Source organism: Diadema antillarum, unplaced genomic scaffold, assembly GCF_040938485.1.
Source record: "Diadema antillarum isolate AM-2024a unplaced genomic scaffold, OU_Dant_1.0 scf00000017, whole genome shotgun sequence".
Lineage (NCBI taxonomy): Eukaryota > Metazoa > Echinodermata > Echinoidea > Diadematoida > Diadematidae > Diadema > Diadema antillarum.
In genome coordinates, this window is record NW_027270906.1 from 4,822,632 (window position 1) to 4,885,206 (window position 62,575).

Below are 62,575 nucleotides of genomic sequence, written 5' to 3' on the forward strand. Positions count from 1 at the left end.
ATTTAATGGTTTTCACTTTTTTTGCTCTAAAAGTAAACTTTCTGCTCATAGTTTGAGGTAGATTACACAATTACACATAACAGTTTGTAAGCTTTACCTTATTCAAATTTCCTTCAGCCTCAGAAAATTTGATTCGCATGATTGACAGAATGGTAGTCAAACCAACGAGCATTTTCGAATGGTCGAATTGAGAAAATCACTTGCAAGAAGCAAAAGATTCACGAAAGTGATAACATGGGAGAGCTGCAAGCTGGTTTTATTGTTGTTAGTGCACTTGTTGCTAAGTGCGCATCATGTGCGCGCCGATGACGACATAATCAGAGCTACTCCTCTGCGCTACTCCTCTGCGCGTAAAAAAAAAAAAAAAAAAAAAAACACACACACACACACAAATGTCACAGGCGTTCACTCGTGCGCAGATGGAAATCATGACATCACAATGCCAATATACGGGCAGTATGTAGTCACTCAGCATATCAAATGATATTTCACAAAGCAATTTCAAATACGCAACTGAATTCCCACCAAGAAATCTATATGAAGTTGCAATAGATAGCCACTTGAAGTACTTGTCATTGCACACGTGCGACCATAATTACAGGGTTGAAGAAAGTGACTTAAAACTCACCAACAGAAGACGTCCTGGTTTGGATTTCAAATCATATCAACAAGAACTTTAGGGCCTACTTTTTTTTCCCATTCAGGATCAACTTCAGATTACACATTTGAAAGGATTGATATAAGAGTACATTTGAATGATTTAAAGGAAAAGTGAAGAATATTCAATATAGAGTATATTAAGCAAGAAATACTTTTCATTGTTGTTATTTCCTTTTATATTCCACATACTAACAATGTTGCAATAGGATTGGTCCAGAGCTGATCACGTGATGAAGCGTAGTTTTGCCCATCACATCACATGAGAAGAAAAGTTCGTTATACTCTATGTTGATAGTCCCTTTTGTTTCGCTGATCTCCACACAGTCCACACAGTCCTAACGCAAGATGAGTACGCGCGAAATAAAAGTGCGTTGCACTGTGGACTATCATATGACCTAGGTCACTTGATAGTACACAGTGCAACGCACTTTCACTTCAGTGCCGCGCGGTGCGCGCAGCAAATTCATTGTTTTGTCATCTACGCGCACACGTAGCCTAAGCCCTAAGGAAACCTAAAGACAGCTAAAACGGTTTCAGATGTGGAATAAAATGGGAATTTCTAGGACCCTAGATGTGGAATATAAAGCAAATAATCAACTTTTAGTTTCAGGCAATGAGACAAACTATCACTTCCTCGGCGATCTGAATGTGTACGCTATCTTTCCTCAGCTGCGCTTCGGAAAGATAGCTACATCCAGATCGCCTCGGAAGTGATAGTTTGTCCCATCACCTTCACCAACGTTGATTATTTACTTACTATCGCGTGTGCTGCCTCAACACTGCCAGGCCATGAATCACAGTGAAGAGGTGAGCAGCCGATTGTCAATGTCTTGCACGCTCTCTCTCTCACTCTCTCCCTCACTATCTGTCTCTGTCTGTCTGTGTGTCTGTTTCTCTCTCTCTCTCTTGGTGTGCTAAACGTCACGTATTTTAATGTCACTGTCAGCATAAGGAACTAACTTTATAATACACCCTTTTTTAGTGAATAGTACTTAGTATGCCTGAGTGTATGGAATGGTAGACACTCCCTATACTCCGGACCTGCAATAAATTATCTGTACAGGGATCGAAGCGTAACTTGTCCTACCTACGCTTTTGGCTTTGAATGGACGATGAGTGTGACAATTTTGATTGTTATTTCCCTCTTTGCCTTTCCCGAGAGCTGGGTTTAGGCAAATTAAATATATTGGGAATTTGTGAAGGCAGACAATGATGGTTTAATTTGATAATGATAGTGATAGTGATAGTGATAGTGATTCATTTCATTTCATTTATTTATTTCAGCACGGCACATGATTCATCCAACACGGCTGTTCTTTCTCATGTCCGTGCACTGATGAGGTGAAAATGACATAAAAGTCTTGATAAATGTTGATCTATAGTGACAGTTTACTGTGATAGTAACAGTGACAGTGACAGTGATAGCGATAGCGATATAGCGATAGTGATATAGTGGTATATAGTGATACAGTGATAACGATAGTGATAGTGATAGTGATAGTGATAGTGATAGTGATAGTGATAGTGATAGTGATAATGATAGTGATAATGATAGTGATAGTGATAATGATAGTGATAGTGATAGTGATAGTGATGATGATGGTGATGGTGATGGTGATAGTGATAGTAATAGTGATGTTGTGATCGTGATAATGAAAGCCCAGTGAGTCTCACTGAGCAATGTTGCTTGTTATCTTGACGTCTCCTCTATAGTATGAGGCAAAACACTTTGTCACTCGGATAGGACATTAAAAAGAGGTCCAGTATGTGGGAGTGTCACAACCCAAACACGAAGTCAAAGACTCTACTTCATTATTCGTTGATCACACAGAGCAGAGTTCACATTAACTAGGTGAAGTGGTCGGCACAATTTAAAGAGTACTGGTCCCCAAAGAATATAAAGTGAACTTTGACATTAGTGCAGCTGAAGTAATTTGATTACCCAGCCGTGTTGACTTGTGCCAAAAGAAAAATGAAAACAAACAAAACACCGTGAACGAGAAAGCCATGCATGGACTCAACTGAATATTGTCCGAATGAAATTGGCAATGTAATAAACAGATTGCCTTTTACACGCAGGGAGGGTCGCCTGGAAATCACCGATGGATTCCATCTCCCTGACAGCAGCATCGTCTTGATAAAATGGCCCAACAGGTTCAGCGATCGGATCAAGATGTGAACTTAGCGTGATTTGCATAACGGGGAATCTTTTGAATTAAGGCTGTATTACATTTTGACCTAATACTAAAATATTGCTGACACGCAACCATATTGCGCACCTGATTAGTCCACCAACTTTGAGACTACTCGATAAAACGTACTCAATTCGGGGGAAAATCCCGACAATCGTGGAAATGGGGATGTTCTTGTATTTTTTCCCCAAAATTCTTTCAAATTTCACTGAGACCTCCAACCCCCCCCCCCCCCACACACACAACACACAAACATTCAGTGGGAAGAACCTTGGGAAGTCATCCCTTACACATCATTACACGGGCAGATACACACACACTTTCACCCGTATTTACGGACGCACACACACATACAATCACACGCAGTCATGTACACACACACACACACACACATACACACCGTCGTAAGCACAGGATTACGCTACTTTAGTGTAATAAATTCCCATTCTATACAGTTCCATTGGACACATCACTTTTACATACGAGAAGAAATGTGCAAAGTTACTTCTGTTTATATTTTATGTTTTTTATGGATCTAAAAATAATAAGAAAACTTCTCTGTATCACATCCACAGCTCAAAAAAGCACGAAGATGAAAAGGTGTGTGTTTTTTATGTATTTATTCATCCCAAATTCTTTCTGAGGTGGTGCTTTGCTAAATTTCTCTTCCGCAGGCGCCTTTACACCTGTCGTCTCCACTTTCCCCTCCACGAGTTCCAGAGAGCGATCTGTCTTAACTCGGTTTCTTTTTCGTATCGAGGCTTCTTCATTCGCTTCTGTAAAGAAATAATGAAAGACAAATAAACAATGAACAAAATTGGATACTAAACACCAAATGCGTGCTGAAAATACTTTGAGGGCTATTATGTGTATTCATTATTAAATGCTTAAATATAATCGGGAGCATAACGGAAGGAACATAATGGAGATATAATGTCATTACAGGCAGCTGATTTGCAATATGAAAATGAAAGTAAAAATTTACCTTTCTTTGAAAGCAATTAAGGGTTGATATTCTAGAAAATGATCATGACTTCATTTGTAACTGAATTTTCATCACATAATGAATTCACGAGGCTTTTAGAATTTCAAGTTGAGATTCAATTGCACTTTTGGAGTGTTAATTGTTAGTAGGCCTACATTGGTTTATTCACCTTACGAGGAAGCCGTTTGGGGAAATCATGGATCACTGGACGAGATGGAGTGATGAAATATCGTCCTTCTCTTTGACCCGGTGCGTTTTTGACTAAAGCTCGTAACAGGCTGACTCGTCCCCGAACTTGTACTCGGCAATGTTCGTGAACAGGTTTTGAGCGTAGAGGGATATTACCCACCTGGGAAAGGAAATTCACAGGGAAATAAGTTACTATAAACTTAAATACTGCGAATTCATTATTCAATCTACATCGTTTAATATTGATTGATGTTATTTCTGCATTTCTTTTTCATACATACATATAACACTAAGTCAAAGTTACCGAGTATATTGTTTGGACCTAACATTGGAATCAGGCAAGTGATTAACTGAAATGTATAATCCATTATTTACAAAACGACCAAACATTCACGCCATACCAACAACCAACGAAAATTATGAAAATGGAGGTAAAGCATTCACATTCTAACAGCGATGAAATAGACACTAGATACCTTAAAGGCACGCCCATCACTCTCGACCCAGCTTCGGGTTTTCACCTTCTCCTCAGTGAGGATATCGTCATGACGACCACCGATGTTCAACAGATTTTCGATGTCTGCTGGCACTGTGTACCTCGGCTGTCTGACCATTTTACTATTGAATCGAGGTTTCTGAAACAAGAAGTATACCGGATTACACATTTAGAAGGAAAATCATGAGGCTGTCCAGAGTTTATCCCTGAATATAGCATTAAATATAACAAACATATAGGTCTAGTTGAATATTAATGCATCGTTGGTCACATGCATCATCACACGATGAATTACACTACAACTAGTGTTCATCGTAATCTTTCAAGTCATACTGCAATATCAAAATATGAAGCTAAAAACTTGTAAACCATAGTGAATTTGGAAGTCCACAACCAACTGGCCAGCAGAGATATATCTATCATAAGTTTTACAAATTAAGCAAAGAGTAAAGAAAAAGAACGGATAAAGTGTCCAAAAGGAATATGTTCTACATTTCTTTCATACTGCAATGTGACATTGCTTATCATTGCATTTGGATGAAGTGTTCACCTTTTCTATCTCATTCGTAATCCAGGAGCAGACCGTCGACGTGGATTGAGATTTGCTGGAGACAAGAAAATCTTCATTTCCCATCATTATTTCTTCATCGAGAGCATCCTCCCAAACGTCCTCCTCCTCCTCCTCCTCTTCATCGATCTCCTGCATCGCATCCTCCCACAACTCTTCAGCGGAATCGTCTTCATTAACCCGCTGCTCATCCGACTTTGCAGAGTGGTCTACGGCTCTGACTCTCTGCACATCAGAGTGTTTGGTGGCAGCAACACTCTGTTAAAAAGTAATCACAAAGCTGATGTAAACAATGAATAAGAAGGTGCGACCAATCACGAAAACCTTTCAGAAAGTGACATAGTCTTGTATTATGAAATATGAATACGGCCAGGATCTTGGTTATGTTGTTTTATAAATTGCGGAAACGATTTAACTCACTACAGAACTATATACAATATCACCTTTGCATATTTACCTTGTTCAAATTTTCTTCAGCCTCAGAAAATTTGATTCGCATGATTGACAGAATGGTAGTCAAACCAACGAGCATTTTCGAATGGTCGAATCGAGATAATCACTTGCAAGAAGCAAAAGATTTCACGAAAGTGATGGGAGGGGAGAGCCGCAAGCTGGTTTTATTGTAGTAACTGCACTTGTTGCTAAGTGCGCATATTTGTATGCGCGCTGATGACGACATAATCATAAGCCACTGCTCTGCGCGCAACAAATTACAAAAACGTCACAGACGTTCGTGCGCAGATAGAAATTATGATAATCCAGTGCCTATACGGACAATGGACGAAACTATAGATTGGTTTAGATCAACGTTCAGCAGACGTCCAAGTTTCGATTATTTCGACAAGAACTTCACTTTTTTTCAGGAGCAGTTTTTGCATACACATTTGAAAGAATGGATATCGAGTCCATTTGAATGACGGCAACAACGAATTAGGCGCATCCGAATTTAAAAGAAAAGTGAAGAATATTCGATTTCATTTTTACTATAGATATATAGAACTGATCAAGAAATACTATTCATAGTCGTTCTCTTTCTATTGCGTGTGTTGCCTCAACAGTGCCAGGTCAGGAATCATAGTGATGAGATAGCAGTCGATTGTCGATGTCTTGCACGCTCCCCCCCCCCCACATCTGTCTCTGTCTCTCTGTCTCTCTGTCTGTCTCTCTCTCTCTCTTGGTATATGCTATAAACGTCACATTTTGATGGAATGTCAGTGTCAGCATAAGGAACTAATTTTACATGTACCCCTTTTTAGTGAATAGTACTTTGTATGGGATGGTAGACACTCCCTATTTATTATACTCTTGCAATAAATTACCTGTACGGGGATCGAAACCCGACTTGCCATATCTACGCTTTTGGCTCTGGATACACGATGAGTATGACCATGTAATTTTCCTCTTTCCCTTTCCCGAGAGCAGGGTTTCCGCTAATGAAATATATTGGGAATTGGTGAAGTCAGACAATGATAGTTTACTTTGATAGTGAAAGTGATAGCGATTCATTTCATTTATTCATTCCAGAACGGCACATGATTCAGCCAGCACGGCTGTTCTTTCTTCATGTCCGTGCATCATGAGCGGCGATAGGATACTCTTTTTGAGTGTGACGAAATGAAGATCTGAAAAAAGACAGGAATGCATTATAAATATTTAGGCATAGCATGAAACATTATATTACAACAACCTAACTTAACACAAAAAAAGGAAAACAGTTAATTGAGTAGAATATGATCTGTCGTTAGGTCTATATGTTTCATATCCTTGGGGTCATTCATTTCATGAAAGAACTTTTTAAAAGTAAACGTCGTTAAAGAACTTCCTTGATTGCTATGCTTAAGTGTTATCAATTAGTAACAGTTCATGTCATGCCCGAAATGATAATGATGATAATGATAATAATAATGATCATAATAATAATGATAATAATAGAGAGACTCTCATAAAGCGCTCATTCTACCTGAAAAGATACTCATGGCGCTATAGAACAGAGTATAATGTATCACGTTACAACAGTATATCACAGAACAATAAACAAACAATATACGTACATATATACATACAGGTAATCAATTGTCAATTTAGATTAAAAAGGTAGATCTTGAGGTTCTTTTTAAAACCATCAATATAAGATGCTTGTCGAAGAGATTTTGGCAGGCTATTCCAAAGTTTAGGGCCCATGTATGAAAAAGTACGATCCCCCAATTATGCTTGTATAGGCCTACTCAATACTAGTATTGAGTAGGCCTACTCATTATTTCCTTTCTTTCCAACATGATATTATGGACCTGAAACAGGGCTGTAAAGCCTGCATTCAATATCTTCCATTTATAGGTATATATGAGAAGAGCACGTGTGTAAAACGCCTCACCCATATGAACAGAATCCACACGATCAATGGTTTATGAAACCTGGGATAAATTTGATCACTTTTTACATCCTCATCCATCTGACCATAATATGCAAATCTATTCAATTCAATCAAATTCAATTTATTTATTTCACGAAACATTCACATACCCTTATCACACAAACAAACCCCCTCGTGGGGACATGTACATAAAGAATTGTTCTGTACAGTATAATTACAGAATTTAATTGTATGTATCCACTTCTTTTATTATCTAATCTACGTATGTGAGTTTACTATACTTTTTATGTGCACATGAACTCATTTAATCTCATAATCCTTCATCATTTTGTTATCGTTATTGTTGTTGTTGTCGTTTTTGCTCTGCATTACAGGACTGTTACCGTAAAGGGTGGGTATTATTATTATTCTTATCAGTACCAAAGAGATTGACTATCTTTTATGAGTACACAGCCAGGGTGACTGAAATGAGTGAAGTGCATGCTAGGCAAAGAGATTTTTCTGCTGCCCACCACTGGGGAAAATCTCCGAAAATCTCTTTGATGCTAGGCGCTCGCTGCCAATATGCCAGGCGCCACCATCGGTTGGATTGTTGACCGTGAGAAAATACCAGCAGCACACTTGTTTTGTGGTCAGTACGATTGCGAGCTAAATTTTTGGCACGGAAACTCGACCAGCGTCACTTTCGTGGTAAGTATATTATTTTTTCATTAAACATATTGAATTTGTACATTGATTGGTTTGTGCTTTTCAATACAAAGAAACACAAGGAAGAAGAAGGAGAGAAGAAACGGACAGATACCTTCACCCCACTGCACTGCCACTGTTGATTCACAGTGCAGTCCCACGCATTATTGAACTCCGATCCGCGCCATCCGGCTCCTAACATTCGCACAACAACAAACTTCGGCGGCCGCACCCCAGCGCCAGCCCGACAGCCGACTCTCCTAGTTTATAGGGCCTAGAACCCTGGGGCGCTCCACTGCACTGATCTACACCGTGGGAGCGCCCTGAATAAATCGTGGGCAATTGGAGCTGAAACAGTTGACCATATTTTACCATTCTGTGACAAAAAATAAACAAAAAAAAAACACCCACTATAGTATAAATATCAAGCATTATCGTGTGTTGCCACAATATCCTGGCCGGGCCCATGGCCACGGATTGCTAAATTTAGTGGGCAATAGGGGTCTACCTAGTCTAGTGACCAGTGTTTGTAAACTTTAATATGCCTTCTTTGTTTTAGTGAAACTTGTCCAAGTTTACCACCAGGTATATCATTCAATTCAAATTTACATCATTCAGTTAAACTAAGGCGGTCAAAAATGTCATGTCAGATTGAAATTGAAAGCACCAATATGTTATTTGAGTACATGTAACTCAAATTTACTGAGCAAAAAATGTCATATACAGACACAGCATGAATATTACAGCAAATGGTACACCAATATGGACAAAATTGGGTTAGACCTGCGTAGACCAGTGTAGAATAGGACTGACAACATGGCTATATTAATTTACTGCCTTACATTGGCCGTGGCTATGGGGTTCATCTTTCTTGACCTTCCTCTGATATTTTAGGTGCATTTTTAGGCACATTTGTGGGAGTTGGACATGCCATGATAATGAAATACATGTCCGTCAAAGCGTCATTGTAGACATTTTTTTTTTTTTTTTAAATTGCAAAGCAGTACGGTACTCATTTCCAGAAGAAAATACTATTTCTATCAAATATTATTCATGGTCACTTTTAAATTTCATTGATATACATGCCAAGATACTACCTGGTTTGTATTTTGAATAGTTGAACAATTGAAAAAAAAAAATCATAAAGGCGAAGAAAATACATGGAAAAGAAAATAATGTGATGTAAGTATTGGAGATAACAAAAAGAAAGGTTGCCAAAATATGTACCAATTTATATTGTTATTTACAGTTTGAAAAGAGTGTCTATTACACAAAATAGATGTTATAGAAATTTCATGGGTAGCCCCCAGCTGTTGGAACCCAAGTAATTAAAGGATTTAGATAAATAAAAGTGAGAAGTGTTGCAATAACAGTATAATTTGATACCACATTTTCTTTTTTTATTGTTCTGTCATTTTTGATAGAAATGGTATTAATATAAACATGAATTACAAGTATAAGGACTTACTGTCATAAGTCAGTTGCAAGAGTTAAGGATTTGCACCATTTTGAGATTCCAGGTCAAGTGGGTGCTTTCAGTAATAATCAGTCACATCACTGAAAGAGTCTCTTGCATTATAAAGTTTCTTCATGTGGACTCTCATCATCATTTAATATATTTTTTAGTCTTCATTAGCAGGGAAATATGCTATTAATCACTTTAAATTTCACAGTAAATCTTCCTACATGCAAAAATATGATCTGAAAAGTAGTTTGTAAATTTTTTAGTAATTAATATTGGAGGGTAGACACTACACTTAATGGGGCATCAATGTCTTGCTGTCATTTGCAGGCACAAAGTAATTTTATGCGGTTTTGTTAAAAAACAAACAAACAAACAAACAGCCATGGGTGCAAATAATTGAGCAATATAATACTGAACTTTAAGTTTCAAAATTCTGAAATGACTTCTTTGTCTAAATGTTTAACTTACCAGGAAGTGTGGTTCAGGTCGTACGGGTACATACATCCAGTGGGACCTGTTTCATAAAGCTGTTCGTACAGTTACATTACATCCATGTAAATAATCATCTTATTTATAATCAATAATCATCTTATTTGGCCATCTTATGTAAATAAAGATATCTGGATCGTATACGGTATACAAAGAAAAAAAATGAAATTAATTGATTAGATTTCAGTATGCATCAAATGTAAAATAAAATTAATTGGTCAGATTTTCATAACACCAAGTATATCTGTTGGTTATCATGGCATCTACAGAACTATATGATCACATCTTGGAAAGTGAATCAAAGAAGGTTAAGATCAGAACCACGGTTAAAGTTTGATATTTTTTAAGTAATGTACAATCATTGCGCCAAACTTGGCATGTTCCTTTGATGAAATGGTTTGTCTCAGCATGTTTCTCAGGTAGAAAGCATGTCAACATAGAATGCTAAACCTACATGTATATTTCTTTTTCAGTAACCCAGACTATCTTATGAAAGGGTAGTTTTCAAACATACTGATTCGATGTAGAAAACATGAATTTGATTATATTCTTTTTGTTTTGCAGGTCAAGGATATGAAAGTTGACTCAATTATAATAGAATAAGATACATAACATGATGTATCTAGGCATTGTCAGTCAATTTTCTGATTTGGATTTTTCAATGCTGCAGCATTATTATTCTAACTAATTGACAACTTGCCCTTCATCAACGTATATAAACACCGAATAAAAAGTGTTTCAGTGGTAGACATAAAATATAGTGGGAATATTCAAGTGGGACTAGAACCCATTCCAGTTCTTGATTGCTAGACAGGTGCCATATCAACTACATACCACAGAGCTTCCACTTGATAGCCAGTTTTGGTTTTAATCCCATAGCATGTTCTGCATATAATGTGGATTTATAATTCTTGCTTCAAGTCATTTTTTGTGTCAACTGATTGACAAATTGCTATTCAACACTGGCTCTCAGATGGAAACTTGGTATCAAATCTAGTGAGTGTGATGCCTGTCTGTCAATCAGGAGGCCATGGGTTCAATTCCCATCCAAGTATGTAAGGCTGTCCATAATTTGTCCTTTTTCATCATTATTGCTTTTTGCTCGAAGACTGAACATTCAGTACTTATTTACGTCGATGAAGGGCAATTTGTCAATAAGTTGCAATAAATACAACTGGAAGCAAGCATTATTATCATTAATTATTTGTTTGTTTGTACATTACATCTGTCTCTTTCCTGAACATTACAAAAAAAAAGAATGTTCTACATGTTAGTGCGCAGCCTATGCATGCCTTTTTATTTTCAAATCTCCTGTTGTCCACTGAATTCTTGTCCAGAAATTCAGTCAGTAGTGAGCACATGTAGTTTGTGTTTGAACAGATTGCCCCATTTAAATATCTCATGGCCCTATCCCAAGGACTGTCCAGTTTTGTGTTTATCAGTACTGCAAACACCATGTACTTCGCGAGTCTAAATTTTTGCGAATCGGGACTTCCGACAATTTCGCGAGTGGTTAAATTCACCATCGTGGAGTCCTGTACTGAATGGAGAAATGTAAACGCATACATCACATTCATAATGGCATTAGAGTCAATATTTTCGTGTGTTTTTAATTTCGTGAATAGCAGCTGACTCGCGAAATTCGCGAAAATAAAAACCTTGCAAAATTCATGAAAATAAAAACCTCACGAAATAATCGGCGTGTACAGTATTTGCTCTGTAACGAGCAACCCAAGATGTGTTTCAGATGAATTGATGTTCACAGCCATTACAAATGTGTGTATTGTGCACAATGACAAATTATGTTTCCTTTTGTTGCAAGAGGCATTTTCTGTTTTTAATTTGTATGGCAAATTTTCAGTACCCCCTTTAATAAAGCATGTGATTGCCTTGTCAAAGATGGAAGGAATGAATTGCACACCTTGTTTGCACACCAATATTGAAGACATAGGGTAAAGCCAAACTGTAACATTGTTGCTGTACAAGAGATAAAGTGTGTAAGTTTTGGGGGATTTTTTTTTTCTCAGTGGCTTTCAGTTAGATCTCAGTTGTGATGTATACACAGCAGTGTACCCTCTATTCAAAATCAGTCTGATGGAAGGTACATGTACCATCATTCAAAGCTAATATGTCAAATATTGCTCTTAAAAATGTGTATTTTTTTTTTTTTAGTACAATGTTAAGATTCTGAATTTGCTGAGAGGAGGGAAATGAGCCTCCTTCAAGAGTATAGCAAATAATTGTATGTTTGGATGAAAAAAAAAACACAAAACAAAACAAAACCTTAGTAGATGACTTGGGTCTCCAATGATAAACACGAGAGAGCAGCTGGTGCTATTACCAGTAAGCAAGTATAATGCTGTTCGAAATCATTACTTTTAATCATCTATATGTTGCCTTAAACATGCACAAAATGTGATGATGGGATTTAATCTTGTTATGCACTGCTGCAACTTTCATCCTAATTAAACAAGCAGTTGCTATGTGTCTGCCTGTTTTTGCGGCACATTTCTCTTTACTGATTTTTATCAAACTTTCCTCAGGCGGCTGCCTGGTTTAACACGTTCCCGTACATGATGACATTCGTAATCATATTAAAATTTTAGTGGCCCCATGACACTTGGAAAATTTTTATGTGACTAGCAAGCATTTAACATTTATTCTGTACATGTATGACAAAAACAAAATGGTATTGACAAACAAACAGTGTTGTTTCGACTATAGACTGGTTTACTATAAACTCATTCAAATTTCTGGCTGTTTCTTTTATGCTGACATAGTGCAATGTAATGAGTTATTCTGTAAAACATGTACCTCAAAAATAAGGTCTTGGAAGAATTTGCATACTTAAGTTGTTGTTCCATGGACAAACCTTGAGCAGGTTTTCAGGTTTACCATTGTTACAAAGATTCATTGCCATTAGATACCAGTCTGTTCAAATGCGTAATAGAAATTTGATGCATCTACACTTTAAGTTTGAAAAAAAAAGGAAAAAAGTATGCAGCAAGCTGCCCCCTGCAAAGATATTGTTCGGGATACACAAGTATGGGGCATCAAAGAGTCATTTTATTTTTATTTTGTTGTTGTTGTTGCAATGTGTAGCAAAGTTAAGGAATTTGCTAGAACCCCGTCTCCTTCCCTTGTTGGGCTTTTCAATTCACCATGTGTGGATGATTTTTATCAAAGGACTAATTGCATCATATTGTCATAGAATAGAATTAAAATGAAAAAAAAAATTTATCATCGTGATGTGATGTAGATCCTAAATGCTTCTTGTGCGTTGTTAGGATAGCATTGAGAATTAATGATAAAATGTAAATATTTGTGAGAGCCAAAAATTAAAGATGCACTGAATTTCAGTCGTTATGTGTTTCCATGTTGGAGAGAATTTTGATATGATAAGATTTAATTTTTCTCATGAGCCAGATAATTGTACTTAAATACATCTGTCCTGTCTACAGTCATGGAAACAGTTTGAAGTAATGGTGTTATAATTATCTTGAGAATCTATGTGTTGGTCTAATTAGTTTAGAAGGAGTGGTTTAATGTCTTGTGTTTTTTGTGGTAGCTCTCCTGCTCAAGCTGTCATACTAATCTGGCTTGAATTCAATTTCAATCCAGTACCAACTACCATGAAAGAAAAGAGTGAAAACTGAATAAGATTCTATGTACATGTACAACTGTGTCTGTTTGCTCAGTGTTAGATAGATTATGTTTTATTTCACAATAAATCATTGATCAGAGGAGACATGCAGAAGAGGAGATATCCTTGCAGATGCACAAAGATTTCAAGGATGTTGAGAGGACAATTATAATGTAAAATTTACTTACCAGAGAAAGTCCTTTTTTTTTTCAATCAGTGAAGTTGAAACTGTAGAAGAACCATTTTGTTCATTATAGATTGTACACAGTGGCGTATCTAGGGGGGGGGCAAGGGGGGCACGTGCCCCGGGCGCCACTCCCCGGGGGCGCAAAAAAACGAAAAAAAAACGAAGAAGAAGAAAAAAAAGGGAAAAAAACGAAGAAGAAGAAAAAAAAAGGAAAAAAAAACGAAGAAGAAGAAAAAAAAAAGAAAAAAAGAGAAGAAGAAGAAGAAGAAAAAAAAAACTCGCCCGGAAAAGGGGGGGGGGGGCAGAAAACCAAATCAAACAAGACAAAAATAAAAACATGATGCCGCCGACAAAATGACAATGTTTATTGTGTTCACACAAGAATTCCATGTTCTGTAAGTAAGCTGGAGTACAAAAATTTTCGGCTCGCTCGATGCGCTCGCTCGCCAAAATTTATATAAAAAAGAAGGTAAGAACAAAACGTGTCTATTGTGTTCACACATGTCACTTTATATTTAGCAGGCAAAATGTTTCACGGAGCAGCGGCTGCCATTTCTTTCGTTCTGAAGCAATCGCCAATTGGATCAAAAGAAGGCGCCAACGGTTTCGAACATACGAGGGGGGGGGTGAGGGTGCAAAAAAACCCAACCCAAATCAAACAAGATAAGAACAAAACGTAATGATGACGCGGATATATACAAATTTCGGCTCACTCGCTCGTACTAATTAAGAGTATTTTTTAAAGTCCTCAGTTTGTTGGTATAAATAGTTATCTATAAGGTCGTCACTATATCTTGTAAGAATTGCAAGATTTAATAAGCAAAAAATGACAAGAATTTCATGTTTTGTAAGCTGAAATACCAATTTTTTCGGCTCGCTCGCTGCGCTCGCTTGCCAAAATTTATCTCCCAAAAAGAAATAAGAACAAAACGTCATGATGACGCAGAAACATACAAATTTCGACTCACTCGCGCTTACTAATTTAGAGTATTTTTTAAAGTCCTCAGTTTGCTGGTATAAATCGTTATCGTCGTCACTATATCTTGATTAGAATTGTAAGATTTAATAAGCAAAAAAATGACAAGAATTCCATGTTCTGTTAGCTGAAATACAAAAATTTTCTGCTCGCTCGCTGCGCTCGCTCGCCAAAATTTATTTAAAAAAGAGATAAGAACAAATCGTGATGATGCCGCGGAAATATACACATTTCGGCTCACTCGCGCGTACTAATTTAGAGTAGTTTTTCTAAGTCCTCAGTTTGTTGGTATTAATCGTTATCTATAAGGCCGTCACTATATCTTTATTAGAATTGTAAAATTTGATAAGCAAAAAATGACAAGAATTCCATGTTTTGTTAGCTGAAATACACATTTTTCGGCTCGCTCGCTGCGCTCGCTCGCCAAAATTTGTAAAAAAAAAGAGTTAAGAACAAATCGTGATGATGCCGCGGAAATATACAAATTTCGGCTCTCTCGCGCTTACTAATTTAGAGTATTTTTTAAAGTCCTCAGTTTGTTGGTATAAATCATTATCGTCGTCACTATATCTTGATTAGAATTGTAAGATTTAATAAGCAAAAAATGACAAGAATTCCATGTTTTGTTAGCTGAAATACAACAATTTTCGGCTCGCTCGCTGCGCTCGCTCGCCAAAATTTATCAAAATTCATTACATTTAAATCACCTTCAAAAAGACCCCTTTTAAGTGCTTGAAAAAGTACATCATGTGGACTGTGTTTAAAGTCCCTACTGGGATGGGGTTGGGGTGGAACACTTTTTCAGAAATTAGGGGCGCAATTTTCGCGCTTGCCCCGGGCGCCGTTTTCCCTAGATACGCCACTGATTGTACATGATGCGTATAATTGCTCACAAGCACAAGTAGCGCAAAACTTTTTTTTTTTTAGAGCACGTCCATGATTAAATTCTGAAGTGATGCTTTTAGAAGAATCATAAGAATGCTACATGTATAAATTTCAGACAATGAAATAGTGGTGATGGTATAGATACAACACAAATGTAGGCAAATACAAATGTACATGATTCATATTAGTTTCATGTGGCAAACAGATATCAGATATACATAGAACTTTTTTTTTTTTAAATAAATCTGCCCTTTGAATTTTGTGCAGGGTATTAGAGACATCTATCTTCACTTTCCCAAACGAGCATTCGGGCGTCATACTTTTCACAGGCACATGCCTATCATGAGCTTCACCTTGAGATTTCATTGTCTTGGGCAAGCATCCAAGTGGATTTATAGCATTCTACTTCTTGAAAAATTATATTCATTTTAGCAACATTCAAACAGATACAGCTTTCATCATTATGTTGATGCCATAAGGCTAGGAATGCTTGGTCACCCTGTTGCTAAATACTGAACTTCATTCATTTTAACCTTTAACCACTGGTGACCTGATTGTACCAACTGTAAATGTCATTTCAAAAGATATTGTGGTTTTATTAATTAGAAAATTATTAAGGCCAAAAGCAGCAACATTCTACAGCGCACAGTATTTAACTGCAATCACATGACACCTTGCAATGTCCAGAGTGAGTCTGTATTCCCAGACTACCGTAATTCAGTATGAGCTGTGCAATACCATCCATTTTGTATGGTTACCCCTCTCACACAGTGACACACAAGGGCAGAGATGCTGTATTGGGATGTCATACAGAGTAATACATATCTGTGGCTGACACACGCACAAACACACAGCCAGAGCGCACACACAGACTTTGGTGCATACTAAATGTACAGGCACCTGTCTCTGAGATTGCTCAGTGTGTATGTTTGTGTGTATGTGTATAAAATGCACATTGTGTGTATAATGCCCCACAATTCTGATATGAAATGCAGCTGATGACACACACACACACACACACACACTCATACAATACACACATACAATACACACACATAACACACACACACACACACTACAAGCATCTAAGTATGCGTGCGATTCAAGTGGATGATGTAGCAGGTGTATATTCAATGCAATCTTCTATCCCTTTTACTTGATTGCCATGCTTGGGGACCATCTTCTACCATAACCACTCTTGGCTCAAATCAACCTCTACATGGGGTCAGTTCACATCTCCCTGAGTTAGCTAGTCCTTTATTGACCCACAAACACTCCACTTCCCTCCTGCGTAGTGCGTGAGCTGGGATGGTAAAATTGCCAATATTTGGCGCGCTCATCAGGTGGTGTGCCGGACAATGCCAAGCCACGACATTGATGGGCGATTGTTATTGCTCGTAATTGGATTTGCCGGATTTGTGTGACAAGATGATTCGCCTCTTTCATGGATTTTATCGACCCATTGCTAAATGAGGGAGCAATACTGGAAGTCTTTTTGGATATATACCAGGTAGTCTGTGTAAATGTTTGCCAGACCTGTGCTTTATTTTCCATGGGGTATGTTGTTTGAAGTACAGTGTGATAAAAAGGATACATGTGCAGATTATTTTGAGTGTGAGTGTGTGTTTTTGAGTGTGAGTGTGTGTTTGAGAGTGCATACCGTGTGTTTTGTGCAACATGTTGATGCATGGATGTATGTCTGTGTTGCAGAGAATTGAAGCACACCACCAATTATTAGGCATTCCTTATGTCCTAAATTTCAGGATGTATTTTGCTGTGAAAATCCTGTTGATTACATAAGGCAAGAAAAGGAGACTTCTGGATGATTTTCAGACTTTGTAGATACAGAGTTCCAGAAAATATAGTGAGTGCAACGAGGAAAAAAGAATGTTTTCAAAACTCAATAAAAAAAATCACAATTAATTATGATGATGTCATGACAGCTTCACATAAGAATGCATGATTATTTGCTCAAGGAAACAGAGCAAAAGAAGAAGTATGCATAAATTCTATGGTGGTGAAGTTGCTTTAAAAAGCAAGTGGTATGGTTGGATTTCATTGCTACATTACTGGAATATTTGAGCCTCCTATGCCATCATCTTTTTTCAGTGTAATTTGTTTGTTTTTTTTTTTTTTCAGAATACAAAATGCAAAGGAATTTGTAAGGAATCCTATAAGCAAAATATTCTGCTTGAGTGATTTGTTGATTTGTTTGATTGCACAAGATTTACTATTTCATGTGCGTATAAATACACCTGAATGTATTATTTTTCTTCTTTTTCTGTTAAAGGGAGAGAATACTATCACCAGGTAATTCTAGGTGCTAAAAAGCACATTGCTGTTAATTAGCAAGATGACCATATCCATACATGTGTTTATTGTAAAGTAAGATCATAAAAAGTGTGATACCAATCATTTCCATTATTGAATCTATCACAGCACTATCAGTGGTCATAGGTAGTGTTTTGGGAAATGAGCATTGACTCAAGTCCTTTGACCTCACCACAGTGATAACAGGCACCACTTCCTGTATACAATGTGTATTGTCTTCATGTGTGTCTTGTAAATCAGCCTACATGTATAGGTGACATGCAATACAGGAATTTCTGTTTTGTAAGCATTTTGAGAAACATTCGCTAGTAATTCAAAGAAACAGGTGAAGGTTTGACCATGGACCTACTACAGTACATGGATTGTAATAACGGAGATCTTTCTTTGATCCCATTATCCCCACCGCCACTTGATTATGTGCATGCTTATAGTGAGGTCGCTCAGATGTTTGGACAATGGCAATTGTGTAATCATGGATCTTCACTGACAAAAGAATCATTTCCCTCATTTAAAGTCTTATTTGGCTGATACGAGTGCCTTTTTAGACTCGGCTGTCTCTGAATGGAAACTAATGATGGGAGCAGCAGACCTCAAAACATGACAACTTTTATTGTGTTCTGCGCATGCATGTACTGGATACTGCTGTAGTTTTTAGATATCGCAAAGTCCGCCTTTTTTTATCCAGGTTGGCTGTTGGTGGTGTTGATGAAATCAAAGCAGGAAAGCATGTTTAAAATATTTTTGTGACACTTCTTACAGAAACAGGTGCATGAATTCATTAACGAGTAAGGAACGGCCATGCGAGAGTAGGTCGGTGGTTTGACAGAAATTGAACAGGTCACAAACAACCACCTGCCTGCCGCAAAATTCTAAATATAGACAAAGTTTGAAAATCGTACGCGGTAATTGTCTGTGTTCTGACAGGAAATATCTCCGAGACAGACAAAGAGAGATAGAGAGAGAGAGAGAGAGCGAGTGAGAGGGGGAGAGATCATAGTAGAGACTTAAGAGGAGGAAGAGAGGGAGGGAAAGAGAATTCTGTGATTTCTTGTATTTCAATATTTATGTATATAGCCACAACTCTCTGGTTACCACCAAGCTGCAACTGATGTTCTTACACAATCATCTTGAATGTGTACAAATAACAACAGTCAAATTTATATCAAAGTGACATTGTCCATTGCACATACCTTGAGGATACAGAAACAGTTTGTTAGGCATGATGTACAAGTTCATTTGGTGTATTCATATGGGCAGTCTTCAGCACAGCATTTGAACAAGAACAAGTACCGGTATCATACTCTATATTGCTAGTGATAGTATTGAAAAAAGTGCTCCCATTTGCTCTTATATTTTTAATCTGGAAAGATACTTAAGTATCAGAAAAGGCAGATTTGCAAGCAACTCTGACTTGCAGACTGAGGAAGAATCAATCCCAGAAAATGTGAAATGATAGATGGTAAAAATGAATTTTACAACAAAGCCAAAACAAAACAAAAGATGTGCAGTTGTGTCTTATTACATAATCTCTGTCACCAAAACTGACCACACCCAAACTGGTTTGCCACCCCATGCAGGATGGGGCCTCAAACTTGTATCATTCTTGCAGTATGCATATTATTACCTAAACCTTGATGAAAACCAGTCATGTCTTTTAATCACATGTCACTTTTATTATTTGTACCATAACTAAAAAACAACAAAAGCCTTTATAATTATCAACTTCGGAAGTTATTAGGTGCACTCTAAAATTTGTAAATAAAAAAGCGTGCAACATGTTGGTTTATCAATATTTCATGGAAACCCAGTAATGAACCACTCAATCTAACTTTTTCTCTGTAATACAGTGTTCATTTCATTACCATAATAAAGTTTGTGTGTATTAGGTAAATTACTCTTTTCAGCAGGCCTTGGGCAAGCTTTTTAGCTGTCATGAACAGCCATACATTATAAATGGGTACATCATACTTGTAAATTAGTATTTCAGGAAACCGATCCATTAGAATGAACTTCAACTTGTGCAGTATTTTTATTATTCTTATTTGTTTGTATCACTTGAAATTCTACTCATATTTCACATTAATCTTGGGTTTATTTATTGTGTTCTCTTGCAGTGTGAAAGAAGTTCGGACATTGCCAGACTTCCAGCATAAAGAATGATTTGTGACGTGCTGATGTTGCACTGTGGAGTTTAGCTGAACTGTACCCTTTTCAAGATGACCACATTTCTCAAAAAGTTCAGTGACTTCCTGGGTATTTCAGATCCCGAGTACGTCAGGGCACCCCCTCTTGATGGGGAGATCATCTTCTGCAAGAACAATGTGTGCGTCCATCCCCCATCCATGCTGTCCACCAATGTGGAGCACCATCCAGGTTACCTGACAATCCGGGCTCAGAAGGTGGACCCCACCCAGACATCTCTAGTGCTGACCTGGATCCCCAATTCTTCTCTGAACAAAAGGAAGAGGTCTAGCGCCACTAACAGTCCAGCGAGGCCATCTTCCACAGACATTCGGAAGCAGACGTTTTCGAAGACCGAGAGCCATGCAGACAACATAAGTGGAGACAGTTTTAGCATCCTGTCCAAGGATGATGAAGGAAATATATATACGTCAGGTGTTGAGAGGGATGTGGGTAAAGGCCAGAATGAAAGCCCCCAGGGATCTATTCACAGTTTACAAGATTCCGGTATTGGTGAAGGTGACCGATCCAAGATTGTTGGGGATGTTGCACTGGCAGGTGATGGAGATAGTGATGCCCCCAGGAAAATAGACTCACAAGAGACCAGACAGGGTCTTCCCAAGAAGAAGCTGATGCAAGGAAGAGTGGAGAGTGTGTTGTCAGAGAGTGACGGTGTGTCTGAGGAGCAGAGATTAGCTGCCCTGCTCAACAGCAGCGAAGTGAACGAAGAAAGGGGCATGGATAGACCGGTGAATCTGGAGCTACAGTCAAAGAGCAGAAAGGAGGAACTTGTCCGTGACGATGATGACAAGCTGAGCATCAGCAGCTCGGACTCTGATGATTCCGAGTCCTTCAACAGGATGCTGGAGCAACTCTCCAGCGACGTTCCCGAGCGGCACCGGCTGTCTCGCCGGTCGAGCTCAACGACCCCGACAACTTCGAATCGTGATGAAGAGTCCCTGCCTTCCACCCCTAGCCCAGATGCTAACTACGACCCCTTCGCCCCCTTCTACAGTCTGCACAGCAGTAGCACCTGCAGCCCAGAGATCACCCACCCATCACCTGTGGTCTCCTACAACTTGACCTTCCCAGAGAACTCTGTCTGCTACAGGGGCAAGGTTGTCTACCCTGGCTCCCCGGCCAGTGCTCCGGCCAGGGATCAGGTCTGCGGTGTGTTCTCCGTTGACCTGTGTCAGATGCGGTCACTGCGGGTCTTTTTCTCTGACGAGTCCTGCACCTGTGGCCAGATGGTCATCGCCAGCCGTGAGAGCCAGTACAAAGTCCTGCACTTCCACCATGGTGGGCTGGACAGGCTGACAGAAGTCTTTGACCACTGGAAGTACTGTGTCAAACTCCACAACAAGGTAAGCACAAGGATATCAGGCGACATTAGATCATCACAGTCAATGACTGCATAGATAGAGTCCAACACAGTTAGCTATTACCTGAAATATGTTAGTCACAAGTTTTACTTGCAGTCTTTTCGTCGTGGAAGTAATGCAGTGATCTGGTTGTGGTGATTTTGCGTCATGAAGCTCACACAGGTCAGTTTTTTTTTCTTTTAAAGGAAAGAAAAAACCCCAAACATGTATGTTAGGTCTACAATATTCATTTTCAAGTTTTGGCATTTCCTCATGAAGGAGTATCTAGATCCTAGGTTTGAAAGCGTGGAATTAAGTAAAATTAATATTTTCATAGTTTTTGTACACGTATGCTTTACATCTCTTCAGTCTGAAGTCACTCCACTCTGTTTTTTGACAAGTAACATGCAATATAAGTCTTTACATGCAAATCCCTTACTTCAAAATCTGACCTAGACTAAGTATGTCAGAACTTTTTTTTACTGTTTTTTAGATGCAAGATCACATTTGCTAGTTCTCAGGTTTCCTAATTAACATTTTAGCAATTGTTTGAAAAAAATGAGGCAGAGGAGCAGCTTGGTTTATGACATGAATCATCTTCTGATATGATCTACATGTTAAAGTGAGTTACAGGAGCTGTACAAATATAATTTCATTTCATTTATTTTCCACATCCTGATAAAAAGCATTTACAAAAAATACAGGAACGATACATACACAGTAGGATATTGGAACAATACAAGAAAAATAAGTCCAACTTACAGGAATTTTACAACTGACAAACACAACATAAAAGCAGTTATTTCAGTTTGTGGGGGGATCAACATAGACCGTTGGTCTTTCTATGGCTGATCCCAAATGTTACAGCAAAGAATAGTTACATTGATGCAATACACACAAGAAAAACTATACTACAGAAAGTGCACTATACAAGAAGGCAAGAGTAATCAAAGTGTGGTGCTTGTACACTGCATAAAACTTCAAATTTATAATATATCTTTATGAACAAGAAATGATTTGTATCTTCTTTTAAATATTGAAAGTCTATTAGACAGCTTTATCACATTTTGGCAAGTCGTTCCATAGAACAGGTCCCGTATATTTGAAAGTGTATCTTGAAATGCAATATTTAAAATTTGGGATATACAATCTATTCATGTGTCTAGTATTGTAATTATTCTTATTTTGGATGAAGGAAGTATCAAGAAAACCTGGCAAAATGTTGTTTATATATGTGTACATGAAAACAGCGAGAAAAACTTCGTTCATATCAAAAATCTTTCCATTTAAACTGTAATGTAGATCAATAGCAGGGAATTACATCCCAGGTTAAAATGGAAAGCCTTCCCAGAGCTATATTATTTTCGTATTCATTTTTATTGTGATCTACGTATGTACTTGAGGTATCACACTTTAGCTTGAATTTTAGCTGTGATTCAAATGGTATAAGCTTTTGACATGCTTCAGTACAAGATGGAAGTGTCTTCATGTTTAGGTAATGAAAGAGAATTCAAGAGAATGAAAGGAGGGAAGGGAAAGAATATAGGAAGTATGAAAACTCATTGTAATTCCTCAAAATAGTAAATTACACAATGGTTGGAGAATTACAGAAGCCGAATGAGAAGGATATATTGCAGACTTGTTCAATTTGTATTGCATAAAATTTGATTTTAGTTGTTCTTTAAGAATGTAGGCTACATGATTTGATTGACACACTTGTGAGGAGGTGTATGTGCAGTACATGATAACTCATATAAAGCCGTTTCATCATACAGTGAGTTAAGATTTGATGCTTTAGCAAGCTGTCCTGAATCACAATGTATTCTCATGCCATGGGGATGAATTCTGCTGCAACAAGCTGCAGATTATATTTCTCGCTGCAGTGCAAATGTCAGAGTTGCCCATCACTCACTGGTATTAGATTACGATGTAAGCCGCTTTCTCAGAGTCGCGGCATCCAGAATATTACCACGGAAACAGGCTGTGCAGGGAATTTCAATAAAGCGATGCCTAGATATTTGATGTGATAAGCAGTTGTGATTTTCGAAATTGATGTCTGTATTCTGCAGCCTAGATTTCATTTCATTATTATTGTCATTGATCATACAGGGCAAAAGCATGCTGTAGGAAGAAAAAAAAAATGTGGCGTTGGGTTAAAGGGGATGGCTAGTAACTGATCAGTGGGAATCAGTGGGAATGCTGGAGGATGATTGTTCCAATCCTTGTGGGATTCATTTAAGAGTACATTATATATCTATTGTTGTGTGAAAATTATTTGCTTCAGAATGGTCTCATATTCAAGTAATGTGCAGTTTAATGTTTCAAGGTTAGCGTGCCTGGTCAGTGACGGGGCATTAATCTGCACATTACTTGAATATGAGACCGTTCTGAAGCAAATAATTTTCACATGACAGTAGATATACAATGTACTCTTAAATGAATCCCACAAGGATTGGAACAATCATCCCTCAGCATTCCCACTGATTCCCACTGTTCGGTTACTAGCCATCCCTTTTAAATTACAGGTTAGGCATAAGAATGGGTTTTTTGAAAGCAAGTAAAGATTTTCCAAAGCCTTGTTTGATTTTGACAATAAATTTTGGCAGTAAATTCACCTTAAAGATGCAGATAGAATCATACAGAAAGTACATTGTACTACCGTGCATAATGCATGAAATGTGGTCAACTATTAATTGGAATAGTGGTCAAGCATGACATTTGACCTGGTCAATTATGCACTCCTGCTGTGTTCTCCTTAGTCGCTAGATCTGGACAATGACAGTGGTCAGCTCCTGAGGAAGTTTAACATCATCCAGTCCAGCATGACCGCTGAGGACTGCCATCCAGAAGAGGGTCTATTCCAAGAGTTGACCGAAGAGGTCTGGTGGTCTTACGTGGATGACAAGGGGCGCATCGATGATGTCTTTGGCTTGCGGAAAGTGAGTTTTCATTTCCAATTTAAGACATTTTCCTTCAATTTAAAAAACAGAACAACAGAACAACAACAACAACAAAACAATTGTTAGCCCCCACTGGCAAAACATCGTGTGCATATTAGGAATTAAGATTATGCAGGTCATGTAAAGGTATCTCCTAGAGAAGCAAGCAAGATTAGTATCATGTGTCATGCTTTGTAGCTGTCTTGTATGCATGTTGCTCAAAGAATAATAATTGGCTAAACATTGTCTCTTCATTCGATCATAATGTTCTCTCATTCTATCTCTTACTCTTTCTTGCTTTGTCTCAAAGAAAGAAAGACTGGCAGGCAGAAAAATCCCAATTTTGGCACTTGTAATTTTGCACTTAACTATGATGGAAGCTGATACCACAAAGGAATTGATCACATGATGACTGTAACTATTGCAGGTAGTGTGTTGTGAACTTGATGAAGACCATATGGTGCTTGCTGTGTGATTATTACATTAGTCACAAGCACCTGACTGGTACCAAAGGCTATTACTGACCTTTCACCTTTCTAGGTGTGCATCTCACTTGAATCTGATGAAGAGCAGTTTGAGTGTGACATTTCTGTGTAATTATGCCAAGTAGGACCCCAAGAGCGGTTGTGAAAAATTGAGGACTCTCTGTTTTTCTGGGTCCCTTGGAGAATGTTGCCTGGAATTAGAGAGAATTTAGTATGGTGCAAAACCTGCCTAAGGCCATTAACAAACCCCAGGTAAATTTGCCCTGAAATAGAGGCATTTAACAACAATTTATTCAAGAGTTTCAGTATACGTTCTGCAGTGCTGCCTTGAGAATATAAGAATAGATCAAATCATAAAGTCTGTCTAGGGCTCCTTTTACCTCTGTCTCCATGAAGTGGTAAAATATAGCAAAATGAAAAACCTACCCTGAGGCTTTTGAAGGCCTCCTTTGATAGTGCCTCAGTTTGGGGAAAGTGAGAAAATGTCAAATTTTGCCATTTGAACATTTGCAGGCTCCTTGTAATGACACAGGGCAGAGCAAGCTGGGAAGTCTAATCACTTGGTGTTTATTTTTCTTGTCTTTTTTTTTTCACAAACCTTCTGTGATGCTGCCTAGTAGTGAAGCAATATAATGGAATGTTTGATATGGGCATTTCTTACCTTACCCAGAGTTAGGGACTATTTAAACGTATGATATAAAGGTTACCCAAGGGCTTTTTGCAAGAGGCCAGAAGTGTTGCCTTGTGGTGTTTGTGTATGTGTGTGTGTGTGTGTGTGTGTGTGTGTGTGTGTGGATGTGGGGGGGGGGGGGGGTGGGGAAATGTTGTGGAGGGAAAGTATCGGTCATTGTAGTATTACACATTATTTTAAAGAACACGTCAGTCAGCTGACCTTTACTTCAGATCGCCTGGTAAAATTTGGAGGGAATTTGATGTGGAAGGAATCTCCTGGGGAGTGACAGTCTTGTAGACTAAATTGAGCCTACTTCAAAGAGCATAGTTCAAGTTATATTAAAGCCCATACTGAGAGCATGATTGGTTGATGCATGGCAAATTTCTTTGTGCTTGATTGTTTCAAGGAGATTACAGAATCTCGCACTGATGCGTGCTGTGTTTTTTTTTTTTCTCCTGGTCACATGGCATGCATGGCAGCCCGGCTGTGAAATGTCAGCCGAACATTTTGTTTAAGCAGTGAGAACACAGTGTGTGAGGCAGGGAAACAGCGAAAACCTGTATCAGCTCACATTGTACACATTCGAACAGATGTGTATCATCTAGTACATGGACATAAAGTGGGATTAAGTTAGGATCCGTGGAAATGAAATCCCATTGTCAAAACTATAAACATCACTGAATGAATTACATGTGAATCCCATGCATCAGTAGTGAGATACACTTAAAGAGTGAATTTGAACCCAGAATTAGTCCATTGCTAATAAAATCATAGCCATTACATGTGTCACATATTTTGTGTCTAGTGTAAATTTGAGCTATTATTAAAATAAGATCTAGATACAGATAGCCCATTTTCCTCAGAATTTAAGAATTACATTATCATATAAGTATGTATATGCTTACTCAATGTGATCTCTTCTTTCAAGAATATTGTCTGAGAATATTGGTTGCTCTGTATGTGAAAAGCAAAAATCTGCACTTTTGCATTCAATTTCTGTATAATTTATGTGTGTGTGTGTGTATGTGCTCATGAAGCGTGCACGGGGGGAAGAGAAAGTGGTTGAAGGTAAATAGGATGCCTACATGACACTGATTAAATTATCTGTGATTAGATGGATGCTTAATTAAACCCTAGACAAGATGAGATCCTTGATGGAGCAGAGGAGAAGACTGCCGAGCGTAGCGAACATCACACGAGGCTTGTCATTGCAGTAAAACTCTCTGAGATGGATCACACATGTGGGAGATTGATGGCTGGTCTTATAGAATCTTGGCTTCTGAGCTGTGGCTGGTGTAGTTTCCCCTCCCAAATGCCTGCCCAGTTTAATATTGCCATTCCCTCAGTCTTGATTCAACGCTAATCCCCTGCAGGAAAATAAAGAGAAAATAGAGGGGGCAGAATTGATAGCCTCTTACAACTTTGTACCTTATCTCAACCTCCTACCCCCCCCCCCAAAAAAAAAAAAAAAAAGAAAAAGAAAAAAGAAATAATAGAAAAATATCCAAAGTTCTGTGTGATTTCACATGAAATCATGTGCCTTTTACTGGGGTTATTAGCCAAAGATTTTTCCTCTTTTTTTTTTTTTTTTGGTTGTAGAAGTTATCTGTATCTGTACCACCACCATTGACATATTGGCTTCTCATAACTCTGTAAACCAGAAGAGCTTGAAACAGTAAATTGTGATCGGACATATCTTGATCAATCACACATACATGCACAGGCGGATCCAGATATTCCATAAAGGGGAGGCGCCTTTACAAAATTAAAGGGGGCGCAGGCCCCCCCCCCCCCCCCATTTTTCTTTTTACTTCTTTTGTTTTGACAAAAAATAAAGAGGGGGCGCGCACCGGTGCGCCCCCTCTGGATCTGCCACTGTACATGCACACATACACACCAGAGAGGTAGCTGCTTTTTAATACAAGACTTCCTTTGTTAAGACTCCAGACTGGATGATGAAACTGAAATGAGAGTACTGAAATATGTGGACATTTTTGTCATCTATGAAGTCTTCATATCAGCCTCCTCTCAGGATATTTGTTTCATCTCATTCGCCTTTCATCGACGTCAACATCTTCATAATGCACTTCGATGTTCAATCTGCCACACATAATCAACCATTTCAATAAAGATTTTCCTCCCCCACTTTCTCTCAATTCAGATTTATAATGATTTTTTCTTTTTTTCCCGTAGTGATATCTGGAGAAATGTAGTGATGGGGAAAGAAATTGAGACCTTGTGAGGATGATTGGAAGGTCGGAACTGACAGACTAAGGAAAAGAGTCTGGTAGGAAAATTAAGTTAGTTCATGATGACATAGGCTGCATTACAGGGGGCCACGACACAGATGGTCAGGCAGGTGTGTCGAATAAATGAGTGTAGAAAATATCCCTGGAAGTTGGTATATGATTGGTAGTCTATAGATTTCAGGCTCTAGACTGTTTTTATGCCTCCGCCATGAAGTGGTGCCGGAGGCATTATGTTTTCGGGTTGTCCGTCCATCCATCCATCCGTAATAAATTTTGTAGACAGCGTAACTAAAAAATATCCTGATGAAACTTGGCATATCATGTGTATTAGGGAGTGAAGTTGTGCCTATCAACTTTTGAGTGCACATGCTCAAGGTCAAAGGTCAAAAGGTCAAGGTCAAATATATATCCTAAAATTTCACTATTTTCTCCATAGTACTATGCATTGCGTGAAGATATTTTCTTGAAACTTATTGTATACATGTTTTACCCAATTAAGATTCTCTGGTGAAAGTTTGGGGTCATGAGGTCAAAGGTCAAAAGGTCAAGTAAAAATATTAAAATTTCACTTTTTTCTCTGTACCTTGGATATTGTTCAAGGTATCTTCATGTAACATAGTATATGTATTGACTGGCAATGATTATCTAGAGAATTTAGGGTTCATGGGGTCGAAGGTCAGGGGTCAAAGGTCAAGGGCAACACTTCAAAATTTTACTATTTCCCTCATATTCATGCAATGCCAGCAGGATTATTTGTTTTTTACACTAGGTGTATGTATGTATAACCAGGGAGGTGAGAGGAGTATAGAGATTCTCTGGGAAGGTTTTTTTCTTTTTCTTTTTTTTTTTTTGGCCTCAAAGGTCAAAAGATCAAAGATCAAGTGAAGTGCTGAACTAACTTTTTCCTCCATATCTGGGAAGTGGCTCGAGTTATCTTGAAACTTACTACATATTTATGCATGTTCTGCCTGACAGTGATTATCATATGAATTTTAGGGTCAAAGGCCAGATGAAAATGGCAACAATTTACTATTCAATACAGAAATTGCACTTTTTCTCCATACCTTGAAAAGTACTCAATGCATAAAATTATGAATGGGTCAAAGTCAAGTTAAAGTCCTTAAACAAACCCTCATCCACTGCTGTGTTTTCATGTGTTTTCTGACATGTTCAAATGTAATGCAAATTCATATCAATTTGAAACAGCATACCCCCATGTTTTATATATCATTGTGAAAGACAATAATTGTACTTTATGCAAAACAGGTCAAGAGGTCAACTCAAGGTCAGATGACATCCCCAACCTCATTAATATTCATGAGGAAAAAAAAAACAAAAACAAAATTTTCAGAATTTTTGTAAAATCTGGTAGAAAACTTGGGGATGTAGCATTTAATTATATTTCATTCTTTTTAGCACTATACAGGGTGGCCCAAAAAGAACGGAATGCCTAGGATCTTTAATTTCAGCAATATCGTTACAAATATGTCATCATGTTGCATACTATTAGAAAGGCCATTCTTTTTCCAATAGAATGACACCAAGCTCTTTAATTTCAGTTAATGCGTTACGATTTTAGGCCCATTTTTGTCAACCCTTGCAATTTTCAAAATATGATCATTTTGCACTCTTAGAGATACAGAAACCAGTGAGAATTCGGCTTACCGTAGAACCAGTAGCGTTCGCAATGTGCGGAATGTGGGGCGGACAGTGTTATTGTCGTCAGGTCGTCTCATTCACAATGGTAACGGACAATGACAGCCACATTCCACACATTGTGAACGTTACTGCTTCTATGGCAAGCCGAATTCTCGCTGATTTCGGTGTCTCTGAGAGTGCAAAATGATCACATTTTGAAAATTGCAAGGGTTGACAAAAATGGTCCTAAAACCATGATGCATTAACCAAAATTAAAGAACTTGGTGTCATTCTTTTGGAAAAAGAATGGCCTTTCCAATAGTATACAAAATAATGACATATTAGGAAAAATATTGCTAAAAATAAAAATCTTAGGCGTTCCGTTCTTTTTGGGCCACCATGTATAGGAAATATTCAGTGATAATATGAGGGGGATATGAGTAAATCTTATATTTTTAACATACAGGGAAAACTCGGTATAACGAACACTGCTATAACGAGATATCGGTTATAACGAGGAAATTTTCCCGGTCCCAAATTTCCTTCCACACAAGTCTATGTAAAATGCTACTTTTATAGCGAGATCGGCTATAATGAAATAACTGCTATAACGAGATAAATTTTGTGACTTCCAAACAAAGAAAAACATAGTCAATCAAACCTGCTATAGCGAGGTTAAGCAAAATGCCTACGGTAAAGCTTTACTTCGCCTGTGCTATCATCTTCCGAGATTGTAAAGCTTGATGCGCCAAAAACTGTCTTGTACACACATAATCATTTTCTTTAGTGCACTCCAGCTAGCACTGCATGTTGTACGTGTAACTCTGTGTGTGCGCGCACACTGATACATGCAGAAAATGTGGTGGGACAGCCATATGTATGCATGACATCATCATGACGTTTAGCAGGTGTGAGGCAATCTGATGCTGTGATTGGCCTTCTACGTAGGGAATTCCCCATCTTCACACACACGCAGTCATAATTTACATACAGAATGTGTCACATACACACACAGCATTGTGCAGACCATATTCAAGCTTTCCACACAACACACACCCACACGATAACCAAATACCAATCCACAGACGATCTTGATACAATCGCAAGCTATATAAATTTACAAATTCAAACATCTACAATTAATAAGAAACACATTCTTGATATTGGATTTCCTTGGCAAAAACATCCTCTTACCCATAAAGGTGAGTACAATGTAATTCCCTCACACACAATATCAAGTTATCAGTATTGATTGAAATATGATGGGTAGTCCCACATGTGCAAATTAATGTCTTTATGTTATGCCTTCTTTTATGCCTACTGATATAACGAGATATCGGCTATAACGAGGAAAATGACTCGGTCCCGACCATCTCGTTATATCGAGTTTCCACTGTATTTCCAAAGTTAGCACACTTTCAGACAGCAATTCCACAGCGCAACACATCTTCAGCCATACCTCAACAATTCAGTTCAGCATTAGGCATGAATAAGGCAATCTTGAGAGTAAATTCTATGTTTCATCACAGACTGAGTTTTATTTGTAACTGTACATTTTAATGTGTACAACATGTACATCCATGTCAAATAAAAGTTCGAAAAGAAACAAAGATTACATAAAATACTGTAATAGATGTCATGTGAGCTGGACAATACAGAATGCATACCTGGTATCTGACAGGGAACAGCATTAATTGCCTTTGAAAACAAATGTGAACTACAACAAACTCTGTGCTACTTTAATATCTGTCACAATAAAATTGAAATACATTCCATTTCTCAAGAGGAAAAACAAATCTATTTCATACATATTACAGTAAAGCCAAGGAACACAATTTGAAACTGCCTGTAAGTTCCGAGCATCATAAATTCTATTTCTCACAACCGTGTAATGAGCTGAAGTCTATGGTACTTTGACTACCAAATGGTTTCAGAGAGTATCCACATTGAATCATATCTAGCTATTCAAGTATCTTTCATATCAAATAATGGCAAAGGATACACGTTGATTGCACAGGAGGGATGCATGCAGGCATTCGACGGTTCGCATTGCATGCAGTCATGACGAATCTGTAATATATAATGGGCCGAATGCATAAAACAAGCAATCGCTTGTAAGCAATTGCTTCAAGCAAAAGCACAAGCTCGTCCAGCAAAAGGTCTAGCTCAAGCAATTGCTAAAATCCATAATATGTATAACCTTTTGCTTGTGCTCATACCTTTTGCTTGTCCCGTACAAGCAATTGCTTGCGTTTTCAACAAAAGGAACGTCACGCCTATGCGAACACAAGAACAAAACCGAGTGTGACAGCATGTATTTGAACGGGCATGTGTGTGCCGAAACTTTTCCTGACATAGCAGAAGAGCTATGAAATGGCACTCATAAATGCACACACACATCTGTACACACACACGTACTGGCTGATTCCCATCACTGCTTATAGTTAGCCCGGATCTACCAGATCGCACGTGGAGAGAGGTCTCCTTGCTCTCCACTGAAGTCAAACATCCTATCTGTTTTTCATTACATTTTGCGTGCTAACCATTGGACATTCCCGTTGTTGAAACGAAAAGGTTTCTCAAGTAATTTCTCGGAGATTTATACCACTCCTGCACAAGTGTGGTCTTTCTTTTATGAATGTGAAAATGATACTTAAAAGGGAATGTCCCAATTAAGCAAAAGCTCAAGCTCATTTTGCAGAGCTTGGAAAATTCATTCAAGATTCAAGATTCAAGATAATTTATTGTCATGTATAAAATATACATAGAATTTGTTTTCGGACATACATAAAGATAGAGGTGCATAAATGAAGAATATAAATCATGAAATAACTTAACATGAGTTTTATACCATACATACATAAAATACATACATTTAATACAAAAAAATACTAAAATATAACAGGCAGTATGACGTATTGCAAATGCTCAATAATGTTATATTTGTAATTTGTTGAAAAGTTCTCTTAATTCTTTTCCTTCTTTCCTTTTCTGTGTATGTTCCAGTAACAAATACAATATATAATAAATTAAAAATATTTCATCACAAAATCTAAAACAAAATAGTAAGCAATTGCTAGAAAGAACAAGCAAAAGGTATGTTTTATGCATATGTTTTTAAGCAAATGCTTGGTCTCTCAGCAATTGCTTGCGGGCACAAGCAATTGCTGGATTTTATGCATACGGATTCGAGTAAAAGGCTAGCACAAGCAATTGCTAGCGTTTATGCATCCGGCCCAATATGTGAAATAAATGACATTTTACTGTAGCATGCATGTTAGGAAGTACATGTAGCTGTGAATGCAGTCTATGTTAGATTAGACAGAATGTAGCATGACAGTTCACAAATATTGAAATGACAAGATAAAATGTTACTCAGTATGTTTGATGAATGAATAGTGAATCTCGAATGGGAGCTGGCAAACATCAACTTGGGTCAGTCATGAAACACGTACAGTGTAATCTTCCTATGATTTTCAAGGTGATATTCCCTGTCCCCCTCCCCCTCCCCTCCCTCTACCCAACAAAAATCAAGGAAATCATTTATCTTTCCTCTTTGACAGAATAACCTGCAGAATTGGAAAATTTTTCTTTTCATGTGCAATGGTGATACAGTCCCGCTTGAAATTGTGACAAAAATGTTTGTCACATATAGAACAGAATGTCCTCACTTTCCTTTCCTTCCCCCGCCCTCTTGCTGACTGCTCTGTGTGGTAACACCATCCACAATTTCTGGCTTCACTCTTGTTATTCAAGATGTATGAATGATGCCCTTCCTCCTCCTCCTCCAAACCTGAATTACATGTATCTTCCTTTCCAAACTGTGCTAGCTGTGCAACTAATTCTTCTCGAAAATCCAAATGACCATAGGTACTCTTACGTTGCAAGCCTGCGGCAGTTTGTTGTTTTGCACAAGATGTAAACATTATATAGGAATTTATTACAGCGATATCAATAAGATGAAAAAAAATTGTCTTCCACCACCTGTTTACTTTACGAAGAACATTATATTTACCTATAAGTTGATCAGATAGATCAACACCTCCCATATATTTATTATAATCTCTAACAGCTACAGGTCGTTTAACATTTTGAGTTTCAAATTTTCCATTAATTATTACTTTTCTGTCAACAAAGTCAAAATCATTAGCATTATGAATTGATGTCATTACTGTTACAAGTCTCTTATCTTTCCATTGTACTATTAGCTTATTTCCATCCCGAAACCACCTCATATCCCCTCTTTTAGATATTTTGTTCCATTGCTTGTCTGTTGTTTTGAACTGTACTGGATAGCCAAGCCTTCCTTTTTGTGTGGTGCCACATGCTAAATATCCTTTTTCAAATAAGTCATCAATAAGAGGGCCTGATACACATGGTATCCATCATTCCTTAGTGATTCACAAAGTTTCATAACAACTTGATAACCCAATCCCTTTCCACGCTCTGTCTTTTTTTTCTTCCCCTTCCCCCCAGTATGAATATCAAAGTCAATTGTATACCCAGTTGATGACTCTGCCAGCACCCAAACTTTAATCCCATATTTAACTGGTTTATTCTTTATATATTGTCGGATTCCTGATCTTCCCTTTGACTTCACCATTTGTTCATCTACAGACACATTTTGGGAAGGAACATAGGATTCTCTACATAAAGTTTTAAAATGACTGACAAGAAAGTCTACTTTTCGTAATCTATTTTTCTTGTCACCTTCAGTGTTGGGGTCTACAATATGTAAGAAAGCACTGATGGCTTTGAATCTTTTGAGGGACATGACTGATCGTGGAAAAGGAAAATTGTAAATAGGATTTCGGGACCAGAGGTTAGGGAGACGAGAAACACGAACGAGGCCAATGTATATGATGAGACTGATGTAGTGATAGAATTCATCTGGTGTCAGGGGTTCCCAATTATAGGATTTTTTTTCATGCATGTGGGAGTTGGCATAGGTATTTGTGAAATTACATATTTCAGTTACAATAGCTACAGAAAAGTACAGCTGAAAAAAACTGAAGGCAGAAGTAAAACTTCTTGCTCCAATTCGGGTCAATATGGATGGAAGGTTTGGTCCATTGCACTTGGCAGACACAAACTGTGGTTGTCTCGGCTGGCCATCATCTGCACTGTTGTATGTATTGAAGGTGGTTGGACTTTGAATGAAAAGGAAACAGAAAATAAATGATCTAGATCAATTTATTTGAAACATCTAAGTGAGAATTTGACAAGAATACAATGTTAATAACATGTCATGTGCTTTAAGTGGTGTTACTGAAGATTCTCACCTTGCACAAGCATCTCCACTCCCAGATTTCCTTTTCTTTGAAGCTGTTGTCCCATGGCCATGCTTTGGAGTTTTCTTCCTAGAAGTAGAGAAAAGGGCAAGTTCCATTTACTCCAGTAAATCTACATCTGTAACTTCATCTTACACTATGAGATAAATGTCTTGTGCTGACAAGAGCCCAACATGTTTTCATACCTTCCTACTTCGGTGTAAGAACATGCGTAGTTGCAGAGCTTATGCAGTGAATGTTGCTTGTAGCTCTGTGTTTGTTTAGAGTGCATGTTTCCTTTTACTGGACAAAACATCTTGGCAGAAAGTTTTCATACCAGCCATATGCACACAAGTATAGTAGGCCTGTTATGTGTGTGTGTGTGTGTGTTTTTTTTTTTCAGGCATCCGTTAGACCTACTTCTGAACAAGCTCTAGATCCTAGTTGAGTTTCATACATTTACCTCAGCTCAGCTCACCTATTCATGGCTAACTATCATTAATGGCTAGGCATATTATACAGGATAGGGTTGGAGTACTGCATTATTAGCACCCAGTCAGTGAAAAGAACTGGAATTCTTACATTTCTTCCACATAAATGAAATGAAAATCACAACAGGAAGGACTAAATTTCAATGTTGACTCACCTTTTGGTCTTTTTTTGAGATGATGGTTCCCACTCACTTGAATCACTATGAGTGGGACTACTATCAGCCAGATTGTTGTCACTGGAGAGATCAGTATCGGATTCTGACAAACTTTGTGAAAATGCATCAACAGAATCACTTGAATCCGTAGAACATTCACTTTCTGAAAAGATCTCACTATCAGAAAGATTCTTTGAAGCCATTTTGGTAGTATTCAGAAGATTTTCAGACCGCAATTCACACCAACTGTCAGCACACACCAGCAAGCAGCACTGCAACCAGGCTCTTAGCAAATTCCATGCAGCACTAGTGCACTGTATGCATCTTTTTCAAAGGCCTAGGGGGATGCTTGACTAGTGCCATCTATGTTGAAATTTGGTAAGAAGAACATTTGAAGTTACTATTACCGCAGGCCTAATGTCGTTAAGTTAAATCAGTTATTTAATGTTTAGTCTATAATATGCAACTAAAGAATCTTTCAAAATTTTGTAAAATCATCATGTCAAAGTTCAAGTAATTTCTTTTTTGTTAATTGTAAACTTACGTACATACATGGTCGCTAAGACTTCATTTTTTCCCCTAGAGAGTATGTTTAGTTATTAGTCCGTATACATGTGTTTAATTTCAAACAATTCTTGCCTTTACTTGCTTGCTGTTAGAGCTTATATTTATACATATATTCTTTCCTTCTTTCTTATGTATTTTTATATTTGTTGTAAAGTAAAGATTGTTGATACTCATTTGTATTTCTTCCATGCCCCTGAAGGGGCCGTTCAAGAAATAAAATTCACTGTATCACTGTATCACTATAAGTGTGCTCTCTCTGCCTGTCTTTGGTTTAGCTCAATCGGAGCTGGGTAAGACCTTGAAAACTGATACCAAATAAATCAATGTTCAGTCGCAACACTGTTTTGACAGGATCACACAGGATGTCTGTGTACAGTCAATGGGGGCCCCATATGTGTGTGTGTGTTAAAGGCAGGTAGTGGTGAGGGTTAAATCTCCAAATACATGCTCTCCTATTCATCCAATTAAACCTAGGTCAAGGAAGGTGAACATTCAATAAACACATTTGTGACAAACTTGTCATTTTAATATTTTGCCAATTTTGTGAAAATGTAATCACACATTGTCCACATGTACTATAGACCTATTGGGAGAACCATGCATTATGGCGGAGGCATACCAGTCGCCATATAGCGACTTTTTTTTTTTTTTTTTGGTGTGTGTGTGTGTGTGTGTGTGTCAATGTGTTTCAATGCCTTTGCTTGTAGCAATTTCTGTTTTTCTTTTTTATTTCTCTTTTTTTTTTGGGGGGGGGGGGGTGGGGGAGGGGGGGGGGGACAAGGAGCCAGTTTCAGGAGGCTGCTTCAGTATTTTCATCTCACATTATGTTTTATGACATCAGCATGCCATAAATTGTGATGTTTTGATTTACTGTAAAACGAGGAATGTTCACCTGCAATTCAATTTCATGAATTTTGCAAAATTAAAATGCATGCGAAAGTTCTTGTTTACACTATATGCATTGAATGTTAGAAGCAACTCGCAAAAAATTCATGCCGTGAAATTATTGTGTTTACAGTATAGGGGTTAAACTTTCTGTAGACTGATTTGATGATGAGATGTGTAAAGATGGAGGAAAAGTGGTTTTTGGTCTTGAAGACAGGCTAAAACCTCTTTGTAATGAACACATTTGGTACTGCACCAGAACTCTGTTTTTATGATTATGAAGATACAGGTCACTGGCATTTTGTTCATTTGAAATGTGCAACACACTAAAGTTTCATGTTGTTTGAAAGGTATTGAAATAAACATAAGTGAGGATAAACTCTGGTCTCCTTACATCAGGTTTTAAAGACAATAAAAGTAAAACTTGCAATTAATGCATACTGTTTACCATTGGGAGAAGTTAATTTAAAAAAAAAAAGTTTGACTTACTACATTTGATGCATATGTGTAGGTCAGTTATATCACAAAAATCCCACCATATAAAAATTTCGCAGTAAAGCCTAGACTATAAAGAGATATCACTATTTTTATCAATAAACCATAAATATCTATGGTTTATTCTAGAAACATTTATTATAACTATTATTCAAATTTTTTATATACATTCAACAATACTTAACATTGATTTTACTGATTAAAATTTTTACATTGGCCGTAGATCCCTAACTCACATTTTAGAACTATTTTGAAGCACTAAAGCTGGGTTTTGTTTGATCTGCAAATGGTAAACAATGCCTTTAAAGGACAAGTTCACCTTCATCTAGACATGTGGGTTGAGTGAATGCAGCAATAGTAGAATACATCAGTGAGAGTTTGAGCAAAATCGGACAATCCGTTAAAAAGTTATGAATTTTTGAAGTTTCTGCTCAGTCACGGCTGGATGAAAAGACTGCTATAACTTGTGATGTCACATGAGTACAATGATAAAGAAAGAATAAAGAAAATTCAACATATTTCCATTTTTCTCGCATAACAAAAGAACACTCAACTTCTCTCTTTCAGAAGGCAGGGGGAATAATATTACCCTTAACATACGTCAGTAGCAAGTCAAAGAACTGTGCACTTAATTCAAAAAGGAAAGTTTTGTGAAATTCTCTTTTTATTTTCCTTTTTATAGTTGTATGCATGTGACATCACACACTGTAGTAGTCTTCTCTTCCAGTAGTGACTGCGCAGTTACTTAAAATATTCGTAACTTTTGAACGGATTGTCCAATTTTCCTCAAACATTCACTGATATGTTCTAGAGATTGCTGCATTCTCTCAATCCTTATATGAAGGTGGACTTGTCCTTTAACATCAAAAGGAACTTTTAAAGTATTTGTTTTGTTGTCAGTCTGTTCATTTCATTTTTGTATTACTCAGATTATTAGGGAACTTAGGGGGCGGGGTAGGGCATTATATGTTTTATAAGTCTGGATTTTGTCCCAAGCACTGTACAAGCACCTGCACAGTTCAGCTGTAATTCCTGCCACTTCATAGAGGTCGGTATTCTTGTCAGAGAGTAAATAACCCAATCATTTGCACTTGGCAGTATTAAGTACATGCAAATTTCAATGCGTGTTGCCTACATTGCACAGCAACTTGTATGGCTAGATCTGTACAAAAGCATTTGTACATTAGTAATTTGTGAAATGTATACATGGGTGTGCAGGAGTACAGTGTATCACTATCAGGGCTAGCTGATGTGAATTATTCATGCTGCAATGTAGAATTGATGCAGAATGAGCTAGTGTATCCAGGTACATGCATTCAGTTTGATAGCCATCTTTCCCTGAGGACCTCCAGTAACAAGCTGCTACACATGAGCGTTCCTATAAAATACATTTCAATACTTTGAGTCAAGTACATATGCATTATAAATGCAAAGTTTGTCAGGCGAGCCTTGAGCAATTTTGTTATAGACATAAAATACAAGTGCAAAAGAAAAAAAGAAGAAAAGAAATGAGTATGTTTGCAATCAGGTAGTTTTCTGCATATCAGGGAAAATTTGTATTACAAAAGCATGCAAAAAAGAAAAAGAATACTGTTTGCCAATGCGCGGACTATTCAACAGATTTGGCAGAATGCTTGTTATTTACTCTAGATTCAAAGTAAGACACCATTTTACGGCTGAAATTTGAAGAAGCCTCTCTCCTTGGGCAGTAGATACGACTTTGATGAGTTTCAAGCTTACGAAGGACTTCTTTGTTATCACATTTTATAAATTCGCTTCCAAACCGTCTTTGAGTTATGGAGCGTGAAGAAGTTGAAATTAATCTCCTTTTGCACAGACTGCTGAGTATGCATGTGACACTCCCATACTGTGTCACAAACTTGATTAGCCTGTCAATCGTATGCTTAACCCCGAGAGTACAAATATCAATGTACACACCTTGGTAGAAGTGACTAGATTTTTTCAAGAAGAATGTAACCCCAATATACATTGTATATTATATGCAAATTGAGGGAATGCAGTGATACTACAGCATAGTGGAACACATACATTGTACCTGTTTAATAAGTTTGAGGAAATTTGGACAATGTGTACAAAAGTTTAAATCTTAAGTTTCAGTTTCAGTACAGCCATGACTAGGTGAGAAAACTAACTGCATGTACGTTTCTTGATGTCAAAGATATTTATGTATGGACAAAGATATTGATAAGAAAATATGAAAATTCTGCAGAACTAATTTTTTTTTAATGAAAAATACACATTTCCTGAACTTGTTACTGATGTGTGTTAAGGGTAACATTATTTCCCCTGCTTCCTGAAAGAGGTATGTCAAGCACTCTATCATTATGCTAGAAAAGTGAAAATATGTTGAACTTTCATTGTATTCCTTTATATCATTGTCCATATATGTGATGTCACAAAATAGCACAGTCTTCCCATCCAGCAATGGCTGCACCAAAACTGTACAAATTCATAACTTTTGAATAGATTGTCCAATTTCCCTCAAACTGTCACTGATGTGTTCTACTGATATTGCTGCATTCACTCAATCCACATACATGTGTATTTGTGTTTCATTCTTATTGGAGGCTGCAGCTCAACAAACTTGTCTTTGAGGTCAAACTATTCTGATTGCAAATATGCATACCCATAATAATCAAAGCTTGATATGATAACCCCTCTGGACTATGATTAGCCAGAAGAGATTTGAAAAAAAAAAAATGTTTGACACTCAATTTACTTTCAGATGTGGAAATAAGTTATATATTTAGTGTATCAAACATGTTTCTCAACGTGTTTGCAAATGAGGTCTGTCTATAAAGTGGGAAACCCCTCTAGATCCTCTTGAAGTTGTATTCCTCTAAACTTGAGAGAGTTATCAAGCTTGGCAGATATAATGCATGGTGTGATGTTTATGTCACATGTTTGGAAGTGGCTATACAGCTTTAATTTCAAATATCAAATATGCTGCATATAGATAGGCTCTATTACATTTTGTAGGGACATTGGATTTCTGACGGTATCATGTATTATTCATCAGATGGCATGAGGGCTTGGCGAACAGTTCAGTATTATAAGTTGTTAGAATTTAAAATTCATGCTTTTGCAATTGTGTGTTTGTGTTTTTTCTGGAATGTTAGGGTGTTTTTGTGTGTGGGTGTGTGTGGATGTGTGTGTGTGTGTGCATACATGGGTGATCATATGTGTGTGCATGTTGTGTGTTAATGGTTGTGTCTGAATCAATTAAATCTTGTCTGCTTTACACAGAAATTTTCATTAAAGTGTGCCGCACGTTGGTGTAATTAGAAATGCCCGTGCACAAATTACACAACGTAAATTAGAGCTGACAAGAATGCTTTTTTTCTACATAAAGAGAGAGCAAATCATATTCCGTGATGCTATCCAGTATGAAACAGATGCACTCATGTTTTTTTTTTTTCTGCTTCATGTTCTCAAGCTGGCATGTGACTACATACTGTAGGAGATTGGAAAAATGCCATCTACGGTTTTAACATATTAGGAAGGGAGATGGACAGAGAGCAAAGACTGGAAGAAGCAAGGAAACGGAAATGAACACGTTCAGTTCAGAACTTGCCGAATGCCGTATGTTGGCCTTTACTCCTCGATACCAAATTCGAGCCATGTCAGATAGTAATAACCTCCTCCCCTCCAGGAAAGTGACAATATTGGAGTAAATTGAAGATACCCTCTGGTAGACATTGATGCTGAAATGTACAGAGGACTGAAGTAGTGGTATCACTGCATTAAACATTGTGTCAGCTGAGAAACAGAAGGGCTTTATTGCAATTTTTGGGCATATTGAGTTATTGGTATCACATTGTTGAGCTTGATCTCTTCTGCATCATGGTGTCAATTTTGCTCTTTTTTTTTTCATTTTCAGTAAAATGTTAAGAATTGAAAACAAAGGCACCATTTTTACCCTATATTTGAAACGACGCTTAATATAAATCTATGCACGTTTGATTAGATAAACTTTTTATTCCATGAAAATTGGTTGTTTCATTTTTATTTATGCTCAGGTCTTAGAATGCAATAGTACCCTTCTGGCTCTCAAGTGGCAATTGGGAGAGAGTAGCATACACTTTTAAATCATCAGTGAAGAAGAAGAAGAAGAAGAAGAAAAGAGAGAGAAAGAGAGCTGAGAGAGCGAGAATGGATGGAAAATACCAATGCACTGTAAAGGAAATGTTCACCCCTAGTAACCCCCCACGGATGTAAATTTGCAAATTATTCCACATCATGGGAGTAGCTCTGTGTTGATTTAAGCTAGAATGCATTTTGCGATCAAATGCACATCTTGTTTGCCTGATTACTGCCATCTCAATGGAATGCCATCTCGCGGATTTGACGGCGGACAGAACAGGATGCTGAGCACTGCGCATGATGCTCATGTACCCATTAGCTAATTTAGTATTTATGGGGCATGCATATTTTAGCAGGATGCCTTGTATCCGCCTGTGTATGTATGTGTGAGAAGCCACACAGTTTCCTGGAATGATCCATTGTGTGGTGGAGAAATGATGGGTAAAATCGCTGACGTGCAATATTAAAGAGAATGACAAGCTATTTTTACGTCCGCCAAGGGGGGAGGTTATGTTTTCGTTACCGTTGGTTTGTTTGTTAGTTCGTTCGTTCGTTTGTCCGTGTGCAAAATAACTAAAAAAGTAGTCAACGGATTAGGATGAAACTTGCAGGAAAGGTTGAGATCGAATGACACGAGTAACAAACGATTAACTTTTGGTAGTGATCCGAGAATTTTGGGGGAATTTATGAATGATTTTGATATTTTGGCAGGTATAAGGGTCAATGAACTTGGGAGTTCAGGCTGCGCGTATTTGAGGTTTGCATGCGCGCACTAAAGTGCGTGCTCTAGTTTCTGCTAGGGCGAGGCGCGCCATGAAGCTGAGGGTTTATGACATAACAAAGGCTTCTATATTGGGAATTTTTCAGCATGCATACTGTACTGTGGAAATCTCTGATCCCTATGAAAGAGGTCAAAGAGCTTTTCCCCAGTGGTGGAGAGGAGATAATCTCTTTGGGAAGACATCGGTGGAAATTAGCTGCTTAGCGGAGGTTTGCGCTCTAAGAGTGCTTTTCTAGTTTTTTTTGTTTTGTTTTGTTTTGTTTTTTTCGTTCAGGTATATTTTGTAACACTGAAGTAACACTTCAGGGATATTGATGACACGTGATGTCCATTTGAGGCAACATCTTCATTGTTATTAACTAGTCACAAAATTATGTGATGATTTAGTTTGTAACGTACAGGTATTTGTTATTTCATTCATCAACTAAGGATTGTAATTTTCATGTTTATGTGTATAGATACATATCAAAGAACTCATCGCACTCAAGAATTATCACCTATATCATCCTCTAACCCGTTGAGAACGAGTCCCGAGTATACTCGGGCAAGTGTCCATGGGAAATGCGTGTTGTAGCAAAATCAGTCCGTCCTCAACGGGTTAAAGAAGAAGCTATGACCATGATGGCAGTAGGTTGGTTGGGCAACATACAGTTTGACACTGAAATGACAACAACATAACAAGACATCCATGTCTCAGTATTACAATTAACAATAAATTATTTTGTTTTGCTATTGTTAGTCTCACAAGGTTACATATTTGTTCTTTTTTGATGAACAAAGTTGCCTGAGTAAAGTATTGTTACATTAAATATGGTATCAAGGCCATGTAGTTACATTGGATATGTTATGTTCAGATAACATTTTCAGTAATGTGCCTGAAAACATACAGATGTTTCGCATGATGATAAGCAAATGATCAACGTTGGTGAAGGTGATGGGACAAACTATCACTTCCGAGGCGATCTGGATGTAGCTACAGTGTATCTTTCAGAAGCGCAGCTGAGGAAAGATAGCGTACATATTCAGATCGCCAAGGAAGTGACAGTTTGTCTCATTGCCTGAAACTAAAAGTTGATTATTTGCTTTATATTCCACATCTAGGGTCCTAAATTCCCATTTTATTCCACATCTGAAACCGTTTTAGCTGTCTTTATGTATCCTTAGGGCTTAGGCTATGTGTGCGTGTAGATGACAAAACAATGAATTTGCTGTGCGCACCGAAGTGAAAGTGTGTTGCACTGTGTACTATCAAGTAACCTAGGTCACATGATAGTCCGCAGTGCAACGCACTTTTATTTCGCGCTTACTCATCTTCCGTTAGGACTGTGTGGACTGTGTGGAAATCAGCAAAACAAAAGGAACTATCAACATAGAGTGTAACGAACTTTTCTTCTCAGGTGATGTGATGGGCAAAACTACGCTTCATCACGTGATCAGCTCTGGACCAATCCTATTGCAACATTCTTAGTATGTGGAATATAATATGTAATATATTTTGTTGCTAAGTGACTTATATTTAATTCTTGTGCCTGTCTTTGGTTACGATCAGATGGTGTTTTTTGGCGGCGTGGATGAGTACCTGAGGAAGAGTGTGTGGCCATTTCTTCTTGGATTCTACGCATTTGACTCGACCATGGAGGAGAGAAACGCCCTCAGGGGTCAGAAAAGACTTGAATATGAGGACATACAGAAAAAGAGGTGGGTAGGAGCATTCTTGAAAGTATGTTAAGGCATAATGGCATTAAAGGTAAAGTATGGTTTCCATATGACGACAAAAACTCTTGACTTTTGCTCTAACATGGAGACATAGCTTAGGAAATGTGTAAAATCATGCTGTGATAACACAATTTCATTTGGGTAATGATGACAATGCATAAAATTTCCAAAAAAAAAAAGTATGCCGAAGTATTGCATTGTGATTAGAGCATACCTGATCATGGTTGCTATGTGATGTTTTATGATCAATTACATTAATTTCATATTATAGGGCCACAGAAATATCAACATATTATTCAGGTGTGTTCAAGTTTGTGCTGTATGGTCCAATTTCTTAAACACTATACACGATGTATTACACAAATGGTTAAATTTCAGACCTCTTATACAGATGTTACTGGGACAGTTGCTTAATTGGGACAAAGGTCTTCTTCATGAGTCATGATCATTGAGTGGTGATGGTAGCTGTATATGAGGGGATGCTGGGGGGGGGGGGGGGGAGGGAGAGAAGAGAAAGAATTAGCTGGTGTAGATTGATGCCCAGTGATCCACAGTGCAGAGTAATTATATCCACTCTGTCATCCTCATTTTCTGTGTAGATGCATCTTGCAGTTAAAGAGAAATTCCATCCTGATATTAGTTTGTTTTGTATGAAACCACAAAAAAACAGAAGTTGATCAGTGAAAATATTTTTTTTTGAAAAAAATCCAGAAAAACAATTGAAAAAAAAATTCAAACTGTTAAAGCATAGATATACTTTAGACAAATTGGCAACTGTAACATAGTTATTGAGCAGCTCTTCATTGTTTTGTAGACAAAATCTTACTAAAAAAATTAATGTTATCTTTCTCAAATATATGGGCACAGAAAAAAAATTGTGTGCTGATTAGAATATGCAAAAACATATTACTCTTATTACGTAACAAGAACAGGTCTAATGAAAATCGTTCTCGTGAGAAAAATTAAAATTGATGACTTCTTGTGTACAAACTAAATGAAGAACTTTGTCACTGAGAGTTGCCAATTTGTCTAGTCAGTACTCTCTAAACTTTTATCATGGCATGATATTTGTGTGCGTGTCTGATTTTGTCCCCAAATTAGCACATATTTTTGTTTTTCATCAAAAGCACAATTATATCTGGATGAACCTTCCCTTTAATATCATATTGCCAAATTACTCTTGCCAATAACCTCTGCTGGTAGGATGTCCATGACAACGGAAGACATGAAGATATTCTACCGTCGCGTCCAGAGCACCGTGGACAAGGACGTCGTCAGAACGGATCGGAGTCACCCGTACTTCAAGGGCGAGAACAACCCCCATGTTGAGACTATGAGGTAAGCTAGAGGTATATCTACTGCCATCATAAAGTATCACATGCCTACTCTCTCTTCCATTTTCTTTTCCTCATATTTTACTGATGGTAATCATAGCAATTAAACAAGAATGATAGTAATGACAGTGGTGATATAAACAGGGGTATTGAGAATCATTCAAATGTTGATGCCTATCATCAACATTGATTATCCTCACATAACAGTGAAGACAATGTTAATGGTAGTAGAGTAGCAAAGTGTAATGTCATAGCCATTCATTGTCATAGCAACTGGCTCTGAACAACCTCACCTGGCCACAGTGTTTATTGCACACCTGGTTCCATCCTAAGCTATTTAACAAAAGCACTGCCACGTCATCACTTTGGTACTCTGTAATATCAGCTGGCTCCAAGGACAGATGTTTAATTACATTGTCATGCCTAAAGGAAAAAAAACAGTATCATATTTCTACAATTCAAATTCATACATTTCTCTCATATAGCAATTTAAATTCATGGAACTAGTACCTGCCATAAGAGAGAGTGGATTTTGTTACAATGCATAATTTATGACCTTAAATTGTTCTTTCCTGTAAAATGTGTCTTTTTGTTACATTGCCACAAACAATGGTCATGTATAACAAACAGGGAAAAGTGGTCTGTCTCACATGCAGAGACCACAGAATTAACAAATGCTGCATGTGGTTTACCTAAAGTGATCAGCTATAAACTTTATATATCTTATATTTTGTAAGTTGGGACTTGTACAATTTCACGAGTGATTGTTTTTGTGATATGGAACCATGCTTACAGATCAGAATGAGTTTGAAGTTTTGTCTATTATGTAAGAGAAACATTTTTCCACTTCATTGATAATATACAATGCACTTATGTTTTGGAGGCAGTATTTTTGAAAGGTGTTAATTTTGCAAATATTGGTTTACTAGTGAAATTCACAAAAATAAGGTTCACATCACGCCTCGCAAATAAATGAAGCAAGGAGTCAATATTGGTTTCCTATCATCACACGCTCTCTCCTTTCCCTCATCACATGTAGGAACATTCTGCTGAACTTTGCTGTGTACCACCCTGTGACCGGCTACAGCCAGGGCATGTCAGACCTCCTGGCTCCCATCCTAGCTGAGCTACAGGATGAGTCGGATGCATTCTGGTGCTTTGACAGTCTCATGCAGAACGTCATCTTTGTTAGCTCACCCAAGGACGAAGACATGGAACTGCAGCTAGTGAGCCCTCGCTTGTCTGTTTTGGAAAATTCTGCTCTGTTTTGTCTCATTTTGTGTATTCTGGGACATGTTTCATAAAGAGTTGCAATTGATCTTCCACTTGATTTATTGAGCGTAACTCTGTGAATCAAGCGTAAATTCAATATTGAGCGTAAGTCCTGTAAGACAAGTACCTTGGTTTCAAGAAAAATCAAGTGGAACTTTCAGTAGATTGAGCGTTACTTGCGATCAATCGCAAAGTTGTTTATAAAACGAAATTTATGATTGATTGCAATTTGCGCATAATCTTTATGAAACAGGCCCCTGGTCTGGTTCTGTCTTTTTTGTCTTGTTTTATTATCCATTGCAATACTTAGTGCACTATGCAATCTGACTAACTAAAGGGGAGGGTTGCTATTGCAAGATTTCTGCATCAAAATCAGGTTACTCCTTATATGTCCCGCCACGACAAAAGGATCCAAAAGTCGCTGACGGCTGAGCTGAGAAAATCAAGTTTGAAGTCAGATAATCAAAATCATTTAAAACCATCGAGTTTCTGTTTTTCGCATAATTTTGTAGTATTATGTTTTGTCTATCATCTGCTGAAATTTTGAAGCTAAATGATGAAGGGAAAGGCAAAAAATTAGCATTTTTCTGGGCCATGATTTGCCGACTTTCAACGAAACAGAAATGTGTCCGAAGATCTTATTGGTCAGTGCGTGGCATCCTGGTTACTGATTGGTTGTGCATAGACTGCTGGTGCTAAGCTTGAATGAACATCCCTGGGATTGCTAAGAGCATACCTTCTATTGTCAAGATTTGACCACTGTCTTAACCTCCCCTTAATCATGATTGTGTTGGAAGGAAAACTTTGAAGGCAGTTTTCTTGAAACGCTGATTTCCTAGACCACTCGACATGCTCTTATAAGATTATCGATATCTCCGCAACCGAGTACTTTTATGAGTTGAGTTATATATGAAATTAAAGCAGAAGAATAGGGAAATAATGTCATGTCATTTTCAGAAAATCGACCTCCCCGACTTTCGGATCCTTTTGTTGTAGCGGGTCACATATGCTAAGACATTCTCCAGATAGGTTTCAAAATGGCCATACAGTATATATTCTTCCAGGGCCAGGTATATTTTGCAGCCTAGATAAGTGATGCAGTAAGAACTGAAATACAATTAACAGCTGTATAATCACCATTGCTCATATTTCACACTCCCTCCATACTCTTGTATGAAGTCTGTGACAAAATTTGAAGGTGTGGGATGAAAATTTTCCACGACGTTGATAACAACAACAACAACCAAAAAAAAAAAAAAAGCAGACTGTTCTCTCCAAACCTGTTCCTTGGAGCGAATGTGAGAGCTAATCGGAAAGTGTGATTCATTTTATCCTGCAATCCTAGTAATCTGTCAGAAGCATGTGATGGTCACATGAGATGGCTTGGTCATGGTTTTTGGTTGTGAATATAAAAGGGAATTGTCTATTGTGTCAGCTTGTCAGTGATGAAAACATGATAATGTTATGGTGTGGTAATTGGTAACTGATATATTTTCCAAAGCTTTTGTGTCTGTTTGTAGTAGTTGTGTAATACTGTAAAAACCAGATAAACAATTGTGGCATGAAACTTTCCTCAATTGGAGCAGATGGCCTTTTTTGCAGCATGAGACTTTCACAAAATGCTGACCATGAAAAAAAACAACTCATGAGTGTAATGCATGTACTGGATTGTGCAGACAAAAATATTTAGTGTGCATTTTACTTTTGTGAATTGTGGCTCATTGCAAAATTTGTAATGAAGTTTCATGCAAGCGAAAATTTCTGGTCTTACAGAAATCATTTGTTTGATGACATTGAATTCTGAACTATGTCAAGATGAAGTTTTTCTTAATCCTATATAGTCTGGGTAAGAGTTCGTAATATGGCTTTTGCTACTGCATTCCTGCAAGATAGTGTTCTTATGATGAGTGGAAAATAAATGAAAGAATTCGGCCAGTGTAATCAGTTTCTGAAATCTCTTATCTTTTCATCTCTTTGTCAGAATTATCTCTTACAACTCATCAAGTTGATGCTTCCAGAGTTCTGGAACCACCTCGTCCAGATTGATGATGCCATGGAACTCCTCTTCTGCCATAGGTAAGAACCAGTGGATGACACCGAGTCAAACTCCTGTAGAGTGGTGGTATTAGACTTTATAGGCAGATGGTGGCACATGGTAGAATTCCATTAAATTATGTGGTAATATTTGCAATATATTGTGATTTTGTGTAAGTGTGTGTGATTTGCCCATGCTACTTGATTAATAAAGCTGCCAATGGATATATCTTATGATGTTTTGTGTGTGTGTTTTTTTAAATTAAGAAATCAGTTTGTTTTTTAAGTGAAAAAATGTGTTTTTTGGTTTTTATTTTTTAATTTGATTAAGCATGCTCAGTATGTGCAACATTTTGAGCCCAAATATGATTTTCCCTTCAAGCCATATTTCAAGTAGGCATCAGTGGTTGGAAGCCCTGGATTGGTGTTCATGGTTGTGTTCATATGCAAGCCCCTTTATGTGCTGCTCTACCATGCAAATCAGCCTAATTGTCAGTGATCTGAAGATACACTGTATAATTTTTGTCTTTTTCTTTTTTTTTGAGAGGGGAAGCAAGGAAAGACTGAGACACACAATAATACTGTTAGTTACCTGTGGCTCGGTGAATGTAGCCGGAAGGAAGAAAATACATACAGAAAAATATATATATATGTGTGTGAATTTGTGATGTGATATAAAGAGTAGCTGACAAAAACTACAACACAACTGTTCCGCTGTTCGCCTTCAGGAAGTGAAACACAACAGGTCCATTGCAAACTTTCTTTGTACATGACTCCATCTTAATTTTTTTCTTTCTTCCCCATATGACTCTTTGTTGCCAATGATCTGTTCTGTACCAATTAACTTTTCATCCTCCACATTTCTGCGGTGCTATCCTCTTTCCTTGCAGAAAGCATTAATGATAACGATGATTTGTATTTATGTAGTGCAGAATGACTGTCTTCGCACTGTTTGTTATGTTCCATGTTTCTGCTCATGTTGTGCCACTCTAGGTGGATCCTACTATGCTTCAAGCGTGAGTTCTGCGAGGCGGAGGCACTGCGCATGTGGGAATCCTGCTGGGCCCACTACCAGACCGACTACTTCCACCTCTTCATCTGCCTGGGCATCATCGCTGTCTACGGTGACGACGTCGTGCAGCAGAATCTCCCGGCTGACGACATGCTGCTCCACTTCAGCAACCTGTCCATGCAGATGAACGGGGACATCGTCCTCAAGAAGGTACTGGGGGGGAAAAAAAAACAATTTCAATTTAAGCATTATGTAGTGCTTTTAACCCGTTGAGGACAAGTCCCGAGTATACTCGGGCAGGTGTCTATGGGAAATGTGTGTTGTAGCAAAATCAGTCTGTCCTTGACGGGTTAAGAGTGTGTTGATTGTGTGTATGGTTAAGTTTTCTTGTTGGTCTTTTGAGAAGGAATTCATGTGCTTGTAATTTTGCCAACTGTCACCTCTTGACTTCCTTTTGAGACAGCCACCCAATTTAAAAAACAAACAAGCAATCATATACAAACAGCCTGGAGAGATGTATATAGCAATAATATACCATGTGAATTAAGATTAGAGTTTTTATACTCTATCCCTGTCATAACAATGAATCCATGCGTAAGCTAGCAAGGGTCGGGTAGTGTAGATTGTTAGAAAATTAGTGTGAGGTCCTAATCAGGGTGCTGCGCACTCCGGTGTCCTAGGGTGATGCAGACTCTGGTGTCCTAGTGCTAGGGTGACGCAGACTCCAGTGTCCTAGGGTGACATGGACCCGGATTCCTAGGGTGATGCAAATCAATTCTGGGTGGCTGTTGCAAAAAGTATAATTAGTGACAGTATGAATTTACATGGGCAACTCAGAAGGACCAGGGCCGCATTGCATAGAAAGACGTACCGGTAATCAAACATTAGTCCAAAAATCAAGTATACAAGACAGTGTAAGTCCAAAAATCAAGTATATAAGTGTAAGTCAGGCATCAGCTAATCAGAATTGAGTATTCAGAGACTTGTGTGTGATTTTCTGATTTACGTTTGATCCTAACTTTTATGTATTAGGACCCAGAATGTTTTGAACAAATTTAACAAAACTTTATCAACTAGTAAAAAAGGGGAAAAAATAGTAGCTAAAAGTAATGAAGAATAAATCAAAAATGCTCTTTGTAATTAAGCAAGTGAACAACATATAGTACTCATCATGCATACTGCTAGATAGAGTTTCATGAATGTACATGTAGATAGTATATTAAAAAATGATACATATGTAATGCTGTATTTATTGCAGTATGGTATGTTTTGATTTGTTGTTGTTGTTGTTTTTTTTTTTTCAACTTGTTTTCTTTCCAAATTTTGTCAAATTTCCTGCCGGACAGGCCCGCAGCCTTCTACACCACTTTCGCACTCTGGTTCGGATCCCCTGCACCTTGGACAAGCTATGCCGCACCTGTGAGCAGGGCATGTGGGATAGCGGGCACTCCCCGGAGGTCGAGTGTGTCGGGATCCACGACCCCGGCTACAGCTGCCCCCATATCAGGTGAAAAAAAAATAACAAGAGCGAAAAGATGAGAAAACCAAACAAAACCTAGCAGACACAGAAGCCAACATCTACCATCAAAACAACTCCAAACTGTTACTATTGCCAAGACTTGCTGTTTTGATGACAACATTTACAGATAGCTATCAAACTCACATATGATATTTTGTGGCAGCTGTGTATGTCCACAGATGTAGTCATGTACCACGATTTCCTGTGATTTTTACTCGTAAGATAATGCTTTTAAATAGTAGTGTGTTAGAATTGTCTGGGGGATTGATGAAACTCTCTCACTCAAGCAAAGGGTGTGGTAATCAAACAAAAGGGTGCTTTGTTCTGCTGTTGCTATGATTACGTGTGAGTACATTCATGCGAAGTGAACGTTTTGGCGATGTTAAAGCATCAAAAGAGTTCTCATCCTGGGGTCCATACGGGAACAGTATCCAGCTAGGATGCTGTAAAAGCAGAAACGTTTGCGACATGAATCTTTTGCGAATTGGAGCAGATAGCCTTTTTGGCGACATGAAACTTTTGTGAATTACTGCCCATCAAAAAATTACGAGTATACTGCATGTACTGGATTGTTTAGACGAAAATGTCATGTGCATTTTACTTTCATGAATCATGGGGTAAAAGTTTCATGTGCACGCACAAACATTTCTGGTTTTCCAGTAACTCCTTACAAGAGGATACGATGTTTAGTGCTTGAGTGATAAATGATAATGTGATGTTCTGATAGGACAGTAATGGAGACCCTGTGGGGTCATCATTGAATACCAAAGGAAACCATAAGTTTACAAATAGACAAAAGCATCTTCAGTTTATTCAGCATAACTGAGATTCTGCCTGGTCTGCATTAGAAAAGTACTTTTTGTGCTGCTACATACTGAAATGTAGTGGATTACTTTGTATCCGTATTACCTTATACCACAAGCAAAAGAGATTTTTAGATGAAATGGTCTCTTCAAAATGTACATCAGCTAAAAAATTGTGTTTATTTGTAAAGTCTGTACTTTGCATCTAGGTAGCACAGAGTATTTACTATTTCTCTCTTTTGGTTTATTTTACTGTGAAATTTACACAGGGAACCATTTCTTAAAATCTCACATTTTCTCTTTTTTCTCTTCTCTGCTTTACATGGTATAGCTAGAGTGGGTCTTTCTTCAAAATCATATATCAGAGCACTTAAAATTCTAGGGTGAATTACTCTTGACTTTGAAAATTACAAATACTTAGCTCATTCCTTCCTATTATTCAGTACACAACATACATTTCTTTTTCTGTTCACATTCATCTTACAAAGCTGAAATAAAGATCAAATTTTCTATTATCTTCACTTAGATCTCTACTTTTTGTCATTTCTGTAATTTAAAGCTTACATTAGAATTTCATTTCTGTCATGACAGAGCACATTATCATAATGAGTTGTTTGAAAACTTGTAAGTTTGTATCATTTGATTTCACTCTGTATCGCCCAGTCAGTTTTCTGACATTTAGTAGGCTCATTAGTACTGATTTCTGTGACTTTCATCATGCCTAGCCATTAGAACTAATGTTGAAATTGCTTGTTTTCAGTATGTACATTTGCATCATTAAGTACATGGTTTTCAGAAACAAGTAAATGTGTTCTGAACTGACTTCAAATGTTGATTCTCTGTTTCCAAAAGTACTGATTTACCTTGCCGAAAAGTTCCAGTCATATTTGCAGACATGACACAGCGTGCATGCCAAGTTTAATAGTCCAGGTTACATAGTGTTGGTAGAAGTAATGGTGCTCTAAACTTGCTTATGGTGGAACTGACTTGATGATCCCCTGGCTATGTATATTTTGCACAATGTTATGCTGTCTGATTTCTTGATTTTAAAGAAAAAATAGTGCAATATCTTCTTGGCTGATATTTCTCGAGCACAATTAATGCAAACTCTGAACATTCTGTATATATTTTATGTAGACGAGATTGTTGATATGCCTCAGAACAAGCATGGGAAATCATTCCAGAGTAGGCCAGCGCTTTGGAATCTTGCAAAGTGAGTTTTGTGATTCTCGCCAATGCAAGGTGCTCTGCAACTGCCTAGGAAGCGCTGCATCTTGGTACTTCATTTATTCATTTGGGATTCTTCGTTAGGTGAATATCATTGACTTGAGAATTCATGAAAATATATGCTTCATATCTATAAGTTATGAATACAAAGGCACTATGTGTGGCTAAACATTCTGATTTCTTCATTGGTTTTAAGATTTTATTGGCTGTTCAGATGTACCCACAGAAATAATCACATATGAGACTGATGTATTTAACATAAGTACATACCTGTATTAAACTGAATTATATTCTATGTCCTCTTTTTGTTCTATAACAAATCATTTTGAACTTTGTATTCCTCTTTCCATCAAATCTCCTGCCTTCAGTAGCTCACACAGGAAGAAAAGGTTCCAAATATTTCCAAGGTAAACCACTTTTTCTTCAAACACAAGTACAGCACAAATAAACCATGTACCTCAAGTGGACTCTGTGATTCATGTCAACACACCATCCTGTACATTATTTATTTTTCGGTTTTTGTTCTTGACAAAGTCACCATACCTGTGCACCCTTTCTCGATAGGGAACTCCTTGACCTCATGAAATTGACCTCTAACCTCCATTTCTTTCTCTTGTGACAGTACATTATCCATCTCAGGTAACCCCTGTCTTGGGTGCTTCAACTAAAATGGGGTTAGATTTGACAAGTGGGAAACATGTCCCTGCACAAACTCGTGTGTCATGCTGCAATATTTCAAGTTGTAGACATGACGTCAGAGAAAGAAAAACAAAATGAATTTGATAGGAATGATTGTTTACAGCAGTGTCACGTAAGTCAACAGTGTGCAAGGATTCAGTTCACTTAGAGTGAAATCTTATCAACTCACTCTGATGAAAATTTGTGGTAATTTGGTCAGCATCACTGCAGAGAAGTAATCAATTGTTTGTGGATCTCAATGTGGATGTCTTGAAACTTCATTTAAATGGATGTTTTGTACCCTTTGTCATCTATGATAATTTCTGTTTTATCAACAAATTTATGTCTATTTGATTCCAATTAACATCTGAGTATTGCTTTAAAGTAATGTAACATTTTGGTTTTTGATTGATAAATTTCTCACTATATTTTTTGTCACTATGTTTGTAAGGTAACAGAGCTATATTGACTTGTTCTCTTGACTGAAATCTAACAATTTGTGGTCACTACTGTGTTTTGTAGTGCAGACTTCTTCACACGCTCTGTGACCGATAACCTTGCATGTTTATTAATGCAATTCAAACCTGCACTTGTAATGAACTAGTATCTGTTGAATTGACTCAACCTCTCAACGTTTTAGTGTTATAAAATCAGACAGGTTGATGTCTTGACAGAATGAAAAATCATATTTTTGCGCGACAATGTAACAAGAGCAGTATCTCAGTAAGCTGCATTCTGTCACAGTGAAAAACATGTTCACTATGGGCTGTAAAGTTTAAACACAGGGGTTTAGACTGGATATTCTTGTCAAGCAATTTTCCAGATAGGTAATTTTATGTTTCTAATAGTATGTCCACCAGAACATTCTTGCGTCTCCAGTGTACATCCCCTTTTTTTTTCTTATTATTTTATTTTGTCTGTCAAATATTGAGAAACCCTAGTTGACTTAAAAGTTGAGTTACAAGTAACTTGTTACCCCCTTGAATCTGGTGTGTTCTCAACTTTAACCCCTGTGCCCCTCTCCTGTACGTGCACACACACACACACACACACACACACACACACACACACACACACACACACACACACACCCGCACCCACACCCACACACACACCCACACACACACCCACACACACACCCACACATGCACACACACCCACACTCACTCATTCACTCGCACATCCTGTATATGACCCGCCACCACACTACTATCAAAATGCTGCTCATATTGCAGTCAAGAAAACTGCAAAAATAAGATAATTTTGTAGAAAACTGAATTATTTTTCCTTTAAAAAAGAAATCAGAAGTATTGTATATTATAGGAATTACCTTCAGAACTGTCCACATATCAAAGGTTTCGAATGTTTTACAATTTAGAACTTACCAGTTTCTATGAAAATGTCGGTGTGCTGTTTTGAATAGACTTGTTGAGAGTAGATACCTTGTCTTGTGTGCATCTTCATTTCAAATCTTTCTTTAAAACAGACGTACTATCTTAGTATGGTGGCTGGCTTTCTTACAGTTTCTATTGTAGATTTGCAGAAATAAAGTAGAAAAGCTTATATATTGTCAAAAAGCAGAAGAGTCTGAAGAATCCCCCCATATCCCACACTTCTAAAGTTGTTCTTTTTGGTGATTTTGGCGAGCTTTTGTGAGGATGGGTCTCATAAAGCGGATCCTAAACCTGAAAAGGTGTCAGGATGAGAGTTACTCCTAAAGGCCATCATCCTCATGTTTCTCTTTCCTCGTCAAGTTCCAACTTAGCCAACTTTGGCGTTAACTTATTCCCTCCCAGACTTAGAACTCCCCCATAGAATTGGTACTGGGCACACTGAGTAGCTGTCAGAAGCGGGTTGACGATGTACATTCATTCTATTAAACATATTTAGCCTTGAATCAGCTTGTTCTCGTAAACTAGTGCTACCAGGACACGAAACAGGATGCCTTTAAATTTCTTTTCCTGTGGCTGGAAAGCTGAACATTTCACTAGCAAAGCAGGGGTTTGGCATGGGATGTACAGGTCGCCATTGCATTTTTTTTTTGTCAGTCAATTGTATCATGACCAATATAAAGGTCTTTCTGTGGCAGATTGTATTGTAGCCCTCATAGGAATCAGTAGATATCACTGCCGATGGTGGATTTCATTTGCTACCCCACCCCACCCTACCCTTTCCCATCCCCATCCCCATCCCATTCCTCTCTCCATCTCCTCCCCACCACCTCCCCCTCCCCTCCACCTTTTGTGATTTTCATTCAAATTTTATCAACTGGAGGCATGTGGTATCCGTATGACCCACATCAGTCTTCAGATCACTTTGGCTCCGTGATTAGAAATCACAATGATTAATCTCTCGATTTTCTCATTATCTTCATCAAATTCCAAAAATGTGTCCACCATTTTCCTCTGGGTGTGGTTGGTGGTGTTTGTTGGTACATTGTACTATTACAAGTTGCCCAGTGCAGGTCCCATGGCTGAAAAGGTTTGGTTTAATTTGCAGGCCAATATTGGTTAGTCAATGGCTGAGCAACCACCACCTAAATGTCACTTGGACTTCTGATGACCCTGAGGAATGTTCTAATATACTTCTCTCTCTTTTTTTTCCCTTTTTTTCTTTTATTTTATAGCCTTTGTCATTGTACAAGTGCATTTGAATCAGTGCTGGTCGAGGTAGCTATTAAAGTAAAAATAACTATTTCGCTTGGCACGTGATAAATCACTGATTCCATGAAAACTGTGCTGGCAGAACAATCATGTGTCAATAATCATGATTGATTTTGACTTTAATGAGTGCCATGACCACCACTTATTCAAATGTACTCCTGTATGTAAAACAGTGAAGATGTTCCATTTTACCAAGACAAAGAATTATCTATGGTATCATTAAGAGGAATAAACTTAGTATGATAGTCTTCACTCAAGACCCTTTTCTTTAAAGCTTGGACACTGCAGTCATGAATCCATTATTATGCAAGAACCCTCTGCCCATCCCCTTTGCAGGGTGATTTTAAAATGAGGGAAAAAAAGCTCTTTTAGCACCTGATGCAGATTAGGCTGTCGCCCTTTATTGCTAGAGAGCTAAACAGACTATTGAATGAGCAACCACCAATTATGGGAATCTGCAAATTATATGAGAATCAACAGCTTTACACAAACCTGATAAGATAGCGAGTACCCTTGTTTGTGCAAGATATCCTAGCAGCCTATTGTTGAATAAGGTCTTTTTTGTTTAGTCTCTTCTGAACCTTCTACCTATACGTACATATTTCATTAATTTTTTTTTTTTTGCCCGAGAATCTCAAAAAAGGGCAAGATTTTATTGATGATATTTACAACTGTTTACCCAAAATATGACATGACTTCAAAGTGAGCCATTCCATTGTTCGTGTTTTTCTGAGTCTCCCCTCCCCATTTCCTGAAACAAGAGAGATGTGGCAGTGCATTTAATACAAGGAAACAACAACAACGACATGACCTCCAGATGGCCTCTGATATCTCAGGGAAACATTTTATCTATTGCTGTAGTAAGAGAATTCACCAGCACCACTCAAAGGTATTTTGATCTAAAGCTGTCAAGAACTGCCGACGCTGCACTTCGAAATTGCACCAAATGCTATTGTGTGCAAATAACGTCTGTACCCCCAGAGAGCAAACATTGATATGTGACTGAACATTGTGTACATGCCACAGAAGTCACTAAATGTGGTTATGACTTTACTGTAGCAAGATGGTGCCAGGGTAACTTGGGCTGTTGTGATGTAGTTTTATTGGTTGGCTCCCCCTTTGGTGCACATCAAATTGTAACAAAATTTGATAAAACTCATAAAATTACCCCTTGGTGATATGGGTGTGTTGTTGCTGCTTTCTCCAGGACGCTGCAGAATCCTTTAGCGGAATGCTGCACCTTGTGTATGTACTCCTTAATTTGATTTATTATCTCTGATATCAATGTTTACATAGAGTACAGTATGTTGTGCCCCCTGTTCCTTCTTTTCGTATCCTTCATACTTTCAGAATTGGCAAAATTCCCAGTAAAATTTTGGATCTCGCAAACATTGATTTCCACATTCCTGTCTAGCACTCCTTGCACCCTTCTTCACTGCTTTGAACAAGGAAGAAACAAACAAACAAACATTATTAGGATGTGGTTTGGTGTTAAGAAGGAATACAGCATTTCTTAGAATGAATACATGATTTATTCAATAAGGGGTGAAAATGCAAGGGCAAGAAGTGTGATTTAGCAGTAGAAGGCAGACAAAGCTGTATGACTCTATTTTAGGGGAATCTTCAAGATATTCTACAAGTGAAACATCAAATGAACCATTACTGTGCTATGGTCACTTATAGGCATGTCCACTGGAGTACTTTTCGCACTGAGTGGCACGTATGTCTGAAAACTAATTGGCAATGAATAGAGATTACCAATAAATAGAGATCATCTAATCCCCTTCTGCCCATCCTGTGGGACAGGGGTGCATTGTTACGCCTGAGAAGGTTTGCTAACTTGCAGCTAGGTCAGGTATGGAGGTGTGAAGTGAATGTCGATGAAAACCAGGGCAAGCTTCAGCTAGTAGAGTCTGGGCATGTAAAGGGTTGATGAAAACCAGGGCAAGGTTCAGCTAAGAGTCTGGACATGTAAACGATTAAATGTCTAATTATGAGTTTCTGCTTCTTGCACATTGTGCAAAGAACTGAAAATGTACAGATATGAGAAAAATAGAAAACTGACATGCCGTTGGTCATCCACCCCCACTCCCCATTCCGCACAGTAACATGACACTTCATGGATTTCAATAGCCCCTTAGTCAAAGTGCTAGAGTGGACAGTATTTCTCAGTCAAAGGGTAATATCAGAGTACCTGGTACTCAAAGAGTGGTCCAAATGTGTAATTACCTGAAACTATCTACATACCACTGTACAAAGCTGCAGCAAATCTCTTTGTTTTACTGATGTTGGCAAGCCGCTGCCAGGCTTTGTGATCAGTGTTGATGTTTTGGCTTCCTTTTTATGGGGGGGGGGGGGGACATACTGTTATGTGAAATGATTTACTGAAATGGTGTGGGCAAACAATGGTGGTAACATCTATCATTGTTTTATGCTGCTAGTGTCAATAACACTGAACATAATCTGTCGATAGCAGTTGTTTGCGTACCCTCGTAAACACAGGAGAATCAAATGTTGTCCAAAGTAAAGCAATCAATTGATCAGAAAAGCCATGCCCTCGTGGTGTGCATGTGTGATACCGACTTTTTTGATGCAATGTTAAATTTGTCGTGCAAAATGTCGACTTCTTAATCGCTGTCATAATGATGTCATCTTTTTGTGAATATTAATCAGAAAGTTGAATCCTCATTGTCACCGGTAGTGCTCACCTTAAAGTTTGTGAAATGCTTACTGTAAACATGCATTTATTTGGTATGAGTCGTCCTGTAAAGGAGCAACATTCATCAACAAAACTTTTAACATCAGCTGTCTTTAACAGGAGAGTATCATAGGTGTGTGATTCAAGCTTCTTTATAGTGCAGTAAACTGTCCGTGATGTTTACACATAGTTGGATTCAGTGTCAGTCATGTGACCTGCGTCATCTGTCCTAATGTCATGTGACTTCAATTGCATTTTTGTGTTATTCCAAGGCTGACATTAGCATAAATCATTGTCTCAAATATCTGAGGAAGTAAAGTTCAAATTTCATTTTGTCTTTTGTTTTCATCTTAAGTTTGTTTTAACCAAAACCAATGAAACTGTTTATCATCAATGATATGACTGTAATATCTACATACACTGTATAAAATTTAGTGAAATATGGAAAAAGAGTACAAGATAAAAAAGAAACCCCTGGAAAATTGGGTAGTTGGTGCAATTTTTAAGTATTCATTGCTGTTGTTGATTTAGGACCAGTGATGTATCCAGCAACAGTTGAGAGGATGTATGTAACACTATATTACACGGAAGACACACGCACTCTTGGTTGCTCATTAATATGCATGAATACAACTACTTCGTACCAGCCTGTGTTTGGCTCCTACCAAGTTTTGGTACTAACAGTCAAAGTGTGCTGCACCTAATAGCTAATGCTATTCTATGTCTGGGATCCAGTGATATTTTGATATGATTTTACTGTGTCAGCTTTTCTGGAAGGTGTCCTACTTGAATGTGATTTATCGCACGGTTACTAGGGTTCAAAAGTGGTATTCATATCCTTTGTCTGTCTCGTCTAACACTTGCATGGAAAATTACTGTGAAACATGTTCGAATACATACTCAATGTAGATATGTTATCTCTAATATTTTAAGAGGGCGGTTTGAGAGGGGATGGGGTACACTTACAACTGTTGTTCTGCATGCTGGTCTGACATGGGGAGCTACCTGTCTACACCTGCCTACAATCACAATAGTAAGCAAACTAGGTGAAAGGGACATTAATTAAACAGGAATATTTTATGACCCTGGCAAACTGATAGTCTGCAGTTGAATTGTTGGCATGTTTGCCTCTACATTGTAAACGGACCAAAGATCAGAAAGGTTGTCAACCTGTGTACTTTTTTTTTTTTTTTGGGGGGGGGGGGGAGGGGGTGGTCATTGACTTGCTGCATAGGGCATTATTTGTGCATGGATATTGAGAATTTTTGGAATGAGACTCAATGTGTAGTAGCAAAAGGAAGCAAGTGGCAATTAACAATGCAACCATATCTCACTTATGAATGATTCCTGCATTGGACTATGTGGATGTCCAACCTTTGTTTTTGGTAGAATCCCTAATCCTACTGAGAGATATCAAGTCAGGATACTGTAACATTACACTGACATCAATGTATACTCAGAGAATGCAAACTTCCGGCCAAAGCCAAAAGGTCACTAATGCCAAAGAACTAAAAAAAAAACAAGTCCTGGATCCGGAACATGATCCAGGTCACCACCACCACAAATCACTTGATCTTTAACCAAGAACATCCTCTCCTAAAAAAGAAAGAAAGATAAATAAATAAATAAATAAAAAAATCCCTAATTTTGCTATTAAACAGACTAAGAAACAGATACATTCAGTCCATTCATTTCATCTGAATACTTTGTGACTTGCTCCCTTTTGGCAACAGGTAGGGCAGCAACATTTTAGAGTAGGAAATACTTTTGATATACATGTCTTTCTCAAAGCAAAGGATAGAATCATAGCAGCATCAGCCAAACTTTGAGCATCATTGAACAAAGTATTAGGAAGATTACTGCACTTGGGCCCCAAAACTGAAAATTTATATCATTGTCGATGTGGTTTTACCCACTGTATAGTCACATGCCTCTCTTCTCACAATGAAGGTCTATTGGTGTACACCTACACAAGCTTTTTTAAGAAATGAATGAACTTCACATTAATGATTGCATATATTGCATTTCAACAAGAAGCCCCCAAAACAAATAAACTAAAAACTGAAGGAAACATGCTTTATTCCTCTCTTTCGCGTACTTGGTCTTAAAGTTGGTCAGCTCATAACAACTCTCAACTTGGAATACCTTTCTCTCCTGTGTTGTAATTTACATGAAGTATTGCATTCTCTATGGAGTCATGGTATCAAAGAATGTCATCTAGAGTACCAAAGTGTGATGTCATGGCCATTCATCGTTATGGAAACTGGTTCAAAGCAACCCCACCTGTCCAGGTCTTTGAACACTATTGTTTCTAACCATGCTTACACCTGGTTCGTACCATATCATCACCTGGTACTCTATTGTTAGTAATCATGCTTGCACCTGGTTCCAACTCAAGCTAGAACAAAAGACTGTGTTATACCACATCATCACTTTGGTACTCTATTGTTCATTATCTGATGCTTGAAAAACAACACCAAACTCTTGGGCAGATTTGGAAGATCGGGAGTTGTCATCCTACCATCCTTACAAGGAAGAGGAGTAGACTACTGGCTGGACTCGTGGTATCAGGCCATCTAGGAATGATGCTCTCCAGGGCTGAGCAGAACTTTGACTTTCAGGTGCTAATTAGACAATCAATTTATCATCTTCATTGTGTACAACAGCGGACAAAATAGTCTTTTCCATAGCTGTCATGTTACACCATGGAACAACCTGTGCATTTTTGCTTTACACTGATTTAATTTCACATTTGTTTGAAATCATTTTCTGACTTCTAAGGATTTATTAACTGACAATTCAAAAGTGCACAAAAACGTAACATTTATCTTTCAAAGTCTGCAAAATATTATGAAAGATATATTTCATCTGTTCACTCTTCCTTTAAAGGAGTGAGCTGTTATTTTGTGAATATTTGTATAGGGTGCTGAAGAGAAATTAAGGGCTTATTAGAGCAGATAAATAGTATTCTGAAAAAGTACACATTGGAATAACAAATTGTGACCTGGATTTTTTAAAGTTTTTTTTTTAATCTATTTGTTTGTTTTTTTATTTGCTCATCAATCAAAAAGTGGGTCCAAAGCTAGGGTACACTTTGCCCACCTGAAAATTAAGTGCAAAGTTTGGAAGTTGGAGATTTGCCGACCTTTGCAAGTTATTCTTCACACTCCATCTTTCTAGGGTCAATGCACTCTCAATATTTGATTGATTTGCCCATATAG

At 37.8% G+C, this 62,575-nt stretch overlaps 1 protein-coding gene across 1 annotated transcript; it reads left to right on the forward strand.

Annotated features, from left to right (window-relative positions):
• The first annotated feature begins 8,070 nt into the window (after nucleotides 1-8,070).
• LOC139727372 (TBC1 domain family member 16-like) lies at nucleotides 8,071-54,772 on the forward strand. Its single transcript, XM_071638335.1, has 10 exons — nucleotides 8,071-8,151; nucleotides 20,239-21,669; nucleotides 24,426-24,605; nucleotides 43,948-44,096; nucleotides 45,318-45,452; nucleotides 46,488-46,674; nucleotides 48,702-48,796; nucleotides 49,748-49,976; nucleotides 51,113-51,273; nucleotides 53,684-54,772. The coding sequence occupies exons 2-10, from the start codon at nucleotides 20,341-20,343 to the stop codon at nucleotides 53,724-53,726; spliced, it is 2,508 nt and encodes an 835-aa protein (XP_071494436.1). The 5' UTR covers nucleotides 8,071-8,151; nucleotides 20,239-20,340; the 3' UTR covers nucleotides 53,727-54,772.
• Nucleotides 54,773-62,575: the final 7,803 nt, after the last annotated feature.

Excerpts from the sequence above, each read along its gene's own strand:
- LOC139727372 (XM_071638335.1), top strand. The coding sequence starts at position 20,341 with ATGACCACATTTCTCAAAAAGTTCAGTGACTTCCTGGGTATTTCAGAT. Across the intron at positions 21,670-24,425 it reads GTGTCAAACTCCACAACAAG|TCGCTAGATCTGGACAATGA; the intron begins GTAAGCACAAGG and ends TGTTCTCCTTAG. Across the intron at positions 46,675-48,701 it reads AAGACATGGAACTGCAGCTA|AATTATCTCTTACAACTCAT; the intron begins GTGAGCCCTCGC and ends TCTCTTTGTCAG.